The sequence below is a fragment of the Schistocerca nitens genome, chromosome 2 (assembly GCF_023898315.1).
Source record: "Schistocerca nitens isolate TAMUIC-IGC-003100 chromosome 2, iqSchNite1.1, whole genome shotgun sequence".
NCBI lineage: Eukaryota > Metazoa > Arthropoda > Insecta > Orthoptera > Acrididae > Schistocerca > Schistocerca nitens.
In genome coordinates this window covers 434,830,022-434,902,110 of record NC_064615.1, presented here as the reverse complement: position 1 = coordinate 434,902,110, position 72,089 = coordinate 434,830,022, and the positions used below count along the sequence as shown (strand labels likewise).

The following is a 72,089-nucleotide window of genomic DNA, read 5'->3' as shown; positions in this document are numbered from 1 at the left end:
CAAATGGTGTCAGAGCTTTGGAGGCTGTGGACGATAGCATACAGACAACCCAATAAGTACAGAAGCAGTCTTAGAGTATAGGGCATAAGGTGCAACAAAAGCCTGTAAAGGAAAGCATTAAAAACACATGAAGGTCTCATTCCTAGTTAGTAGTCATGGTGATGTAGCAGGTGATGATTACTAGATAACTAATATTTTTAAGCTCAGTGTACGGGTTATTGATGTCACCTGTGATTTAGGCTCTTTAGGAAAGATATTGGTAAAGGCAATCATCTAAACATAGTTAACATTTTATGCAATGCAGAAAGACTTCACGTACATAATTGAAAATACTCGTCACACTAAGGTTGTGTGACTGAGCAACACAAAAAGCCTTAGATGAAGTGTTCTGTCAGATTCATTGGTATAAAGCTTGGAAAGTCATCTTTCAGAAGCCTCTTCACGGACCTGGGGATTCTTATAATTACATGCCAATACATATGCCTCCTAAAGGTGTTTTTCATTAATAAAAACAGTGGATTTCAGATGAGCTGCTGGAATTAAGAAACACAACAATAAAAGTGAAACTAATTTCCATACTGACTATGCATTCCAATCTAAGGTTCAGTGTGGAGCTTTATAGTCTGGTGGGGAATTCTGAAACAGGTTTCTGGTAGACATCAGACAGGAAAATGCAAAATATTAGTAAAATTAAAGGAATACCACCTTAGGCACTCATTCAACAATTTATAAGCATATTTTGACTCAGAGATGTAAATTCAACATAACTCAAATGTTTCTATTAAACAGATCTTGACTTTTATGATATGCAGAGAACTTGCAGTGACTTTCTTTGAAATTTTAGCTACAACAACGGCTAAGCAGTATAATGGGAGGAGCAGTGGTCTTCTTCAAAGTAGATGTTTTTCTGCTAATATGAATTTCTTTATTTACTGCTTTAGCAAATCTAGTGTTAAGCATGTAACAGAGAGAAGTTCAGAAAAGAATTGTAGTTTATAAAGTACATTTGGTGATATATGTCAATCCTGACTGGAAAGTGTGTTGTGAATAGTATTAGTACTAATGAAGTAATCAGTTAAAATGTCATGCCTGTTGTTGAAATTTCTAAATGTCTATGAACGCACTGAACTCTGTGACTTACAATGACATAATTTTGCTGCTACATTCAGTGATATATGTGGATACTGTCTTCAAACTGTGAATAGAGCTGATAGTAAAGAACTAATAAATTAAAACATCATGTCTGATGGTGAAGTTTTCCATCACAAACAGCAAAAATGTAGAAAGTGATTAACTTCCTTTCCCTTTACATTTTGTGGGGAGGGAGGGGGGGGGGGGGGGGTCAGTGAGCAGTGAGGAAAAGGTTTTGCAGGAGTTTGAATTTACATGTAAAATTCATTGGAAGTTGCTAAGTGCTCTCATTCTCAGATACCAGACCAGAGGAATAAAATCTCAGTTGTCTTAAGACAAACACACAGTTTCTAATTGTAATAATTATCTTCTTGTGTTAAACTTTATAAATAAGCTGCTTCTTTTTCCTCACCTTTATCCTGTATCTTCACTGGGTCAGAATGTTAATTATTGAATTTTGCTATATTATTGGTAGAGAGTGGCCAGATGCCCTTTCCTGTAGCCAACACTTTCCCCTCAGGATGGAATTTGTGTACCCCAATTGTCTGCATCTAGTGTTATCCATGTGAAAGTGTGTTAATGTTTTTTGAATGTTTGTGAATCTTATAACTGAGGCAGTACATGGAGAGCTGTCTGTTATTCACAGTCAGATATTGGAAACTGCCAAAAAAACCATATCCAGGCTGGCTGGCAAATGACATTAATCCACTTGTCCGATTTGGTCCTGGGCTGGCACACAGCCCCAAATCCCAGAACTGGCATGCTAACGTGTGCAGCTATCTCAGAGGGTCTCTATAAATAAATTGTTTCCATCAAAGTAATCTACTACATTCTCTTGAACAGCTTTAACAGTTTTCTTTCATATATCCTGTTGCTATGATTCTAGTGTCTTCTGTGAATTGGTATTTATAATGTTACTGTTGTTAATGTTTAAGTTATCTTAAAAAAATCTTTCTAGCATGAATCCATGGGGCACATTTGTGTTTGACTCCTAATGGATCTGATTTGTAGGTATTAACTGTGTCATTTTATTTGTGCTTTCTCTCACCACCACCACCATCCTGGACTAGGGCAACTGAGCCATGTCCTTCACTAGGGCTTTAACTATCTATCATCGTGCCCAGAAATGAGGGACATCCTATCTGAGATCCTTTCCATCCCTTCTAGAGTAGTATTCCAACACCCTCCAACCTACCAATATCCCTGTGCCACTTTCATCCCTTTCCACAGGGGTCATATCCCTCTGGAAGACCCAGATGTAAGACCTGCCCAATTCCTCCAACCAGCACATCCTGTTCGAGTACTGTCACAAGCTTATTCTATCCTGACAGAGGCACAGCCGTCTGTGAATTGTGAATTGGGATTTATTCATCTCATAACATTCATATGCTAATCATTTGATTAGAATACAGGAGACATGTCAAAATATAGTTAATACAGTTTCACTGATATAAAAGTTATAGTTAATAAAAAGGAGTGGTACTTAAACTTTAATGCAACTTTTCTTTTAAAAAAGGTATCTTTACATGTTCATATAACAAAACAATTTATTAACTACATCCTGTTCAAATATTCAGTTAATCATTCATGAAATCTTCAACTGAACTGAAGCAGATTATCATGTAGCTTTCTTTTCAGTGAATATATGTGCATACTCAAAATTTTCTTGGCTTTTAATTTGTTATAAATTTCCATTCCCATATACTGGAGCATCTGAGCATATAAGTTTAAACAATCAGCAGGGAGCATAAAACTTTCTTTATTTCTTGTATTATAAGTGTGATCAAAGCAGTTCTTCTTGCATAATTCTAAATTGGTATGTAAGAAATGATATCATCATAGACACATAGGGAGGGTACAATTAATAATTTAAGATTTTTAAATAATGGGTGACATGATTTCCTGGGATGTGTAGCACACGTTTCTAGTAATTCTTTTCTATAATTTCAGTATGTGCATTAAGTTACTGGAATTCCCCCAAAAAACAACACAGTACCTTATAACTGACTGTAAGTAGCTACAGTACATTATCTTCCTTGTGTCCATGTCAATGGCATTTGCCAATATTTGCATTGTAAATGCAAAACTACATAGTTTTCTTACTAGATATTGCATGTTTGTTCCATTTTAAATTCTTGTCTAGTTTAATCCTAATCCTGTGTAAGCAGCCATTTCATATACCAGCTCTACTGCATGACCAGCATATACCAGCCACCTGCTGCATGACTACCAATCAGCTGTCCACCAGAATGCGATCACTACCAAACTGTGGCCAAGAACAAGGTTGACCACTCAGTGGCAAAACATATGGCCAAGGACAACATGCTCAAGTTCATTGTCTGTTCCACAAGCCATGCCACCTGTTTCTTTCACCCCAGCACCAGCTACTCTGAACTAAACAGATGGTTTTTATCCTTGCAGCATGCAGCACATCTTTCACTCCCATAACCTTCCTGGCCTCAGTCTCCACTAACCCACTGTATCCCTATCCCTATTCTCTACCCAACAGTCTACTCTTCCTCTGTCCTGCTATCCCCTCCCTTTCCACACCTTTATGTCATCGTGCCATGCAGAGGAACTCACTGGCCGGCTCCAGTGTGAGTGTGCACATTCCTTTCCCATATACCTGCAGTAACTTTGGGACCAGGGAAGAGTGTTGGGACCCCAATGGCTTCCATTTGCTTAGAAGTTTTGCTTTTGCTGTTTTTAAGCAGTCTGGAAAGATGTCAGTCAAGAAGGACAGATTTATAACATATAGTTCAGAGATTGTGTCTACACATCTTTTATAACCAAATCTGAGATATTATCTACTCCTTCAGAGTGTTTAGTACCTTAATTTCTTCCTACGTTTTTGAGCTCGTATGTGAGTAATTTTTATGAGTGATATTTTGCTTGACTAGCTTTGCAGATAGATTTACAACAACAATTGTTACTCACTTCAGCTACATATATTGGGATTCTAGTGAGTAGCAAATTTTCATTCAGCCGTTCATTATTAATGTTATATTTATTATATCCTGTTTCTTTTTTCTTATAATATTCCAACAGCTTTCACAAATCTTATGAATCTGTCATTTTCTGTCAATTTTATTACTTTCCTGGGCTAATCAACGGAAAATTGGAGTTGGGCAGCTTTAGTTCATGCAGGTCAATAGCTGCATACATGCCATTCCAGAGTTACAGTCAATTGCATTAAAGGAATCCCATGGAGCTACAGTCACACATTTAGAATACGACAAAGCTTTCAGCAGAATGCCTCAGTGGTGCAGATAGCTGCACCCTAGGTGCAACCACAATGCAGGTTTATCTCTTGAGAGACCAGACAAGTGTGTGATTCCTGAAGAGAGGCAGCAGCCTTTTTGGTAGATGCAGGACAACAGATCTGGCCTTTTAACATCAACCAAAATGACCTTGCTGTGCTGATTACTGTGAACAGCTGAAAACAAGGGTAAACTACAGTCATAATTTTTCCCGAGGGCATGCAGTTCTACTGTATGATTAAATCATGATGGCATTCTCTTGGGTAAAATATTCTGGAGATAAAATAGTCCCTCACTCGGATCTCCAGGCAGGGACTACCCAGGAGGATGTCATTATCAGGAGGAACAATAACTGTAATTCTACAGATCAGAGCTTGATTGGCCAGTATGTTAGAACATTTAACAAGGAAAATGGATAGGTTAAAGTTAGATACAGTGGGAGTTAGTGAAGTTAAGTGGCAGGAGGAACCAGACTTCTAGCCTTGTGACTACAGTGTTTTAAATACAAAATCAAACAGAGGTAACACAAGTGTAGGTTTAATAATGAATAAAAAATAGAAATGTGGATAACCCACTATCAACAGTGTAGTCAACACATTATTATAACCAAGATAGACAAGAAGCCCACACCAACTACAGTACTACAAGTTTATATCCGAACTAGCTCCACAGATGATGAAGAGGTTGAAGAAAGGCATGATGAAATAAAGGAAATTATTCAGATAGTTAAGGGAGACAAAAATTGAATAGTCATGGGGGACTGGAATTCGATAGCAGGAAAAGGAAGACAAGGAAAAATAGTAGGTGAATATGGACTTGGGGAAGGAGTGAAAGAGAAGCCACCTGGTAGAATTATGCACAGAGCATAAGTTAAACATAGCTAACACCTGGTTTAAGAATCATGGAAGAAGGTTGTATACGTGGAAAAGTAGAAACACTAAAATGCTTGAACCACGATGGAATAAGAGAAATATTGAGGTTATGTAATAAAATATATGACAGTGGTGAATGGCCTGAGGACTTTCTGACAACAGTAATGATTCCATTACCGAAAAAACAAGGAACCAAGAAATGCAGCGAGCACAGGACAATCACCCTCATTTCACATGCATCCAAAGTGATGTTAAGAATAATTAATAAAAGACTTGAAAAAGAAATGGAGGAGAATCTTGGCGAGGAGCAGTTTGGCTTTAGACGGAATACGGGCACCAGAGATGCAATAGGTCTCCTACAAATCTTGGGAGAAAGGTTTATTGAAAAAGGAAGAGACCTATATATGTGCTTCATCGATCTAGAAAAGGCATTTGAGAATGTGGTTTGGGACAAGCTGGCGACTATAATGAGGGAAAAGAGAGTGGACTGGAAAACCAGAAGACTTATAAACTCATTATATCTTAATCAAAAAGTTTCAGTTAAAGTGAGAGGAGAAAGTACAAACTGGATCAGACTAGGAAAAGGAGTAAGACAAGGATGCTGTTTATCACCTACTCTTTTCAACCTCTACTTGGAAAATATGATTGACCAATGCTCATTAGGTGACAAAGGAGTAGAAATTGGAGGAAGAAGAGTAGGGTGTTTGAGATTTGCTGATGACATGGTCCTTCTAGCCACAGGGGAAAAAGAATTAGAGGATTTGGTGGACACCATTGCAACTAACAGAAAAAAATATGGAATGAAAATTAACACAAATAAAACAAAAGTATTGGCACTAGGAGGAAATAAGGAAATAAAAATTATGCTGAATGGAGAAACACTAGAACAGGTGCAAAATTTTAAGTATCTTGGAAGCAGGATAGACACCGACTGGAAGTGCACCACAGAAATTAAAACAAGGATAGCAATGGCAAAATAGGCGTTTTATAAGAAAATGATAATCTTCTGCAGCGGTCTGGACAGAGAACTCAGAAAGAGACTCATAAAATGTCTTGTATGGAGTGTTCTTCTATATGGTGCTGAAACATAGACTATGAGGAAAAAAGACAGAGAAAAGCTGGAAGCTTTTGAGATCTGGACATGGCGGAAGATGGAAAGAATAAGTTGGATGGACAGAGTAAAAAATGAAGAGATACTGAGAAGAGTGGGAGAGAAAAGACAGTTACTAGATGTAATAAAGAGAAGAAAAAGAAATTGGACTGGGCATATATTAAGAAAGAATGTCGGACTGATAAAAACAGTTTTAGAAGGTTATGTAGAAGGGAAAAGGAAGCGAGGAAGGAAGAGATTCCAGATACTGGATGACATGATGGACGGTACAACATACAGCTGCCTTAAGAAGGAAGCAATGGATCGCAGAAAATGGAGAGGCAAAGGACCTGCTAATATAGCAGATAACTGATGATGATGATGACATGGAAAAGACGTGGAGACACTGGATGATTCCAGATTGATTTCATAATCGTAAGACAGAGATTTTGGAACCAGATTTTAAATTGCAAGATATTTCCAGGGGCAGATGTGGATGCTGACCACAATTTATTGGTTAGGAACTGTAGATTAAAACTGAAGAAACTGCAAAAGTGTAAGAGTTTAAGAAGGTGAGACATGGATAAAATTAAAGAACCAGAGGTTGCAGAGTGTTTCAGAGGAAGCATTAAGGACTGATTGACAAGAAGAGAGAAAAGGAATACAGTAAATCAAGAATGAGTAGCTTTGAGAGATGAAACAGTGAAGGCAGCAGAGGACAAGGATTAATAGAATTTCTTGGGAAACACAAAAAATACCAAATTTAATTGATGAAAGGAGAAAATATAAAAATGCAGTAAATGAAGCATGCAAAAGGGAATACAAACGTCTTAGAGATGAGATTGACAGGAGGTGCAAAATGGCTAAGCACGAATGGCTAGAGGACAAATGTAAGGATTTAGAAGAAGATCTCAGTAGGGGAAAGACAGATGTCGCCAACAGGAAAATCAAAGAGACTTTTGGAGAAGAGAGATCCACCTGCATGAATATCAAGAGCTCAGATGGAAAACCAGTTCTAAGCAAAGAAGGGAAAGCACAAAGGTGGAAGGAATATATAGAGGGACTATACAAGGGAGATGTACTTGAGGGCAATGTTATGAAAATGGAAGAGGATGTAGGTGAAATTGGAGATATGATGCTGTGTGAAGAATCTGGAAGTGCACTGAAAGACCTAAGTCAAAACAAGGCTCCAGTAGTAGACAGCATTCTCTTACAACTACTGATAGCCTCGGGAGAGCCAGCCACAACAAAACTCTTCCATCTAGTGAGCAAGATGTATGAGACAGGCAAAATCCTCAGACTTCGAGAAGAATATAATAATTCCAATTTCAAAGAAATCAGAGGCTGACAGGTGTGAAAATTACTGAACTGTCAGTTAAATAAGCCACAGTTGCCAAATACTAACACGAATTCTATACAGACAAATGGAAAAACTGGTAGAAGCCGACCTCGGGGAAGATTAGTTTGGATTCTGGAGAAATGTGGGAACACACAACACAATACTGACCCTACAACTTCTCATAGAAGATAGGTTAAGGAAAGGCAAACCTACATTTATAGCATTTGTAAACTTAGAGAAGTTTTTGACAATGTTGACACGAATACTCTCTTTCAGTTTCTAAAGGTGGGAGTGGTAAAATATAGAGAACAAAAGGCTATTTACAATTTGTACAGAAACAAGACGGCACTTATAAGAGTCAGGAACCATGAAAAGGAAGCAGTGGTTGAGAAGGGAGTGAGAGAAGGTTGTAGCCTATCCCCGATGTTATTCAATCTGAACTGAGCAAGCAATATAGGAAACAAAAGAAAAATTTGAGTACAAATTTAAGTCCAGAGAGAAGAAATAAAAACTCTGAGGTTTTGCAATGACATTGCAATTCTGTCAGAGACAGCCAAAGACTTGGAAGAGCAGTTGAATGAAGTGGACAGTGTCTTGAAAGGAAAACATAAGGTGAAAAATCAACAAAAGCAAAAAGAGGACAATGGTAGATAGTTGGATCAAATTAGGTGATGCTGTGAAATAACACTCTTAATGCAGTAGATGAGTTTTGCTATTTGACCAGCAAAGTAACTGATGATGGTCAAAGTAGAGAGAATATAAAATGTAGACTGGAACTGGCAAGAAAAGTGTTTCTGTAGAAGAGAAATTTGCTGACATCGAGTAGAGATTTAAGTGTCAGAAAGTCTTTTGTGAAAGTATTTGCATGGATTGTAGTGATGTATGGAAGTGAAACATGGATGATAAACAATTTAGACGAAAAGGAATAGAAGCTCTTGAAATGTGGTGCAACAGAAGAATGCTGAAGGTTAGATGGGTAGATCATGTAACAAATGAGGAGGTATTGAACAGAATTGGGGAGAAAAGACATTTGTGGCACAACCTGACTACAGGAAGGAATCAGTTGGTACGAAACATTCTGAGACATCAAGGGATCACCAATTTAGTACTGTAGGGAAGCATGAGCCAGGTGGGGGGGAGGGGGGGGGGGGGTAAAAGTTGTAGAGGGAGACCAAGAGATGAATACAGTAAGCAGATTCAGAAGGATGTAGGTTGTAGTAGCTACTTGCAGATGATGAGGCTTGCACAGGATAGAGTAACATGGAGAGCTGCATCAAACCAATCTTTGGACTGAAGACCAAAATCACCAGTGTTACATTCTAGATGCTGTGTGTTAGTAAATATTGACTTACACAGGTCTTTGAATACTTTGCACAACACTGGACCTGTAAGCACACTGCCAGTAATATTAACAGTTTACAGACCAATTCCAAGACAAGCTTTAAGTATCAAGCAGTAAGAGAGTATTTTATTAAGTTCATAGACTTGACGATATATATTACTTGTGAAGAATTTTAAAATTAAATTTCTGTCTGACAGTACTGATAAGGAACATGTAGCATTATTGACATTCTACGTTGGGTAATTTTCTACACTAATTTTCCCAATGAAGATTAAAAGTTAGAGTATAACAACAGCTGAAGACTTGTTCAGTACAAGTACTCTCAGTTATTTAGATGTGAAAGTCACAGTAAGCAGTTCCTCTGACCATGTCAGAAGCTGGTAATAAAATATAAGAAGTCAAGTCCAGATTAGAGATGGGCAAACTCGTTCATCCTTGGGAACTAGTTCACTGCTGATGGTTCTTTTTTGGGAACCGTTCATTTTTACTCGTTCACCGTTCATTTGTGCTTGGTATATGGTTCTCATGAAAAACTGAAAACTAGTAGTGTAGGTGACTGAAGGATAGAGGGCACCAAGAGGGGGCACTTGCCTCCCCCCTGGAGTATAGAGTTTTTATTCATTACAGAATTCTTACACACTTTTAGAAGTAATTTCTATGATTCTGCAGAACCTCTTGTTTAGTCAGCTGTAGCGTTTAGGGAAATAATATACGGTGGCGCACGGAAAACCGGCCCAGAGTACAGACTGCTCGCCAATTACGGATGATGTGTTGCCCGTTACGAGCAGATACAACAAACAGACAAACATGTAATAATTAGGCAGTGAAGAAATAACAAGCTAATGCAAGCAACAATGGCGAAACAATCGATGACGATGTGTAGAGAGCTGGAGAAGAGAACATGAAAATCTCATGCGACGCGCATGGACTATAGCACATGTAGTCTTGGAAACCTGTTGGTGGCTGTTTCCCAACTTAATAGACCACAAGTGTCTTGTATAAAATTCTTCGTTTCGACTTCCACTACATAGCTATGCTACGTTGTAAACAATAATCGTTTACACCCTATATATACTTCACGTTGTCTCTGAGTTCGTAGGTGAAGTAGACCCACCCCCAAAGAAACCAAACTAGAAGGTAAAGTAAATAGGAAACAACCAAACTTAAAAATAATTAGAGCCTTCCTAAATGTAATGTTTCGTATATGAAAGATACACGAAAATCTTTTTATATGAATTTTCTTACACTAAAAATTAAGCAAATTATTGAAAGTTAGTTGCTAAGTCAAGTCGAAGAAACCAAAAAATACATTAATATAAAAAAAAAAAAACTTGCCTTGTTATAAGTATGTCTTCTGCTGTTCATCAATATAATGAAGTGAGCTGATATGCCCTTTTGTTACCTGAAAAGACGTACCTATTACATACAACGTAATTTTTATGTAATTTATGTAAATATAAAATACTTTTTGATATCCGGTTGTGGACACTGAATAGCCAGACCCAAGTGCAAGAACAATTTGGAACACATGTAAAATGGGTGAGCGTAGTGAACGAAACGAACAACTGGATATTGAACTAACTAGGAGCAGTCGGCAGTGAAACTGCGACAGGTGGTCATGTGAAGAACGACGGGTGCGGCCGAGGGACCGAGGGAGACCGAGACTGAGACGAGCACGCGACCGAGGCTGGGACGAGAACTGCCGAAGTGACCGCCGCAACCGAAGTGAACTAGTGAACTATGAATCGATCGTTCCTCGTTCCCGGGAACTATAAGTAGACCGCTGCGACCGAATGAACTATGAACCGATCGTTCCTCTTTCCTGGGAACTATAAGTAGACCGCCACGACCGAAGTGAACTATGAACCGATCGTTCCTTGGAATTTGTTCCTCGGTCCTTTCGTTCATCTTGGTGAACCGTTCCTTTGCACCCGTTCGTCGCGAACTACCCATCTCTAGTCCAGATGTTGTTGTTGTTGTGGTCTTCAGTCCTGAGACTGGTTTGATGCAGCTCTCCATGCTACTCTATCCTGTGCAAGCTTCTTCATCTCCCAGTACCTACTGCAGCCTACATCCTTCTGAATCTGCTTGGTGTATTCATCTCTTGGTCTCCCTCTACGATTTTTACCCTCCATGCTGCCCTCCAATGCTAAATTTGTGATCCCTTGATGCCTCAGAACATGTCCTACCAACCAATCCCTTCTTCTAGTCAAGTTGTGCAACAAACTCCTCTTCTCCCCAATCCTGTTCAATACCTGCTCATTGGTTACGTGATCTACCCATCTAATCTTCAGCATTCTTCTGTAGCACCACATTTCGAAAGCTTCTATTATCTTCTTGTCCAAACTATTTATCGTCCATGTTTCACTTCCATACATGGCTACACTCCATACAAATACTTTCAGAAATGACTTCCTGACACTTAAATCTATACTTGATGTTAACAAATTTCTCTTCTTCAGAAATGCTTTCCTTGCCATTGCCAGTCTACATTTTATATCTTCTCTACTTCGACCATCATCAGTTATTTTGCTCCCCAAATAGCAAAACTCCTTTACTACTTTAAGTGTCTCATTTCCTAATCTAATTCCCTCAGAATCACCCGACTTAATTCGACTACATTTCATTATCCTTGTTTTGCTTTTGTTGATGTTCATCTTATATCCTCCTTTCAAGACACTGTCCATTCCATTCAACTGCTCTTCCAAGTCCTTTGCTGTCTCTGATATTAAAACAAAAATACTGTATAAAAGAAATGTTGTGACTTCCTCTGATAATGTTGATACTGATATGTTCAGCAGTCATGCTGCCACTGTTATCACCAGCAATGCCCTTTGCTGTTAACTAGAAACTTAGGGTCAAAGGACACCACCACATCAACTACATTGCCCTAGATGTGTTCTTCGGGCCTTAGATCAAGACTGATAACTACAGCCAGCTACTATTTGGATGTCACCAGGAAGCCATTCTTACTGTGGCTATCACTATGGATCTGTCTATAACCACACAATGGTTCTGGTTGGACTTGTTCATGTATCATGTTGGTGACTAGGAAAGTCCAGGATGGAATAACAACAATATTATGAAAAGGATACATTTCCTACTCACCACACAGAGGAGGCAGCATGCAAATAGACACAATGAAAAGACTGCTAAACATTTAAGCCTTCAGACAAAAAAATCCTTCTTTGGAAATAGAGACAGGACACACATTCGTACAAGCACAACCCATCAACACTGGCTACTGTGGTATGAAGAAAACAGACACACATTCACACAGCCACAACTCACACACACACGGACATTGTCTCCAGTCGTTTTGGCCCAACAGTCGGGCCACAGCTGCCAGAGAGAGTGGCCATGTGTATGAGTTGTGGTTACGCGTGCATGTGTTTTCTTTTTCCAAAGAGAGACTTTTTTTGCCCAAAACCTGAAATGAATAGCAGTCTTTTCATTGTGCCTGTCTGTGACTCAGTACCTCCTCTATGTGGTGAGTAGCAATCTATTCTTTCCAAAGTATCGCTGATAGTGACTACGTTACTCTACTGTTATTGGTATCAGATGTATTCTGATTCCTGTTCAACTACTGTGTTACACTGATACCAGTACAGTACTGGTGACTGGGGGCTATGAATCCACTTGGTCTAACAACACCAACACAGAAGCTCTTACTTGATCCTACTAATTCTGACCCTACCTTTTACCAAGAAGAAAATTTTTTTTTTTTTTTTTTTTTTTTTTTTTTTTTTTTTTTTAAACAGCGGCACTTGTTCTACTATTGATTTCTTTGTAGTACTTCCATCTGTAGTCATCTCTGAAATTATCAAATCTCAGACAAACCCACCATTCAGGTGTTGTTTCTCCCTACATCATTGTCTGCCTCTCAAACAATTATTCTGCTCTCTACGTAATCCAACTTTCATCCAGTATAATGTCCCCTAAGCTCTGTCTGCATACCTTTCTTTGTTTTACACAATGGGTATTGGGGAGTTAGTTGCAAGAAAACATTGACTCATTGTCATATCTATTGGCAAGCCAGTTACTCAGATCTCAATCATCTGATTCACTCCGCCATGACTTGTGTTTCCAACCAAGTGGCAAAAGTTTTTGCTCGTGGCCTATGCCTACTGCACAAGGGAATAAATTCTTGTGGACTTTACAATCTCCTTCTTTAATCACATGTGGCTTATAATTATTGATCTAAATTCTTATTTTCCATACGCATGTAAGATGGCTACTACATCCTCCGACAAAATAATCATGGGGTCTTTTCCAAGTTTTCACTATCAAAGGCCTTCCCAATTGTACTGTAATGAGTAATGGTCATGATTTATACCTCACGAAGTCTTCATACATTTTGCAAACAATAAAGGAGCGCCTATCTTCTCATGGCACATTTCCCTCACATGATCCCCAACTTTAAAACTACAATGCAGACTCTTTTAAGCTCTAATACTATTTCTATGGGAATACATCTTGCAGGGACAAGTGTCTGGCAGAACTCTTACATGGTGCCAAGCCTACAGACTGCTGCACCTGCTGGTGCTTACCACATCTGCTCCTATCATCATCATTGCAGTGATGCTCTTCTGTGCTGTATATTCTGATCTGAATCCACCACTACAGCAGGCACCGAGAATAACTGCCACGAGAGGTCATTGAATTTTTTCCAGTACACATCAGACTTGGAGGAGCAACCAAAACCAGTAACTAACTGACTAGCTCTGACTTCTGAACACATTTCAGGCCTCACCTAGTGCTTGCACCAACTTCACTGTACAGCTTACAGCGTAGACTGGAGGTCTCATTAGTAAATGCACCTTGCTGCCACAAGTCGAGTTGCCTTATAGAGTAGATACCCCAACCTGCAACGTGTCCACTTCATGGCGTTTAGAGGTAACATACAGATATAACACTTGCAATAATTTTACTAAGCCGATGGTTTTGGTGAAAAATTTAAATTTTTCTTAAACATACTCATGTAACACTTTCAGCTCTATTTTCCCCACATGCAAATACTGGATGAAATGAAACAGAGACAAGGGATTGATAAAAAGTGTGTTTAATGCATTCAGTGCTAAGAAAATAAATCTGTATCCAATTAATTTGTAACCAAGAGACAAACACAATAGTTTAAGTTTTCTAACAACCTCTACCCATATACTGAAAAAGCCAAAAATGTGCAACATCCACAGAAAATAAAATGTTGTGATATAAGGCAACAAACAAACAAAAACAGTGTTGCAAATGAAATTGTGTTCCCATAGACCTTTTGCATAAATGATGAAACACTGAAATCGGTGACTGCAAATTTCAAACATTGCCACCTCATGGTAGCAGCAAATATTGCACCTCCTAATAACCAATAAAAAATAGATGCATTACTTATTCTGGTTGATTTTCTTTACACCACCAATAGATACTAGTATTAAACTTTGTACATGGAAACTCAAAATGAAGAGTCAGTATTGGACCTGCTCCTACGCCTTAGTGCCTGGAGCAGACAGTGTCCATGTGTATGTGAATTGCAGCGAGAGGGGGGGGGTGTGTGTGTGTGTGTGTGTGTGTGTGTGTGTGTGTGTGTGTGTGTGTGTGTGTGTGTGTGTGTGTGTGTGTGTGTGTGTGTGTGTGTGTGTGCTTATAATATCTAACAGTATTCTTCCAACATGTCTCTGCCATTTCACATCCCCATATGTGATGACTAGCAGTCTATCTTATTTCATTCTGTCACTAACCATCTAATGCATGTAAGGATTTGTTACTGAGAGAGACAGGCACAGTACTTAAGACATTAGCATTTGGGCCAACAGTGGCTCAAATCCTCATCTGAGCATCCAGATTTAAGTTTTCTGAGATTTCAATAAAGCAATTACACCAAATGCCAGTGGTTTTTTTGAAAATAATATGGCCAGATTCGTTCCCAAAGCTGAACTTGTGCATCATCTCTTGTTACATTAAACTCAAATCTTCCTTCCAGTTTTAAAGACTGTTCAAAAACTGTAGTGTTTGCGGACGACACAAAAATTATAAAAAAGAAATCAGAACAAGCATACCACAGAGATTCTAAATGATAGATGATCTAAACTCATTATCAAAAGTACAATCATATGGGGTATTAAAGGAAATTTGTGACTGGACTGAGGGGGGGGGGGGGGGGGGGGGTTAGGTAGGGAGAATGCTGCAAATTATGTTGGACAGAGAATCATTGAAAGATGTAGAAGTAACTTCCAGTGGCCCCCAGCGAAATGTGTTAGGACCTTTTCTGTTTGTATTGTATATTAATGTCCTTGAAGACATTATTAATACATCGGTCTACAAAAATTAAGGACAGAAGTAACTTTCACATGAAGTGACATTGCCTAGCAGTATAGCTCAATAAAAATTGGACCATAAATAGAAGGAACTGCTACATTACAGCACAGAAGGAAACTGAAAGAAATACACAATGAAATGAACAGAAATGACACTTTTATTCAAAGACAATAATTACACTGTAGTGACTGCAATCTATGATGTTACCCTTGGCATCACAAAAGGCAGGATATGGCTCTTAACTGGGTGTGCAAGCAATACGAATGGCAATGTACCGTATTTACTCGAATCTAAGCCGCACTCGAATCTAAGCCGCACCTGAAAAATGAGACTCGAAATAAAGGAAAAAAAAAATTCCCGAATCTAAGCCGCACCTGAAATTTGAGACTCGAAATTCAAGGGGAGAGAAAAGTTTTAGGCCGCACCTCCAAATCGAAAGTAGTTTGGTTCGAGTCGTAAGCTTAGCAGTTAAGCTTTACCAGGTAGCCATTGCTATGCGTCAGGTGCTCCGTCCGTATTTATACGGGTACCCTTCCTTTTTCACGTGCTTCGTCTGGTTTGAATCGATTGCTTATTTTGCTTTGATCTGATAAGTGCCGTTTACTTTGTTATAGGTGTTTACGTCACTCTAAGCTGAAAATGCATTACTGTACTGTTTGTCGCATTTTGATAGTGCGTGTTTACGGCCTGTCGCCGCTCGCGGCATGACTTGCTTTTGTGCGCGCTACCGCCGCTTAAAAAAAAAAGAGGAATCGTCTCATTAGCGAAACAATGGCAAGAGACTGCTATTTGTTGTTACTTACACTGCTGCTTTCTTTGATAATGATCAACAAGAACCAAATGCGTATGATAGAACATGCGTATGATAGAACATGTTCTAAACGAGAGTTTTGCGAAAATTTTCCTCCGTTTGAAAATCTTTGCGGCCGCTTCTTTAGTACATCAAATTCTGCACAGAAATTAGTCATCTTACATTTAAAATCTAGTCAGTTGCCGTGCTTCATTTCTGACTGTATTACTATTAGGCATAGGAATATAAACACGACACGATACGTATATTCTTCCGCGTTTGCTGTTGTCTCAACTCTAGTTTCGTAGTTTATTACGCAGACAGGATTTAAATGAGATAGCAACAAACACGAAAGAATACATGGCAAAATGTTTATATTCGTATTATTCTTATGGTGAAGAGAATACTGCATGTGATTCACATTTCATCAGGTTCCTATTAGCAACCATCTCTTCTCACAGGTAGGAAAAAACTCGGAATGTAGGGTTGGCCATATTGACAAACATCCCTAACAGTCTTGCCAGTCGGATTTTCGTAATACATTGAAATTCTGCTACATTCGAAGATGAACAATACGGAATTTGTATTTACTTCGTTGGATAATGTATGAAAATGCAGTGGTCGAAACTAGGGGCGGAGAAAAAAAAGCTCGTCTTCTACCTTTTTTTTAAATTTATTTACTGATGCATAGGTTTTGGCGCCAGTATTTATCTTTGTGCCCACAAAGCATGCTTGTGTAGCGCTACATATATTCGACGGCAGAAGTTAGTTGTGGCGGCACCTATCAACATTTTTCAGAACTTCCGCTTGCTTTGCACTCGATTCTAAGCCGCAGGCGGTTTTTTGAATTACAAAAACCGGAAAAAAAGTGCGGCTTAGATTCGAGTAAATACGGTACTCAATGCAACATGCTCCCATGCTGATCACAAGGTTGGTAAGAATGTCTTCTGGTAAGACATTCCATTCCTTCACCAGTGTAGTTAACAACTGCTAGTGATTGTTGGTACGTGTGGACATCATGCTGCAATAGATCTCCCAAACACTTCATATTTATGGATGACAATGCATAATCACATCAAACTGCGCAGTTGGAGGTGGTCTTGTAATGAGAGGGCATTTGACAAATGGACTAGTCCTACCCATTCTCCCAGCATAAATCCCATTGAGTAGTTGTGGGACGTGTTGAGGAGATATACTGCAGCATGTTTATATGTATCAATGATGATCCAGTGGTTGTCAACTGCACTGGTGGAGGAATGGACTGTGCCCAACTGTAAGAATGTCTCACCAACCCTGTGGCCAGCATGATGAAAGCATGTTGCAGAGCACACATTGCCATCTATAGTGATCACTCACTCTATCAGGAACAATGTCCTGCCTTTTGTGATGTACAGGGGCCATCACAAATTATGCCAACTTCAGTTTAATTATTGTCTTTGAATAAAAGTGTCATTTCTGTTTGTCTTATTGTGTATTTCTTTTATTTACCTTCCGTACTATATGTTAGCAGTTCTGCCTATGTATCATCCATGCTTCGTCAAGCCATGTTATTTGGCAGGGACACATTAAGTGAAAGTTACTTAATGTAAGTCTTCCACATAGACTTCCCCATTGTCACAACCCCATTAGTTTGTTCACAATAAAAACTGAGTTACATAAAGTTTACACTGTGCATTAGGTATCCTGTGTCATCTAAGCACTGCCACAAAGTGAAGAAGTAATTTTGTTCAGTGGGGAGTGGGAGTTGCTTTACTTTTTCATATTGGCTGAAGGCCATTATTACATGCTGGAAAAAAATTTCATTGGAAAGCCATTACAATACCAGTCACAAAGGTGCCTAAGACTGCAACATTCCTAGAGAAGAGTGGAAATAAAGACAGGCATCATCTTGATACCCAGGGGACTACTGCACTAGTTTTCAAAGTAGACATCACCAGTAATTTGAAGTGTTTCAACAACTCGATGCAAAAAGAGAATCTGAACACAGATATGGTGAACAAGACTGAGGCTAGAATGAATTTTTCACTCTGCAGCATAGTGTGCAATGATATGAAACTTTCTGGCAGCAGATAGAAATTATGTGCAGGACTGTAACTCGAGCTAGAGACTTTTGCCTTTCGCAGGCAAGTGCTCAACCAAATGAGTTACAGAAGCACAACTCATGACATATCCACACAGATTTACTTTCACCAGTACCTCATCTCCTACATTAAAAGCTCCACAGAAGTTCTCCTGCAAAACTTGCAAGACTAGCACTCCTGGGAGAAAAAAGGGGGAAAAAATGCGAAGTCATGGCTTAGCCACAGCATGGAGGATCTACATTCTACATCTACGTCCATACTCCGCAAGTCACCTGACGGTGTGTGGCGGAGGGATGTTTCCAGAATGGATTTTCCACTCTGCAGTGGAGTGTGTGCTGGTATGGAACTGTCTGGCAGATTAAAACTGTGTGTTGTGCTGGGACCTTTGGCTTTTGTGGGCTAGTGCTCCACAGACTGAGCTTCCCAAGCATGATCCGTTTTCACATCTTTACTTCTGCCGGTACCTCATCTCTTATCTTCCAAAAACTTGAGATTAGTATTTCTCAAGGAAAGGATATAGCAGAGACATGACTTAACCACAGCCTGGGGGATGTTTCCAAAGTGAATTTTTCATTCTGCAGCAGAGTGTGCATCAACATGAAAATTTCTAGCAAATTAAAACTAGGTGCTGGTCTAGGACTCAAACCTGGGATCTCTGCTAAGCCATGTCCCTGCATTATCTGTTCTTCCAGGAGTGCTAGTACAGCAAGTTATGCAGGAGAACTTCTGTGAAGTTTGGAAGATAGGAGATGATGTCCTGGTGGAAGTAAAGCTGTGAGGAAAGGTTGTGAATCATGCTTGGGTAGTTCAGTTGGTAGGGTGTTGGCCCACGAATGGTGAAGGCCTGTGGCATGCAGTTTCAATCTGCCATGAGGTTTCATGTCAGCACACACGCCACTGCAGAGTGAAAAATTCATTCTGATAGTATTTCCAAGGCTGAGCTAAACCTTGGATGCAATATCTTTTCTTCCAGGAATGCTCGTCCCACAAGTTTTGCAGGAGAACTTCTGTGAAGTTTGGAGGGCAGGAGATGAGTTACTGGCAGAAGTAAAGCTGTGAGGATGGGTCCTGAGTTAACCTTGATAGCTCAATCAGTGAGCACTTGCCCACAAGTGGCAAATGTTCCAGGTTTGAGTCTTAGTCCGGCACACTGTTTTAATTTGCCAGGAAGTTTCAAGGTATGCTTTCCAATACAAATTAAACACATTGAAAAATCAACTTTATAGTCATTGAATGAAATACTCAATTTCCCAGAACTTGAGGTAGTCATTTGTGAATTGGTGCGTTTCAGTATTTGAAACACAGCAACAATCATTTTCAAATGGATTCAAAGATTTCACACACATCATGAGTGATTTAGAAGTATTTGTCCAACAGTTCTCACTTTTACCTGCTAATGTGCTCAATTACAGCCATCTTGAACTGACAGACTTACAGTAGAACACCCAGATCAATCCTAGAAATCACAAGATTTGTACAGTATAACACCTAGCTCAAGGGCCTATATGTTCAATCCTAAAGCACAAGAGTTTTATGAAATACTATAACAAGAGCAATATTTTCAGGTGACTGTTAAGCTGCTTAAGTCATTTGAACAATATTTTTTTTTTTTTAAACTGAAATTAACCTATTCCTATCAACACCAGGTTTATTATATTTTAACCTCCACAACTTCTTATACAAACTGTATCAAGTATTGTTCAATTCAAAGATTTATAAACATACAAATATCATATAACAGTGTTAAAAGCCTATATAACAGTTTTGTCTAACAATGGAAGTATCCCTCTGCTCATCACATTATCATTTCTTTACATACTACTTCAATTAGGAGAGAAATATACGGCACTAGCACAAGCATAAAGTGTTTTACATGTGCGCGCGCGCGCTCACGCACGCACACACACACACACACACACACACACACACACACACACACACACACACACTCACACTTCTGAATAGTGGTGACCACATGGTGAAAATGGAAGCCTATTTTACTTACATGCACGCTGCTGTATGTTTAGGAGTTATTTTCTCTGGAGGCTCTTCTCTTTCTCAAAAAGTCTTATTGACAACTTGTTTAGGCACCTGAGAATACAACTACATCTACATAATTACTCTGCAGAACGTTCACTGGACCATCTTCATCTTCAGGACATTTCTCTACCATTTCACTCTCAAACAGCACACAGGAAAAACAAGCACTTAAATCTTTGCATGCAATCTCTGAATTGTCTTATTTTGTTATGATGATCATTTCTACGTAAGTAGGTGGCCACCAACAAAATATTTTTGCAATCGGAGGAGAAAGTTGGTGATTTGAAATTTCATGGGAGGATCCCGCCACAATGAAAAACATCTTTGTTTGACTATTACCACCCCAATCTGCATATCATATACACGTCACTCTCTCCCCAATTTCAGAATGATGCAAAACGAGTTGCCTTTCCTTGAATTTTTTTGATATCCTCAGTCACTCTCATCTGATGCGAGTCCCACACTGCGCAGCAATACTCCAGAAGATGGCAGACAAGTGCGGTGGTGTAAGCAGTATCTTTAGTAAACCTGTTGAATTTTCTAAGTGTTCTGCCAATAAATCACAGTCCTTGGTTACATCATTATGTATTTAGCTGAATTTATAGCCTCCAGATTTGTGTGATTTATTGTGTAACCAAAATTTAGTGGATTTCTTTTAGTAATCACGTGAATGACTTCACTCTTTTCACTGTTAACCCTTTGATTGTGACTCACTGCTACTGGAGTCCGACCACGCCGTGTGCTGGGTGCGGCTCACTGCCACAGAAGTTCAGCGCTGCCCTGCCCCAGGTGCTGCCGACTGCCATAGAAGTTCTGAGACATTCGCTCGCCTATTGTTTAGCTGCTCTTGAATAATACATCTGTTTGTTTGCACCACTTCTGGCAGAGTCTTGCCAACCACAACAGATGGTTTTTCAATATGCGGAACACGATTACATTTGGAGCCGATGTCGGCACTTCTGGCAGACCCTCACAGTACTTGTGTGAGTAATTTGCTTTAGACACAACAAATAACACTACCGTGATTTCTGTCGAACTGTGGTTTTGCACCTTTCTTGGTTCAGATATCAGTTGCCTATTATTCGCTTGTGTTTGCATAGTGAATTTACGTATTGCAATGGCATGTAAAAAGCTCCTCACCTCCGGAGAGATAATACAGATGTTGATGGAGAGTGCCTCTGAAGAATCACTGTGCTCATCAATAGACAGCAATTCAGTTGAAGAAGATTCTCTTATGAACAATTTACAGATGTTGTTGATTCTCATTCTTTTACATCTGTAATCAATAGTGCAAAGCCTATGACATTGAGAGGAAATCCACAGCTGGGTACTTCTATTAAAAGCTCATCATCTTCAAATGAAGATGCACAGCAATCCACAAGAAAGTCAGAAAACAAATGGAGATGTGAAAACATTAATCCAAAGAAGGATCAGTTTGACAAATCCTCATCAAGAATGAAAGCTCACATAAGTGAAAATGAGAACTGCCTGTGTTTCTTCAGACTTTTTGTAAAAACAGGCTTTGTTGAAATGATTTTCCAGGAAACAAATAAGTATTATACGTATCGATCAGCCAATTGCAAACCAAAGACAAATTCTAGAATAAACAAGTGGAGTGACACAAATGTGTCAGAAATGTATGTTTTTATAGTGTCTTCCTTTCTGCTGGCTAGAGTGAAAAAGTTAAAACTGAATGAAAATTGGTCGACAGATCCTTTGCTGGAAACACAATTTTTTTCCAAAGTAATCTGCAGAGACAACACTTTGCCCCTAAATGGTAGAACATTTTTGGAAAATGTTCAAGAAAATTTTTTATCCTTATGAGAAACTCTGTGTAGATAAATCTCTGATGCTGTTCAAAGGCTGTCTGAAAGTAAAGTAAATATTCCAGCAAAGAGAAGTAGGTTTGGAATCAAAATTTTTGTACAAATTATGTACTGGATTTTATCATTTATGTTGGAGCACAGACAGATATTGATAATCATGGTATGGGAGTGTCTGGAAATACAGTAGCTACATTACTCCAACATTACTTGGAGAAAGGACATATGCTGTTTGTCGACAACTCCTGGTATGCCAGCCCAGATCTATTTCGTTTATTATATGATAGAGCAAACACATGTGGTACAGTTCGGCAAACATGGAAGGAAATGCCAGTAACAGACAAGAAACTGAACAAAGGAGAAATAACTTTCGGACCTTCAGAATCAGGAATGCTAATCGATCTGAAGTGGCAGTACAAGAAGGAAGTCTGGATGCTATTATTGCATCACAAAGCTGAAATGCATCTGACTTCAAAAAGAGATCAGAAGAATGGTGATCTGAAAATGAAACCAAGAGTGGTAATAGATTACAATAAATCAATGGGACTAGTTGACCAAAGCAACACGCTAACGAAAACAGTGAAAAGTACACGGAAGTCGTATCAGTGGTACAGAAAATTGTTTTTCCATGTTTTGTGGGATTTATTGTGCCTTTTGCTTATGCCGGAAATATGGGACAAAAATGAAGTACAAAAAGTTTCATCTCAATATAATTATAGGAAGTTTGGCAACTTTTTACATCGATCGCAAGACAGCAGAATGGGAAAAGTATAAGACATGCATAGTCTGTGCTTGAAATGGTGTTAGGAAACAAACTAAGTTGTGCTGTAGGGAATGCAATGTAACTCTTTGTTCTTATCCATGCCTCAAAACTTATCACAAACATTTCAACAGTAAAAAAACTGTTAAACCTTGTTTTGAGAAAATGTAGAAGTATATCACTATTGTAAACATCTTTATTAGTATATATGTTATAATAAAAGTGCACCTCACATGAAAATGAAGTGTAAATATTGTAAATAAATACCCCCAATTCTTCCAAAGCCAGTCCAAAGACCAGAACAAAATAGAAAGTTGAAAAACAGTGAGCGTGTTGGAAGCATTGCGCATGGAAAGCGCACCAGAGGCATTCAGCAAACAATGCACGGTGAGCAGCGTGACAATGCAGCACGAGGCACGACTGCTAATGTTGTGCAAAGCTGTCAAAGGGTTAAAGTCATTTGCCACTTTTTGCACCAAATACAATCTTATCTAAATCGTTTTGCAATTAGTTTTGATCATCTTATTACTACAACATGGTAAATGAAAGCATCATCTGCAAACAGTCGAAGACAGCTGCACAAAGTGTCTCCTAAACAGTTTATGTAGATCAGGAACAGCAGATGGCCTATAAAACTTCCTTGGAGAATGCCAGATATTACTTCTGTTTTACATGATGACTTTCTGTCACTTACTACAAACAGTGACCGTTCTGACAGGAAGTCATGAATGTAGCCATACAACTGAGGTAATATTCCACAGATACACAATTTGATTAAAAGTTGCTTGTGAGGAATGGTGTAAAAAGCCTTTTGGAAATTTAAGAAAATGGAATCAATCTGATATCTCCTGTCAATAGTATTCATTAATTTGTGAGAATAAAGAGGTAGCAGTGTTTCACAAGAACAATATTTTCAGAATCCTTGTTGATTATCTGTCAATAAATTGTTTTCTTCGAGGTAATACAGTATATGTCCCAAAATCCTACTGCAAATCAACATTATTGATATGGGTCTGTAATTCAGCAGATTACTTCTATTTCCTTTCTTGGGTACTGGAGAAATCTGTGCACCTTTCCAGTCTTTAGGTATGGATATTTCGACGAGCGAGCAGTTGAATATGATTGCTAGGTATGGAGCCATTGTATCAGCATACTTTGAAAGCAGCCTGACTGGTATGCAATCTGAACTAGGGGCCTTGCTTTATTAAGTGATTTAAGCTACTTCACTACATCGAGGATATCTACTCCTAAGTTACTCATGTTGGCAGTTGTTCCAGATTCGAATTCTGGAATATTTGCTTTGTCTTCTTTAGTTAAGGAATTTTGGAAAACAATGTTTAGTAACTCTGCTTTAGTGGCATCATAACTGTTATCATATAGTGAAGGTATTGATTGCGTCTTGCTGCTGGTGTATTTTACATATGACCAGAATTACTCTGGGACTTGCTTACCACTGTTTCTCAGTATACATTATGCTGTTAAAGAACCTAATGCAAAATTCTTGTAGGTACGACACCAAGCATATGAACGACTTCCATTATGAAATAAAAACAATTTGCCCCTCACAGGAGTTCAAAGCTTAAAAAACATTTATAGGAACACTCTTTATATTCTACTGACAAGTTTTTGAATGTAAATATGCCAAATAAGTTGTTATCAAGCGATTTCATAATTATCTAGTTTTAATGGAAATTTATTGCAAAGGTTATCATCATTTAGTCATGGTGCCATTTTTATATATATTTTACTATACTCGTACATATAGGCTCAAATGTATGATAACAGTAACGATAGTCAGCCTCATCTTAAAATTCCACATATTAAGTTTGTTTTGTTATTACAGTAGTATTTTCTCGGGAAGGCTGTTGAGTATATAATTAAAATATGATACACAACAAATATTTGCCACCACACTCTCGAAATATTCCATAACATTGATGAGCTCACTGCACCATGGAGCTATGATCCACATTTAAAATTAGAAATATACATGATTTTGTAAAGCTGTGACAGTGCTTGTGGAAGTAACTGATTATTTATAAATTTCTGTACATGACAAATATAAGTTATTAACATCATTTTTATCAGATATGGAAGTTTTAAGTATTTTCATTTTAACTCTCAACAGTAATTAAGATCTTTTAAAATGGATAAAAATTTCTTACAGTCAATAACGTCAATTTTATTCTAAAATATAACACTCAAAAGGCATTATTCAGGAACCAGGCCTCAAAAAATTAACCATAATATAATAAGAGTAAATATATTTATTTTGTAAGTACCTGTAACATACATCAAATTAGCTGTTTTTTTTATTTATCATTTAACTTGCAGCAGATATGTACCAGTTAGTTCATTGAGGTAGTGCTGTTATTAAGAAAAATATTTAAACTTCATATTAAGCCTGTATGGAACATATTAAAATAGTACAACAGTTCAGTTTTACAAATAACAAAACATATAAACTGCAACCTGTATATAGAAAATATAAATATCTTTTATGAAAATATAGACAGAACCATTAGTACAGAAGCTTTAATTAGGAATGATATTTCTTGTACTTATTTGACTAGACAAGAAACTTCAGCTTGTCAGTCCCATGGACCAGCAAATTTCACACAAAACTTTGGGAAATCTGCACAATCAAATAAATGTTTATGTACTTTTCACTACTAACAGCTTACATGTAATCAGTCTTCTTTCAAATAGGCTCCTCATGCACCACACTATGCCTCAAACTCTGTCTTCTCACTGAGGGATCTAAGATTTGCTTTTAAAATGCAGCAGGTAGGTCAAAGTAGAGGTCTAATACAGAGCGTAGGTGACATTTCTTTCTTTTACAATTACATTTAACATAGTTAATCAAACACAAAAGGGATGGCAGAAAATGGTAGTACAGGACAAGTTGACTCTCTCTCTAAGGCTGCAGCAATGCAGTCAGTTGCAGACTGGAACTCACCCAATGATTCTAATACAAGGCTCATGTAATGCCAAGTTTTGTAGGAAGAGGGATCAATTTTCAAAGCATCTCTTAATGTTTTCTCTGCTAAATTATAGCTCCCTAGATAATAGTACACAAGTCCAAGATGCTGAAGACTTTCAACATGTTGAGGATTTATGGATGCTGCGTTCTGGAAAAAATGTACAGCTTCAGAATACTCTTTCTTGTGCTCATGCAACAAACCACGTACATACATAACATTGTGGGACATTGGATAAACATTCTGTGCTTCCTGAAGACATGCTGCAGCATCTGGGATACTGTCCAGTGAAATATAAATTTCTGCTAGTAACAACCACACCTTAAGTTGAAGAAGCCACAAGCTCTGTGGACCTGGACGGGGCACAAAGGAACTCAGTGATGTTGCAACATCAGATAATGTTTGCTCTACATGAGACGGAGCAATTGACATCTGCAAAGATGTCGAGTCTTTATCTGACAGGACAGACTGATGCATCTTAAAAGTGCTCTGGTTATCACTGTGCTTTTCTGATCTTCCTGTATTCTCCTTACTTACATGCTCCTTATACAAATTATTCCAGAGATGAAGAAGACGTCTAGCAGTTAATAATGCTTGAGATTTTCCTTCACTCTGCAGTTCCAGTTGTGCTTTAGTATATAAGAGGTTTATGCAATCTGGATACTCCTCTAAGGTGGCAGTAATTAGCTGCAGAGCATCTTCACTCTGTTTCTGTGCAGAAAGAAGAAGAACTAGTAAATGCAAAGATGAGAGGTGCTCAGACTGCAAGTTCAGAGCTCTTTTGACATGTGTGACTGCTAATTGTAACTGATATTCCAGTGCATACTGAAACCCTAGATAATATTCAGGTAAGTGGTCATTGGGATCTAACTTTTGTGCTTCATGGAACTCCTGAAGTGCCTGAGTTTTCAGTGCACGTTTATTATGTTCACTTACCGCAACTAAAGCCTGCATGCTGTAACCAATACCAATGAAGAGATGACAGCGTGCAGTCAAATTTTCTGAAGAACGCAAAGCTTGAGACAGGGCTATGTGACTCCATTCCGTTCCTTCACACGGCTGGTTAAGATGTTCATAACAGCACCGTGCAGCCAGCAAGCAGTGGAATGGATCATTTGGAATCAAACGAGAAACTTCTTTCAGCACTTTAAGAGAATATGTGTGTTTTCCCAAACAAGCAAGTGATAATGCTTCTTGGATCCAGATATGTGGCTCCTCAAATGAAAATTTCATTGCCCTTTCAAATGATTCATGTAGTATATCAAAACACCCCCATCGTACAAGTAAAACAGTAAGCAAATCATAAACACATACTACTCTGTTGAAGGCATGGACTCTTGCCTCCTTGAATTCAGGTGATTGGCTTAAAACCACTTCGTGAACAGCAGTTGCTTCACTAATGAGAAGTAACAAGATTATTTCCTCATAATCATTGCATGGAACAAATAAATTATTTTGTTGCTTTGCCTGAGATTCTATTTTAGGAAGATTTCTCTTATCATTATTCAAAGCAGATCTATGATTAGTTTCCGTTCTTCCATGAAGCAATATTTCTGCCAGCTGACGTGTAAGATCATGGCGACCTGATTGTGAAGATGATGACTCCCCTGTATTCTCGCTATTTGATATTGCTGTTCGCAAGCTGTCAACCTTAGACTCTAGACTACTTGTTAATGGCATGGCAGAGCCCAAATCAGCTGTCTTCATTATGTTATTTGGTGATAGATGACTCTGTAGAAGTTGGGCTGTTTTCTGAGCTGACATATTTCTTTCTGCCACCACATTGTCAGATAGATCTAAACATACTGTTTGTAGAGGATCCCAATCAGACAATTTTTGCTTGGTAGCTGGAAGTGAAACACTGTTTATAAATATTTCCTTCATGCTTGCTTATAACTTGTAATTGTTGTTAATGAATTGTTATCTGCGATGGTCGTTCAACCTGAAAATAAAACACACTACTTACATTAAGTAATAAATAATAAGGCTTGATACAAAAAATGATACAAAAAAAAATGAAACACAAAGTTCAGATGTTTCCTTAATATTGCAGTGTGTTCAAAGCAGACACACAAAAATGAAGATTACATCTACACTTCACAGACTACGTTATAGCACGTGGAAGGTAGCCTTTCCTGTTCCATTTGGGAATGGTACAAGGAAAGAATAACTATCAGTAAGCCACAGTATTACCTCAAATTTCAATGATTTTTCCTATGTGGTCATTTCACGAGATGTATGTGGGATGAAGCAATATATTGGTTGACTCTTCTTGGAATGCATGCTCTTGGAATTTCAACCCCCCCTCCCCGTGATACATAATGTGTTTCTCAGTAAAATTTATAAGCATCTTCATAATGCTCTTACACTTACTAAATGCACCACCCTTTTTTTGCATCTTCCCTACCTTAATCAAGAATCGCTTGAATGAAAGTTTTGTAAGCTACCCCTTTTTTCTATAAAGATTACATATCCTTTTATTATTAATTCCTTTAACTCCTTATGTGGAGCATGGGGCTGCAACAAATGATCACCATCTTGTTCTGTCTTCTGCTAGTATCTTCATCTCTTCCCATCCTATTCCTTGCTGATGGCCTTCTGCTTCAACTGACCATCCCCATGTCATTTTGGGCCTTCCTCGTCTCCGTCGTCCTCGCGGGATCCAGTCAAGTGCTTCTCTCACAATATGTTCATTTGGTCTTCTAAGAGTATGTCCTAACCATCTGCACTTCTTGCTTCTGCTTTTCATATAACTACTTTTATGTAGCCGTTCCACTTTACGCCATTCTGAACATGTACTACAGTACATTTTACTGTTGTCGTTATCCACAATGATTGACTAACAGTTGTCAAATCAAATAATAATTTAATTTCATTCATCATAAGTGATGTTTTTCAAAAGTCTCCTACTGTGTCACAAGTGATTTAAATAATTAAAACCATTCACAAAATGTAATTAGTATTTCCTCCTGTTTATGAGCTACATGTTATCCTTGAGTATGGCTGGGTCAACTGCCAGTCCCTGTATCGAGTGCCAATCATCTGCAGGGCTTCATGCATTTCACTGCAGTTTTGTGGCATTATGACTTTTCTATATATTTTAACAGACTCATGGAGATTCTGACATTATCTAATGTATCATTTCCACACACTGTGAACAGTAACTACCTACAACTGCCCTATAGCACTTCCTTGAAGTAAGCCTGGAATTACTTTTACAGCCTACAATTGCACTCTGTTAATAGTGAAATGTTGAGGACTATCTGCTAGTAAGTCCTGAATCCATTCACAAGGTTACTCCAAAATTCTGTCAGCTCTTATTTTGTTCATTAAGCAACAGAGCAGAATGAAATAAAATGCCTTCCTGAAATCAAGGAACACGGTATCAACTTGGCCACTGTTATCTACTGACTTGTGGGACCTAATAGGCAGAAAGAGCAAGCAGAGGTTCACCATTTTGTTGTCTGTAAAATCTCATGCTGGTTCCTACAGAGAAGGTTTTTTGTCTCCAAAAAGATCATCATACACAAAAAAAAATCATAATAAACAAGATTAAAATTGTTTCCATAACAGTATAACTTCTAGCATCATCAGCAATTTAGAACTTTAGTTATGTGTGTATGCCCAATTACCTTTCTTGGAAACGGGAATGACCTGCACTATTTTGCGATTGCTTACAATCTCCAAAAAATTTTTGTTGAAATGAGAGCAAATTCTTTCCCATAACCTACCTCATAATGCCCAGTTCTTTCCTCTGCTGAGCAATTTTAACTGGTAGTCATGATTACACCCACCTCCATAGCTGAGGTCGCAAACACATGCCTATGTGGTAGTGATCAACTTTCAGGTAAGCCGATTTGCATTCTTGTGGCAGATGAAATTTTCACTGTTAGTACTGGGCTGGGCAGAAGAGGAGAGATATAGTGGCATGAAGTTTCTGATGGCCATTCTCTGAGCCAATATCCTGGATTAAGTTCCAAACCTATCCCCCTTGTCTCATGAAGTGAAGGCATGTGACAATGTTGATGGTGATCCATTCATCGGGTGACGTCATTAAGTTCAGCAGTCGCGTTGGTGCTTTTCGAGAGGAGTAGGCTATGAGCTAGAACTGGGTTTCACCCTCTCCCTTTCCTTGATCCACAACAACAAAAAACAAAAAATGCATTATACAAACACTCATCACAGTCCTCCAAGCAACACAGATACACATTTGACCCTTCATAACAGGTTGGCGGAAGGCTACGGCAAACTAAGTCCACTTGGACCTCGCCGTGAGTGACGGTGCAGGATCCCTGCATCTGTTCCCCCTACACTCATTCCCTGAGTATGGGACTATTCTCTCTCTATGATTACATCAATAGTCACAAATGGAAAGATTCAACTCTTCAAAAACCTGGGTGTGAAGATCTTTAGGGAAGTGAAATTGAATGTTGCTTAGGCTCAGTCCTAGGCAAAACAGGTGGTACACTTCAGCTCACTGACAGGGAACTGGGGAAATGCAACCAGTCTACAAAAGAGATTTCCTATAAAACACTTGTGCAACATGGCTTAAGTTTGTTGAGCCCATACTGAATTTGATGAACAGGGGATACTGAACACACACAAAGAAAGGCAGTATGAATGGTGACTAGTTTGCTTGTTACTTGCTCATGGGAAAGCATCACAGAGATTTCGAAAAACCTAAACTGGCAAACTCTTGAAAAATTAAACTAACAGAAGTGTTTAAACAATCCCTCTTCCTATTCACGAATGGAACAAGAAGACCTCATAAGTGGTGCATTACAACTTACATTCAGCCATACACTTCATAGTGGTTTACTGAGTATGGATGTACATGTAGATTTCAACCAATTAAATACAAGCTGTGCTAGATGTCAGGCTGTTGAGACAAAAAGTGTGGGGCAAACAGAATCTCCATGCCACAGACAAAGAGCTACTATTCGAATGGAAGCACCAACAAAACATGTGGCCTGTTTGCTCCCTAAATTTGAATCCCATGGAACAGGTCTGGGTGCATTAGGAAGACGGGATGCATCATGTCAGCATCCACCAACCACTCTCCAAAACTTGCGAGCAGCCCTCTAGGAATAATGGGTGTTACTGCCTCAACATGAGAGTGATGATATCACCCACAGCATGTCCCATCATTGTCGGGCCTCTATTGGTGCCAGAGGTGGTCCACCCCCCCCCCCCCCCCAATCCCCCAATGAACACTTTAACCAGTTGTCAGAATGTGTGTGCAAATCCATCACATTGGAAAAAATGAAGAACATTTTGCTTTAGCATTGTGCATGTTGCAGTTGATTATGTTCTGTATTCTTTAAATTGTTTCTACTTTACTATCACCCATTTATACTCTTCTGTGGCAAAATAAATGCAACCTCGCAAAATTTCCATTTGTTGCTTTAATTTTGGACATCAGTGTATATGTGATGACCATCACTAGAATCGAACCAGCAATGCAAAAATTACCAGTCTTGAGCACTACCCATTTCTTTTTGGCATCTCTATGTATAACATGCATCTTTATTTAAAAATTTGCATTGGCTGGGAATTGAATCCAGGCCATCCTGACGGCAATCAAGCTTTCTACTGAAAAGCCGCACTGCCCATTGATAAACTGTCCTAGCTTTATTGAATTACACATGCAGGGAACACTTCAAAGTCGATTTCTCAAGAATTCTTGAGAATCACATCGAACAGCTTTGGGTTCGGATATTTGATTTCTAAATTTCACTTACCATGAATAAAAAAAATTATAAAAATCTGAATGCCTTATGGTCTCCTAATTAGTATCTTCCATGCGTGACTACCTAATGCATCGTATTGCAAAGAGTGTCAAATGTATGGAGTGTCAAAATGAGCAAACTATTATGTGATAAGGCAGGGAAATGAAGAAACCATGTAGCCGTTTGTCTCGAATTAAATTAGAAACGTTGAAAGGCTATCATCATTCAAGTCACATGGAATAAGAAATCCAGTCTACACATCCATGACGTAGTAGTGCCTACAGCAAATAATTTAAGTCCCTATGAAGCTACTGTAGTCAGCAGCTGCTCATCCCACATTGAACCTGTCACATTTTATCCTGAAAACAAGTAGACTCTCCCTGCTTTACTAGTAATCTGAAGTTCTTTGAAGGGAGAGAAACTCTGATTTTTGTACAGGTTGCTCATGATGAGAAGTTACAGTACCCTGCATTTTACTGGATATGGATGACATACTACAGTCCCTTGCTGAACTCCTGTCCCTTCTATTTCTCTGCACTTGCACTCCATGTCACACTCATGTCTTGTCTTAATTAGTAATCATCCATATGTTATGTCTGCCTATTCACTTAGTGAGCCCTTCAGGCAAGTAAAAATATTAGTTTTTTACCATCAAAACGCAACAGGCCTGTTGCTTATACCAAGCATCCTTAATCTTATATGGCTAATTAAAGCTCTTGATGTATCCTTTTCCAAACTGCTTCTGTGCAACTCCATGGCAATGAGTCTGTTTTCCTGGCTACTGCAAAGAATCTGTCTTTTTTGTGATTCTGAAATTATTCTCTTACATGTTAGCAAAGTTTGACTTTTCATTTGCAAGTATAGGGAAGCATTTAGGAAATGAAGCCTCAAGTGACAATTAAAGAAAAGCTGCTCCATTTGTTAGTAAGAACTTTATTAAGTTAGTGACCCATTTCAGCCTTTACATCAGACCATTTTCAAATGTATCTGATAGGATCATTAATAATAAATAATATGATGCATATATAAATCTTTTGCATAAAAAGCCGGCCGAAGTGGCCGTGCGGTTCTAGGCGCTGCAGTCTGGAACCGCGAGACCGCTACGGTCGCAGGTTCGAATCCTGCCTCGGGCATGGATGTGTGTGATGTCCTTAGATTAGGTTTAACTAGTTCTAAGTTCTAGGGGACTAATGACCTCAGAAGTTGAGTCCCATAGTGCTCAGAGCCCTTTGCATAAAAAGAGAGGAAAAACAAAGCTTAAATATGTACAATATAAGTACAGAACGAATATATAACTTACAATGTCCTGTAGAGAAGCAACATCAATTGATATTAAAAAGGTAAAGTAAGGTGGATTTAAAAAGTTAACTGCCCAATGATGTCCTGAGAACAGTGGGCATGTCAAGATTACAAAAACTATAAACTTGATACACTAAAGGTATTGTCATACTTTAGCTTTAAGAAGAATTATATCCTGATGTGTTCGAAATATCAAACTGCATGCCTTACCAATAAACTTCAGATTTAATAAAAGTTTAAAATACATAAACAGAAAAAAAAATCGCAACACCAAGAAGGAGTTGTGTGTCGTAAACGAAAGTTGTTAGGTGTGTTTCTACATATTAAAGATGATGTCTATTCAAATTTCGCACCAGTCACATATGAGTGGCGCTAGTAGTGCCACTATGAGGGTACAAATTAGGTTTACTTTAAATAAACGTTGTAACAATTTTCATTCTTTACAGCCCAGAGCATAATATACGTATGATAACAATATGATATCAGAGTAAATGCACCAAATAGCTGTTTATAATAAGTAATCTTTATTCAAGACAGACTGTTTTGGCTTTATCACACATTTGCAAGTACATCTAGATTATATCATTAGTGGACTGTTTCATAACTGTCACTGTTTTACCAAGACGGTCAATGATGTCAATATGTTGTAAATAAAATGTTAATTACAATGTGACAGTATTTTGATAGTTCCACTCTTATGACTATATACAGAGGGGTCCAAAAAAATGTATCCACCATTTGAAAGTCCATAACTGGCAAAGTAACTGACGGAGTTGTCTCATCTTTGGTAGTGTAATAGTTTGTAGTTCCGGCAATTGCCACACAAACATTGTATTGCGTTGTTTTGTTTTGTCAGATAGTACAGATAGTCGGTGTTTTGTTCTTAGTTGCACCTAGTTACTCGAGTAAACATGGCTGGCGCAAGGCTTACATTCGATGAAAGGAAGTCAGTTTTGAAGTGGTATTTTAAGTACGAAAACATTAATGAAGTTCAATGGCAATGGCGAAATGAGTATCAAACAGAGCCACAGACATGTTTAATGATTCGTCGCATTCGAGACAAATTTGAAGCCGAATGCTGTGTTAAAGATGTACACAAACAACGATCTGGATGACCTATAACAGTAACACATCCAACTAATTCCTGTCGAGTGTTACAACAATTCCCTCGCTCACCACAGAAGTCTGTGAGACAGTGTGCCCATGACTGGAGTGAGTTGCTCAAATGTTTGGCGAATTTTGAAGACAGCAAAGTGGAAGTGCTACATCCATGATTGCTACACGCAATGAATGAGGACGCCCTATTCGTAGACTGGAGTACTGTAAGTGGTTTACTAACATGGTGTGCAACAATGAAGAGTTTACAGAGATGCTCCCTGCCGCCGTTGGATAAGCAGCTGCAGCAGCAAGTCATATACCCTTAGCTCACTTATTTGTTACATAGTTTAATTCTTAATTTCTTTGAGTGTTTTTGGTATTTGCATTGTTTAATTCATACATTTCGGGCGTATTATAGTATTTGAGAGTTGTAGCATCACGTTTTAGTATCTGAATAGTGTAAATTCGCGTAGTCGTCTGTCTTGTGTTTTTGTTTTGAATGGCCAGTGTCGGTTGGTCACAGCCAGTGTGCTCCCTGCCGCCGTTGGATAAGCAGCTGCAGCAGCAAGTCGTATACCCTTAGCTCATTTATTTGTTACATAGTTTAATTCTTAATTTCTTTGAGTGTTTTTGGTATTTGCATTGTTTAATTCATAAATTTCGGGCGTATTATAGTATTTGAGAGTTGCAGCATCGTGTTTTTGTATCTGAATAGTGTAAATTCGTGTAGTCGTCTGTCTTGTGTTTTTGTTTTGAACGGCCAGTGTCGGTTGGTCACAGCCAGTGTGCTCCCTGCCGCCGTTGGATAAGCAGCTGCAGCAGCAAGTCGTATACTTTTAGCTCACTTATTTGTTACATAGTTTAATTCTTAATTTCTTTGCGTGTTTTTGGTATCTGCATTGTTTAATTCATAAATTTCGGGAGTATTGTAGTATTTGAGAGTTGTAGCATCGCGTTTTAGTACCTGAATAGTGTAAAATCGCGTAGTCTCCTTCCGCCACCGAGCAGTGTGTCAGCAGTGCGCAAGTGTTTGTTTCAAATACAGTCAGAGAGAGTCCCTTTAGTCAACCATAGTGCCAGTAGTGCTAGTATTTGTTTTCAATACAGTGCAGAGACAGGTAGTGCTATTTTCATTGTTTTCTACAAGAAGTCGCTAGCAATCGCAGTTTAGTCAATAATCAGCCGCCTTTAGTGAATTAGCAGTCTGGTTAAAAGTTGATTAACTCTCTTCAGTAAATTGATTCCTTAGGATGGATAGGATGTGTAACTGCTGTGCACGGACGCAGGAGGAGCTGGCCACCGTTCGCGAACAGCTGAACGTGTTGATGGCCGCGGTCAGCCGTCTTCAGGCTGCTGCCTTGGAGTGTAGCGGCAGTGGGGAGTCTGGTGCGTCGCAAGGTACACCCCAGGTGTTACATGCTTCACCCACTGTCCCTGCTGTCGAGACATCTTCGCGGGTACCGGGCGCGGTTGGACCACCCTCTCCCCAAGGGGAGTGGCGGGTTCAGCGGCGCACGAGGCGCAGGGTAAATGTGGAGGCTGGCCGTGTGGCATCGCCCGCTCTGCCTGTGAGTGGACATGTGGCTGCTCCTTCAGCAAGGTCCGAGCAGGCACACGGGGGGAGGGGTTTATTAGTTATTGGGAGCTCCAACGTTAGGCGGGTGATGGAGCCCCTTAGGGAAATAGCGGAAAGGTCGGGGAAGAAGGCCAGTGTTCACTCTGTCTGCTTGCCAGGGGGTCTCATCCGAGATGTGGAGGAGGCCCTACCGGCGGCGATAGAGAGCACTGGGTGCACCCGACTGCAAATTGTTGCTCATGTCACCACCAATGACTCCTGCCGTCTGGGTTCAGAGGTCATCCTCAGTTCGTACAGGCGGTTGGCGGAATTGGTGAAGGCAGAAAGCCTCGCTCGCAGGGTGGAATCAGAGCTAACTATTTGTAGTGTCGTTCCCAGAACCGATCGCGGTCCTCTGGTTTGGAGCCGAGTGGAAGGCTTAAACCAGAGGCTCAGACAATTCTGCGGAGATCTGGGGTGCAAATTTCTCGACCTCCGCTATCGGGTGGAGAAATGTAGGGTCCCCCTGAATAGGTCAGGCGTGCACTACACGCCGGCAGCGGCTACAGGGGTAGCGGAGTACGTGTGGAGTGCACATGGGGGCTTTTTAGGTTAGATAATTCCCTCCCTAGGCCCGACAAGACGCCTCCTGAGACGCGGCAAGGTAGGAGTAGGCAAAATGCAACAGGGAATAACAATATTAATGTGCTAATAGTAAACTGCAGGAGCGTCTATAGAAAGGTCCCAGAACTGCTCTCATTAATAAACGGTCACAACGCCCATATTGTACTACGGACAGAAAGTTGGCTGAAACCAGACGTAAACAGTAATGAAATCTTAAACTCAGATTGGAATGTATACCGCAGAGACAGGCTGGACAGTGAAGGAGGAGGCGTGTTTATAGCGATAAGAAGTGCAATAGTATCGAAGGAAATTGACGGAGATCCAAAATGTGAAATGATTTGGGTGAAGGTCACGGTTAAAGCAAGCTCAGACATGGTAATTGGATGTCTCTATAGGCCCCCTGGCTCAGCAGCTGTTGTGGTTGAGCACCTGAAGGATAATTTGGAAAATATTTCGAGTAGATTTCCCCACCATGTTATAGTTCTGGGCGGAGATTTTAATTTGTCGGATATAGACTGGGAGACTCAAACGTTCATAATGGGTGGCAGGGACAAAGAATCCAGTGAAATTTTTTTAAGTGCTTTATCTGAAAACTACCTTGAGCAGTTAAACAGAGAACCGACTCGTGGCGATAACATATTAGACCTTCTGGTGACAAACAGACCCGAACTATTTGAAACAGTTAACGCAGAACAGGGAATCAGCGATCATAAAGCGGTTACGGCATCGATGACTTCAGCCATAAATAGAAATATTAAAAAAGGTAGGAATATTTTTCTGTTTAGCAAAAGTGACAACAAGCAGATTACAGAGTACCTGACAGCTCAACACAAAAGTTTTGTCTCAAGTACAGATAGTGTTGAGGATCAGTGGACAAAGTTCAAAACCATCGTACAATATGCGTTAGATGAGTGTGTGCCAAGCAAGATCGTAAGAGATGGAAAAGAGCCACTGTGGTAGAACAACCGAGTTAGAAAACTGCTGCGGAAGCAAAGGGAACTTCACAGCAAACATAAACATAGCCAAAGCCTTGCAGACAAACAAAAATTACGCGAAGTGAAATGTAGTGTGAGGAGGGCTATGCGAGAGGCGTTCAATGAATTCGAAAATAAAGTTCTATGTACTGACTTGGCAGAAAATCCTAAGAAATTTTAGTCTTATGTCAAAGTGGTAGGTGGATCAAAACAAAATGTCCAGACACTCTGTGACCAAAATGGTACTGAAACAGAGGATGACAGACTAAAGGCCGAAATACTAAATGTCTTTTTCCAAAGCTGTTTCACAGAGGAAGACTGCACTGTAGTTCCTTCTCTAGATTGTCGCACAGATGACAAAATGGTAGATATCGAAATAGACGACAGAGGGATAGAGAAACAATTAAAATCGCTCAAAAGAGGAAAGGGCGCTGAACATGATGGGATACCAGTTCGATTTTACACAGAATATGCGAAGGAACTTGGCCCCCCTTCTTGCAGCGGTGTACCGTAGGTCTCTAGAAGAGCGTAGCGTTCCAAAGGATTGGAAAAGGGCACAGGTCATCCCCGTTTTCAAGAAGGGACGTCGAACAGATGTGCAGAACTATAGACCTATATCCCTAACGCCGATCAGTTGTAGAATTTTGGAACACGTTTTATGTTCGAGTATAATGACTTTTCTGGAGACTAGAAATCTACTCTGTAGAAATCAGCATGGGTTTCGAAAAAGACGGTCGTGTGAAACCCAGCTCGCGCTATTCGTCCACGAGACTCAAGAGGGCCATAGACACAGGTTCACAGGTAGATGCCATGTTTCTTAACTTCCGCAAGGCATTCGATACACTTCCCCACAGTTGTTTAATGAACAAAGTAAGAGCATATGGACTATCAGACCAATTGTGTGATTGGATTGAGGTGTTCCTAGATAACAGAACGCAGCATGTCATTCTCAATGGAGAGAAGTCTTCTGAAGTAAGAGTGATTTCAGGTGTGCCGCAGGGGAGTGTCATAGGACCGTTGCTATTCACAATATACATAAATGACTTGGTGGATGACATCGGAAGTTCACTGAGGCTTTTTGCAGATGATGCTGTGGTGTATCGAGAGGTTGTAACAATGGAAAATTGTACTGAAATGCAGGAGGATCTGCAGCGAATTGACGCATGGTGCAGGGAATGGCAATTGAATCTCAATGTAGACAAGTGTAATGTGCTGCGAATACATAGAAAGATAGATCCCTTGTCATTTAGCTACAAAATAGCAGGTCAGCAACTGGAAGCAGTTAATTCCATAAATTATCTGGGAGTTCGCATTAGGAATGATTTAAAATGGAATGATCATATAAAGTTGATCGTCTGTAAAGCAGATGCCAGACTGAGATTCATTGGAAGAATCCTAAGAAAATGCAATCCGAAAACAAAGGAAGTAGGTTACAGTACGCTTGTTCGCCCACTGCTTGAATACTGCTCAGCAGTGTGGGATCCGTACCAGATAGGGTTGATAGAAGAGATAGAGAAGATCCAAGGGAGAGCAGCGCGCTTCGTTACAGGAATCATTTAGTAATCGCGAAAGCGTTACGGAGATGATAGATAAACTCCAGTGGAAGACTCTGCAGGAGAGACGCTCAGTAGCTCAGTACGGGCTTTTGTTTTCGAGAACATACCTTCACCGAAGAGTCAAGCAGTATATTGCTCCCTCCTACGTATATCTCGCGAAGAGACCATGAGGATAAAATCAGAGAGATTAGAGCCCACACAGAAGCATACCAACAATCCTTCTTTCCACGAACAATACGAGACTGGAATAGAAGGGAGAACCGATAGAGGTACTCAGGGTACCCTCCGCCACACACCGTCAGGTGGCTTGCAGAGTATGGATGTAGATGTAGATGATTGTGTGGTCTGATGAGGCACAGTTCAAACGCAGTGGTACAGTAAATCGCCACAATTGCATCTACTGGGCCGCCAAAAATCCGAATGTCCATGTAGCCAAAGCTGTGAATTTGCCAGGAGTAAATGTGAGGTGTGGGTTGCCTTACCAGGGCTTGATTGGGCCATTCTTCTTTGAGGGCACAGTTACCGGTGAGGTGTACCTTCAGAAGCTTCAGACATCCATTTTACCTGTCATCCGAGACTTGTATGGAGACAGAAGAGTTTACTTTCAACAAGATGGTGCCCCAGCCCACTACCAAAATCGTGTTAGGGAGTATCTCAACGAAAATCTACCAGGAAGATGGATAAGCTGTAGAGGTGCTGTGGAGTATCCACCATGTTCCCCAGACGTAACTCCTCTGGACTTTTACCTGTGGGGAACACTAAAGGACGTCGTTTATCGACAAAAGCCATGCACATCGGATGAACTTCGAGAACCCATCATACATTCATGTGCAAATATCCAACTGAACACGTTGCAGTCAGTAGTTCATGCTGCAGTTCGGTGGCATCATTTGTGTGTGGATGTAAATGGTGACCATTTCGAACACCTACAGTGATATCTTTAAGTTGGTCTTTAAGCTACACTTTCACCAAAAATGAGACAAGTCTGTCAATTAGTTTGCTAGTTATGGACTTTTAAACAGTGGATACATTTTTTTTGAACCCTCTGAATTTATAGCTGGACACAATGGACCTAAACCTGGAGCTGAGGCCTGGAGTTCGATTTTGTATGACAACAGAAGCACTCTTGTGGTTCTCCAAGCACCCTGATTGTGGATCTGTATGTCAATCTGGTAATTCAATCTGCCATGCTGCCATTCACATACAGCATTTCAGAGGGTGTTTCCCAACACGATAACACTCGCCGACATACTGCTGTTATAAACCAACATGCTCTACAGAGTGTTGACAAGTTGCCTTGACCTACTAAATCACCAGATCTGTCTACAATCGAGCACATATGGGACATCATCAAATGGCATCTCCAACATTAACTGCCCCTGTATTGACTGACCAAGTGCACCAGGCATGGAACTCCAGCCCACAAACTGACATCCAACACCTGTACAACACAGACAGTGCATGCACGCTTGCATCCTTGCATTCAACATTCTGGTGGTTCCACCCTTTATTAATGTACCAGCATTTCACATTTCCAATGGCTTATCTCATGATTACATTTATCTGTGATCTTACAGTGTTACTCACTTAAATATATTACCTAGACAAACATATTCCCAAAATTTCATTACTCTACATTAATTATTGCTTGGTTTTGCAATTTTTTCCCGTTAATTAGTAGCTGCATCCAATTTGAATGTATAGTTATGTCTTCTAGTGTGCAGGAGTTAAAAAACAAGTAACAGTAAAGGATTCTAGCATAGCTTGGATGCATTGTGGACTGCTTACAAGGAAGTTACATCATGTCAAATCAACACAGAAAAGCATAATTTTCAACCTGACCATCTCTGATTTTTATAAAAATTGGTGTGCTCATTGCAATTGTTGAGAAAATGACAAAATTCCAAATTTGAGAATTGTAGCACAAGTACAATCCAAGTAATGACTGCCTGAAGGTCTGAAAATGTGTAGAAAAATTGACAAACACTGCACACAAAAATGGCTGTGACTTTTATTATAACAGATAGAACTGTGAAACAGGTAATTTTGGAAAGGGCTGGGCACAAGCTTTCAAATGATATCCAACATGTCTATATTAAATCAGTGTACACATTTAAAGGCAAAGACTTTGACCTCGAATATCTTAAAACATGACATCTTAAAAATTATTGAAAAAATGTATTTGCTTGTTTGTGTTACACTACAGATCATAGTTAAAATTCAAGTTTTGACAACATTTCAATTAGTTTGTTTTGTTTTGTTTCAAGCCACAAATACAACTGGGGTCATACGTGCCCAAGTCAAAACTATAGAACATGAAGAGAGAGAGAGAGAGAGAGAGGAGTTAAAAAAAAACAACTACACATCAATCCCAATCAACATAAGAGAAGACAGTTATAAACGAGACATGGAGAAAGGGCTATAAAATACACCATAGAGAAATGGAGGTCCAGAACTAACAATTAAATGGCCTTCAGCATATTGCTACAATGGATAAAAAAAGTAAAACCGCAGTCAGCAACCCGCTTGTCGTTTGGTAAAATGGCCGATAACTCGGATGGTAAACCCAAGTGTGAACGTAAATGGTTAAAAAATGGGCATTCCCTCAGGAAATGGCAGACAGTTAAAACTTGGGTGCAAACTGCACAAAGTGTTGGGGGAGCACCACTTAGCAAAAGGCAACGGCTAAAAGGGCAGTGCCCAATACGCAACCTAGTTAAAATGACCTCCTCCCCCACTTAGCAAAAGGCAATGGCTAAAAGGGCAGTGCCCAATACGCAACCTAGTTAAAATGACCTCCTCCCGGTGTGAGGGCCGAGAGGAGGTCGTCCAAGCCATCGGGAGAGGCTTAATAATCTGGAACTTATTCCCATGAAGGGAGGACCAATGGCGATGTCAAAGTGACACCATTCCCGACAGATCACAACACAGAGATCATCAGAGGGAATATAGGAGCTAGTGGGCCAAGGTACAAGGACTGCAGCATTGGCAGCAGTGTCAGCAGCCTTGTTTCCTGGTAGACCAACATGACCAGGAACCCACATAAACACCACAGTGGTTCCATCAAGAGTGAGCAAGTGACAATTTTCCTGGACCCGTTGCACTAAGGGATGAGAGATGTACAGTGCACAGACTTTGAAGGGCACTGAGTGAGCCTGAGCAGAGGACACAATTGAAAAGTAGGTGTCACTAGATGTGTACCGTGGCTGATACAGGGCGAACAGCTTGGCTGTAAATACTGTGCAGTGTGCTGTAAGCCAATATCGAAAGACACTGGTGCCAATGACAAAGGCACACCCGACCCCATGGTCAGTTCGGGAGCCATCAGCGTACGCAAAGGTACTATCACGAAGTTCCATGCGCAGGCCTTGAAACTGAAGGCGATAGACCGAGGCTGGAGTAGTGTCCTTAGGAAGCAAATGTAGGCCAAGGTTAACATGGGCCACTTCGCGAAGCCAAGATGGTGAAGAGTTCACACCCACTGGGACAGTTGCAGGTAGTGTGAAGTTAAGCCGCCATACCAAGTGTCGAAAGCGGACTCCAGGAGGTAACAGAGAAGAGGGATGCACCCCATACTGGGCATCAAAGGAGTCATCAACGAAGGAGCATAGAATCGGTGGCCATGCATGGCAGGTGAATGGCGTGCATACCTGCTGAAGAGAATAACACAGCTGTAGGACAGTGGTAGTTCAGCAGCTTCAACATATAGGCTCTCAGCCGGGCTAGTGTAAAAGGCGCCAGTGGCTAAACGGATGCCACGATGGTGGATAGTGTAGAGACGGTGTAAAAGGTACAGACGTGCAGATGCATAAACAAAGCCCCCATAGTCTACTTTCGAATTGACAAGGGATCAGTACAAACGGAGGAGGGTGGTTCAGTCTGCATCCCAGAAAGTACTATTGAGGACACGTAGGATACTGAGGGACCATTTACAGCGGGCTGCCAGGTAAGACACGTGGGAGGACCAAGAGAGTAGTTGCCTATCGAGCACGAGCCCCAGGAATTTTGAAGTTTCAATGAACGGAAGAGTAACAGGCCCAAAATGTAAAGATGGTGAGAGAAACCATTTGTACCGTCAGAAATTTGTTCAAACGGTTTTGTCAGTGGAAATGCAAAAGTCGTTTTCAATGCTCCATGAGTGAAGATGATCGCGACATCGCTGTAGAATCCGCTCAATGAGACAGGCCCATGGAGAACTGCAATAGATGGCAAAATTGTCAACGAAAAGGGAGCCGGAGATGCCCGGTGGAAGACAGGCCATTATAAGGTTAATGGCAATAGCAAAGAGGATGACACAGAGGACAGAACCCTGAGGCACACCGTTTTCCTGGATAAAGGTATCTGACAATGCAGAGCCCATATGCACCTTGAAAACTCGGTCTTTTAAAAATTCCTCAAGGAAATGGAGAAGGCGGCCCACATGTAAAGAGTACAGAGGATACCAGTTCTCCAGCAGGTGTCGTAGGTCTACTCCAAATCGAAAAACATGGTCACAGTCTGCTTTTTCTGCAGAAAACCATTCTTAAAATGGGTGGACCAAATGATGAGATGATGGTCAACTTCAGAATGGCATGCTCGAAATCCAAGCTGTGAAGTGGTTAGTAAATTGGGAGACTCAAGCCACTATAGCAGCCAAGTTCCAGCATATGTTCCATCACATTGCAAACATAGCTGGTGAGAGAGATGGGGCGGTACCTAGACGCAAAGTGCTTGTCCTTACTGGGCTTAGGTCTGGTGCGGAGGATCGGGATGAACTGAGAGTGTGATCTAGCTTCCTCATAGTAAAGGCAGCATTGTAGCACTCACAATTCTAGGAAGAGAAGGGTATCGCCTGAGACTCCTCCACTCGTTTCCGATCGAGGAAGGTAGGGTGATAGTGGGAAGAGCTCCAAATTTCCGTGAAATGGTGGCCCAACGTGTTGGAGATAGCAATAGGGTCCACAATGACATCATCTGCTACTGTCACACCGGAAATTGGGAAATGGATCTTGGTCCCAGAGAGCCATAGGAGGTTGGCCAACAGAGGAAGACAGAGGAAGAGGTGGAACTGTTAAAAGAACTAGTGAATGAAATCCAGCTAACTTTTTTGCTATCCCAAAGAATGCAACAGCATTGTATATGCACCTGTTTATAATGAACGCAGTTTGCCATTGCAGGATGACAGTTAAAAACATGGAAAGCACGTCTCTGCGTGCGAACTGTGTTACGGCATGCCTCACTAAGGAACTGGGACATAGCGAGGTAAAGAGGAAGTGCAAGGAATGGAACATTCTGCAGCAGTAAGGATAACATTTGTAAGACATTCCATCTGGTGATCACAACTGGCAAAATCTTGTTCTTCATAGGCCGCTAGTGAGGAGTAAAGCTTCAGCCTTAGTAAGCTGCCATTTGGGTACACGGGAAAGTGGGGTAGGAGTCAGCAAATGGATGGCACATTGGAAATGGTCACTCGAGAAGATGTCAGAAAGAATGGACCACTCGAAACAATGTGCAACCTGAGCAGTGCAGAAGGACAGGTCCAAATGGGAATAGGTGTGCAAGGAGTCGGAAAGGAATGTGGGTGCTCCAGTGTTAAGGCAGAAGAGGTTAAGTTGATCAAGAAGGTTAGCCAAGAGGGCACCTCTCCGACAGGTTCTGGGAGAACCCCAAAGGGGATGATGCGTATTAAAGTCACCGAGTGGCAGAAATGGGTGAGGCAGCTGCCCGATAAGCTGGAGGAAGTCTGCCTGGTGACATTGAATGACGGAGAGATATAAATGGTACAAAGGGAAAAAACCAGGTGAGGAAGGAAAAGGCGAACTCAGGTGTTGGTTGGCAGGAGGGACGTTGGAAGACTTCTCAGGCATACTCCTTCTGTCCTTTCTGGCCCGCTGGTTGTGTAACTGGTGGCTTCTCCCCTTGAAGCAAGAGTTCGATGGCTTGTTGCACAGCTGGACGAGGGGATGGTGATGCTACCTTGACAATGGATGATGTCACAACCTCAGAGCTGAATTTAAGGTCGCATGTCTGCATGGCCGTGTCCTTTATGGAGCGAGATGTAGCAAGAACACAACTATAGGTGCCAGACAGTAGAACGCAGAGTTTGCAACAAGCCAATAATTTGCAAGCAACTGGGTAAGGTACTTTTTCCTTTACCCAGGTCTCTTGGCCAGCCCACTCATCAAGATACATGGAACAATCTTGAGAGGAGGCTGCATGGCTGCCATTGCAGTTGATAAAGAGGGCAGAAGGAGGCGGACAATTGCCCTCGTGCGCATCACTACCACATGTTACACATTTGGCTAGGTGTCGACAAGAGGTTCTAGTGTGGTTGAAACGAATACATTGGTAGCAGTGCATCGGGTTTGGAATGCACAATCGGACTGTGATAATTCCACAGCCCGCTTTGATCTTGGATGGAAGCACCACTCTATCAAAGGTGAGGAAAAGAGTGTGTGTGGGCACTAAGGAGGAATCTGCCTTTTTCATCACCCGATGGATGCCAATGACACCCTTATCAGAGAGGTACAACTGGATTTCTGCCTCGGTCAAACCATCGAGTAGCCTAGTGTAAATAACACCACAGGAAGAATTCAAAGTTCTTTGGGCCTCAACATGAACAGGATAGCTGTGGAGAAGTGAGGCAGCAAGCAATTGTTGTACTTGATAATTGGGAGTAGTCTCCAAAACCAAAGTGCCATTCCATAAAGAAGAGCAGGATTTCACAGGGTCAGTAACTGCATCAACACCTTTCTGAATAAAAAACGGATTTACCATTGTGAAGAACTGATGATCTTCAGTACGTGAAACCACAAGGGACAGTGGTGCAGCTGGAGGGGTCTTTGAATCGTTAGCCTCATTCAGTTTACGTTTCATAGAAGTTAATTGTGAATATGATTGGCTCATCGCAAGAAAATCCCCCGTAATTGCCACCATCTCCGATGGTGCGCTCCTTCCAACTGGGGGCCTTCTTCACAAGGGGGCACACCAGCTTTAGGCGATTGTTCTCACCTCCCAAACACCTGACAGGGGGAACAATTGGCAATTGGAGAAGGTAGCAACTCAGGCAATCACCCCTCCCTGGCCTGGCCTATACCAGGGGGTATGCACTAACCCCACCTGTCGACCCAGGGCTGGGAATTATGTGTTACCCAGTCACCTGTTAAGCATCAGACGCAAGGGTTGGCCTTCAGGAGCACACAGGGAGAAAGAAGAAAAAGAGGAACCACAAACGCCAAAGTGGAGGAAGGATAGGAGAAGGGAAACCTCAGAGTCTGGTTAGGTGCACATCTTTTTGTGAAAGGGTATACATTTGATCTGTTGGTGGTGTCACATCAACCTATGTAATAATGTCTTTCTTGTCCACAATGAAGATGTACGGTCTCTTGGAGTATGCAAATGGGAGTATGCAAATGAAGGTGAAAGAATAACAGGATGTAGGAAGCTAATCGTAACCTCTTTACTAACATTCAAAACATATCCAAGCCACCAAAGGTCTTTGTACACGTGCAACAAATCCTGTGGTATCACTGAGGTAAGAGTCTTGTTGGGTATGTGTTAGATGTTCTTTCTGATGTCTGGTGAATTGGAGAAAACTATTGCTTGGATTTTCTAATGGCCAATGGATATAACACAATGTAACTATGTGTAAACCACTATTGAGGGAGAGCTTCATTATACTCACTGTTAGTTGTATAATGAAAGTGACAAACTGCAAGGTTCTTGGAACACCATTCAAACAACAGTCTGTTTGACATTATCTGAGAGATGTAGATGCACTACAGACTGGCATAAGCAGCAAATCTCTTGATGGTACCAGCAATACCATTACAAGGTCTTTCATTGACAGTCAGCATCACATGTCAACTCTTTCAATCCAGAACCATTCCACATGTACTGCACATTTTGTTGGATACTGCAAACACACACACTATGGGTATCGGCTGCACCAGCTAGAACACAGTTCTTGGGTCATAACTGGCAAAATTTGGATAATCCTATTTTTAGTTCTGGAAGAGTATCTTTGAATGATTTATACAGCTCATTCAGACTTTCTAACACCAGTCACTTTTGTTTGTGAACACTGAAACCATTTTCCTTGACAGAAACAAAATCCTTCTTCCCAGGCAAACAGCAGCTTATACCTTCTTGGTTGTAGAATTCTATGGCAGTTCCCAAGGTGCTCAGTCAGGACATGTCTCAGGTGATGAGTTTACTAAGATAACACATTCTTTGAGAAACTGAGTAGTAGAATGCAAGACAGAGCTAACCCACACAGAAATGGAACTCAAATATTTTGTGTTTCTTACCAATTCAGAGAGATTCCAAAATCTTTCTTTTGTAATGTGGAAGAGTAAAGGTGGGTAATGTTTATTCATCTATATGGTATAATGAATATATATTAGTAGCATATGAAAATGTCAATAGCTCATTTTTAACAATTTGTGAGTTAGCTTCTTCTAGCATTTTAGCACTGTTTTGGTTTTCTCACAAAATAGTTTTAACCTCCAAATTCACTTTCAATCCTTTGAAATGCTCCAACTTTTTGAAGACATGTCAATACTAGGATCCTCTCAGTGCTTGTGGTGCTAGAACTGAATTTCTCTTTCAATTGGATTATAATTTCAGATTCCATATTCGTTTCACCACCTGCATTTTCTCCCACACTGGGTACACATTTACTTTTAAAAACAGCAATAGTTTCTCAAATTTTTTTCTGTGTATATGTTTATTTCTCTGTGTCTTCTTTTTCACCTGAGACTGTCCGCCTCCATAGCTGAGCGACCTGCTCAGCAGAAAGCCATGTCCTGAGACCGGGTTTGATTCCTGGCTGGGTCGGAAATTTTCTTTATTCTGGGACTGGCTGTTGTGTTATCTTCATCATCATTTCATCACCACTGACATGCATATCACTGAAGCGGTGTCAACTAAAAAGACTTGCCCCAGGCAATGAGTCTTCCCAACAGGAGGCCCTAGCCACAAGCAAATTTCACACCAGCGTCTCACCAAGAGATACCAAACTGTCATTTAATGTAACTAAAGCAATATTTGGGGTTGCAGATGTGTCTGACTCATCTGAGGAGTTATGAAGTTTTGTGATTCACATCTGTTTCAATGTAGTTGATTTAGCCACAGGTAGTTAATTTTTCCTACATATATCACATATTTTGTGATCTGTCATTATGCCACTGATCGTATCAACCATCCACTTTTGCACTTTACATAGACATTTCTTGTATCTGTTGTGTCCATCTACCCTGAAGGGATTACAGCAACATGTGATCCTCTCAAACTCCATCTTCATCTGGCGGATTTGTCCGGTCACAACACACAACTTTTGCTAAGGCTTCCTCTGTACAGTTGGCATCCACATTTCCATTCAAGCTCTTCCTCTGTACAGTTGGCATCCACATTTCCATTCAAGCTATGAAAGCAAACATTTCACTCACATTATCTCCTATTTTCCCATTTACTCTCAGGTAACAGAACTTAATAATATTTGTGTGCCATTGCCATGTTCTTGGTGTACATAATGATGCTTGTTATTGACCTGTTCACTTGGCACACTTACCTGTGATTGTTCAAAATGAAAATGCTTGCAAATTGCTTGTTCACATTTCAAACACACACACACAGAGTTGTGTGTGTGTGTGTGTGTGTGTGTGTGTCCATTGTTATCGAAGGCCTTAACAGCAGAAAGCTTTAATTGTAAGAGTCTTTTTACAACTCAGCATCTCCACTACATGGTGAGTAGCAACTTTCCTTTTCATAATATTGTTACATTCCAACCTGGATTTTCCATTGTTTGATTTTCAACTTGATAATTTAATATTCTGCTTAGTGTAAAATGAAGAAGCAAATATATTTTTTAACCTTTGAAGTTTACACATTTTGAAATAGAAGGTCGTAGGTCAAAGGTCAAGATCACTGACCTTAATTGTGTAATTTGTTTGAATATGGCCAACTGCACATAACTTGAAGGCTTTTTCCCAGCGATCTCCAAATTACCTGTATCACAGTGCTATCACCATTATAACAGAAGTTACAGATATTTTTGTGTGCAGTGTTTGTCGAATTTTCTGCACTTTTCAGATCTTCTGGTGGCCATTAGTTTTGTCGCACCTATGTTACAATTCTGTAAATTGGCATTTTTCATTCATCATGTGCAATGAACACACCAAATTTGATAAAAACTAAGATGGCCAGTTTGAAAATTGTACTTTTCTGTGTAGTTTTGACATGAAATGACTCAAATGCATTTTTATAAATCTAGATACAGCTACAAATTCATGGAGTAGCTTTACAGGAAGTTGTCAATAACAGGGTGGCAGATGTCAAAAAAGCTGCTTTTGCTTCGTGTGCGCTGCTCATTGAGCATCTTCTCCTTGGATTTTTTTCTGGTGGGTGTAAATTTCTTTTCTTTTTTTTGCATATGCCCATAAAATATCGGTTCTTCATTGTATGAAGGATTATGAGTTTGTACAGTGGCACATACAAAATTTACTTGCACAATACTGTGTATGGTCTACAAGATTAATTTATTTAGTTAGCTGGTTTTTACCTTACAAGGCCATCATTAGGCTTTTACTGACTATTGTTATAAAACAAAGCTGAAAAAGATTTTACTCATCTAGACTGAGGCACAAACATACCATAAATGTCAAATATTTGACAATACAGCAGTAATGCAATTACAGAAGTAAAAATTTGAACAGTATATAAATACAGAGAGAGCAAACAAGGGAAAACATCAACACTAAACACAAAGACAATGCCAAAATAACAGATCAGATTAAATTAAATTACCAATTCCAACAAAATAAAATTGTCCACATCTTTCATAGGAAACAAAAACTGAAAATTGTACCCATCCTCTATGCTTCCCTCTGCTCCTCCTCCTACTGTCTGTAGGAAGTGATGTACAATACCATACCTAGGACATATACCACAGAGAGCAAAAACACTGAAATCCTGCAACTACACTACACGAGGAACATAACAGCACAGCACATTTTCAACAGAAAAGATAAGACCCAATTACTAGGCAACAGTGAGGTATACAAAATTACTTCTCCTGATTGTGATCAGTTCTATGTTGGTCAATCGGGCACACACACAGCTACAAGGGTGGCTGAACATGAACCCAGCTGGAGGTTGTAGAATAATGACTCCACATTTGTTGAGCATGTAATGAGTGAGGGCCACAGCTACCAGCTCCAGTCCCATGCCACTTAGCAAACAAAGGCCAAAATGCAACCTGTTGGGAATCCTCGAAATCAGCAAACATCTGGCCCACGCTCCAGATTTAATATTAGACCAAGCACAGCTCGCTTCCTCTCCTAAACTTCACTTAATCCTCAAAGTTTTCCAAATGCTTCCCACACTGTCTGTTCCTTTCTATTCCTCCATTTTCCCATATTTATTTATTTTACAGTGAATGCCTAAGTACTCTATAGATTCAGTTGCTACAATTGTCAATTCTATCTTATACTCTGTTTATGAATCAATTTTCATATGTAATACCACTTGTCAGGTACCACTTTCATTTTATTTGGAATGTTAATTTAATTTAAATTGTTATACTGGTGCTGTTTTTTAGTTAAGTGTTTATGTTTTTTTCTATTTTGGTTACTTTATATTTATTTGCTGTTCAACTTTTCAATAACATTATCACTGTACTGTCAAAAATGACATTTACTGTCAAAGATGACATTTACTATGGGTTCATGCCTCGGTCTAGATTAGTAACATCCTTTCCAATATTACTTACAAATACTGTAACTTATTTGATGATGAGATTGAGTTAAAGTCTGATGAAGGTCTTGTAAACCAAAAACTGGTTAACTAAATAAATTAATCCTGTAGAAAATTGTGCTTTTCACTTATTATTACACTGTTTTGCAAGAAGCAATGGAAGATTTATTAAAAATTTACTGCTTTGATCATAAGGCTAAGCTACATCGGAAAAACTGAAAGGATTTTTAAACATGATACAAGAAATACATAATTCTTTTTTTTTTTAAAAAAAGAATACAGTATCAAAAAGATCTTTAAATTCTTCTATCTAAGCTTTGGTTTTCACCTCCTATTATGTACAATATTTATATATCCATCATATTATGTATTATTAATGGCTGTATCAGATCCAGTTGAAAAGGATAGATGTAAAGGCCAAAACTTGTTGTGGACTTTATAGAGTTCTTACTAGAAACTGGAGAGGTTTTTCTTTAATTGAACATACAGTTGTGAACTAAACACCCTCCAAAAATGGAGAAACTGATAATTTAATAATTACTGGTCTCACAACTACATAATTTTAGGGAGTTTCCTGTCCCTGTTTAGCTAAATGCAGATATGCTTCTGCCTGCTCATCTCAGAAAGACAACACAAACACAATCAAAATCCATGTAGTTCAGACTGTGTGGATACAACATGTCTCCTCTTAAATTAAAGCAATAATGTAACATTATATGGAGCATCTGGCAACAGCAACAAATATCAGATTCAACATGAGTAATCAAGTGCAAATACAACAATGAGCAGGATGAGATACAAATGTGATACAGTTAATTGGGAACATATCAAAAATTCTGAAAATCGCACTTCAGTAAATACAGAGATGCTTATATTACTAGTAACCATATTTGGATTTGAGATGTGGACAATGGAAAAATATGGCATGACCTTCTTTTTCCTCTCTTTAATAGAGAATATGCTACGGACAGTCACTTTTCCACAGCTCCGTACGCAAATGTAACAGGCCAGAGAATAGCTATTACTAGTACAAAATACCCTATATCATGAATCGTGTGGGGGATTAAAAACAAATGTAGATGAACATTTACCGTAGCCTGGCACGCAGTTTTAAGCTACTGCCTATGTTAAGTGATAAATTGTGACAATTCTTTTAAATGCTGGCTTGCAAATGGGTTTCAAAGTCTTGTGAACTGAAAGAGACATAATTAAAATAGATTTAGTCAAAATAAATCCACAGATAGAGATCAACATACTGCAGAAGAAACAGAATACTTACTAATCATCATGACAAATGGAAGTCAGAAACATGAACAAATAAGCAGTGAAAAGAATGGACGAGCAAAGGCAAAGACGACCTGTAAAGAAAAGGTGATTGGCTGGTTGGTTGAATTGGGGGAGGGGGCCAAACAGCAAGGTCATCAGTCTCATCTGATTATGCAAGGGTGGGAAGTTGGCCGTACCCTTTCAAAGGAACCATCCAGGTCATGTGCTCAGTATAAAAGCGGCCAACGCACGCCAGCGGAATCATTCCGCTGTGAGCTATATCTGCAACAGCATTGAAGCACTATGCCTTGTCGACGTGTCTATCGTCAACGTCGCTATCGCATGCCAGTCTACAAACACATAATAAGCCTGGAGAATAAACTTGGCACAAATGGAACTGCACAAAGTGTCATATTGAATGGATCGATTTTTTTCCGTGGATGTAGAGTTAATTTCAGTCTTGACGTTGCCACAGGTATTTAGGGAAATCACAGAAAACCTAAATCAGGATGGCGAGACGTGGGTCTGAACCGTTGTCCTCCAGAATGACAGTCCAGTGTGCGAACCACTGCAGTACCTCGCTCAGTAAAAAGAAAGTGACTAGTTAGTGATAGTTACTAGTATGTTGTAGAAATAACTAGGGAATTACAAGTTACACAGAAGGCTCTGGAGGGACATTGTCCATTATGTCTTCGGAAATTACAGGCTCTCCATGGATCATAGTGTAAATACATGAATGATGAAATGCACATCACCATAAGGTAATCTATAATTCTGTAATGCCTACTCATGTGTAGTACTTGGTAGTGTACATCGGCCATCCAAAAAGTTCTGACACTGATTTTTCCCTGGAATAGAAGCAATGCCAATGCAGTAACTAGGGTGGCAGCTTGAACTACCAACCAGAAACAAAAGATGTGCATTCAAACAGTCAGTTGTGAGCAGTTAGTGTTAATAGTGGATGTGCAGCCATCATTATGTCAATGATGTTGTGTCACAAATCATAACAGAGCAACTTTTCTAAATCAAGACATTCTCCAGATTGTTTTAAAGAAGAGAAACATGTGCAAAGTTTGTCCTGCACATCTTGACTCCTGAACAACAACAACGTGTGTACTCCTGCCGCAACTTGATTGAAATAAAAAACACAGGTGATTGTTTTCTGGGAAAAAACAATCATTACTGGTAATAAAACTTGGTGTTATCAGTAAGAATCTACTGCAAAATGACAAACTGCAGAAATTTACAACACTGGTCAACACTTTGATGACATAACCAATATAAAAGCCTTGTGATGTACTAGTTGAACATTGCCCCAGATAAGGTCTTCTCTGACAGTTTCACGATTGTATGAATGTTCTGTGCATTATACTCAAGTAGGGTGGGGGTGGGGATACTATGTAGAAAGCCCGAAGCTTTAAAAACAACGTTAATCCAGTCTTGAAACTTTTGGACTGATGTGGTGTTTTCTCAAAACAACAGGCATCAGTGTTATATCCTAGTCTGGCACAGATCTTTAACTTGCCAGAATGGTCCATCACAGCATGTGGTAAGGACAAAAATATGGTACCTCAGTAAAGCTGTGGTTGACTTCTCCTCTATATCCTTGCTCTAGAGGGTACTGGTGCTAGCCTCATACAGCTTTGTGGGATGGCCTCTAGAGTTTGAAAGGTATGAAGAACTAATAGAATCTGAGTCAGATTATGAGGCATGCCTAGGTGGCTCAGCTGGTAGCACACTATCTGCAAAACACGGGTATCTAGGTTTGATTTATGTTCTAGCACACAGTATTAACTTGAAACATCACAGTGTATACTTCACTAAAATGCAGAAATTACATCATCTTATAATACTCATATTGCACATATAAAATAATAAAAATTGTTAATGTCTGTGTGTTGCTACATCATCATTGTTCCTAGCTAGCTTCCACAACAAAATAGTTTTTAAAGAGAGCATTTCTGAACAGAAAACTCTGGAATGTTCAGATTTCCAATTCATTAAACTGTGTAAATGGCACTATTAACTACAAGCAGAGTTGCTAATATCCATCATCCTCATCATAATCATCAGTCATCTGGCATCCACCACTGGGTAAAAGCCTCAGCCTCAAACTGCACCATTACTTTTGTGTATCTGCCTTGGCTTATCTAGTGGAATCCAACAATGAACTTGGTCCAGTTCAGCTGCCTGACTTCTTGTCCCATCCACCTTCATATCATTTTCATTACAGTCATATTTATGTCTTCCATTTCAGTTTGTTACCTCATTTCTTACGAAGCAGAATAATTACAGCACTGTTCCAGTTTTGTGGATTTATATTATTCCATATTTATTATGAACATAACTGTGTTCTTTACTATTGAATTACTTTGCTTTCAGCTTTAATTATTTCTACTGAAACACCATCTTCTCCAGATGTCTTCCTTTTCTTCATGCCTTGAACAGCTTTTTACAGCTTATCTGACATTACTTCCAGAACGTTATTATTTTCATTATTAATTTATGTGTGTTACTGATTCGCCTCTTGAATTGCACAGACATTTAAACGAATCTTTGAAAAGTTGCACAATTTTCTCTCTGTTGTTAGTTAGTGCACTATTTGCCACTCAGGTCATGAAATGTGATGTATCCGCAACCTAAGTTTAAGACCGGTGTTCCTTCTCTTCTTTCTTCCCTGCTGAATTATAAATAAGTGTGTCTTCCAGTATGTCACAAAATGAATACTGTAAAATTATAAACTTGTTACTTTCCTGTACATAAGCATTGATATTGGGAAACTATTCACTGCACAGAAAATAAGTTAAGCAGTGCAAAGGCAGACACATAACCAAAAGAAAAGTAATGTAATCCATTTACCAAACTGCTATGTTGTTTTAATTAGTGTATGTTGTGACTAAATAACCAAAGGTCACTGTTCCCACAAGTGGCTGTGAACTGTGCATATGTAACTAATATTAGCAGCTGCTAGATCACTTACGTCTCAACTATCATAACTATCTTTTTAAATCTTACAGATGCTTGTTCCCCATATATGCTCCAAATATGCCAGATATCATCTTTAGCAGTCAACAGGTCGTGAAATACCTGAAAGATTAACAAGTGATGTACATTGTTGTGCAAAATGGAAGTAGTAATCATGAGGACATATAATTCATGGCAACATCTGGTTATTACATAATGCATATCACTCAATATTAAGATATATGAATAAGAGCAAACAAAAAGGAGGAAGCATTGATGATGTATTGGGCAGTTACAAATTTGTGTGCATGGCATAACAAGCACACCTGGTTGTCGGAAGGTATAAGGAGATCCCTGGTGCTTTTGAAACTCAGGAAGGTTTGTTGAAGATGCAACTCTGGAACTTGCTGTAGCCAGCAACTCACACAGCTAGACTACTTACTTGTTCCCACAGCTGACAGTGCCACACATGCACAGCCAGCAGTGAGCACATCACGATGAGTCGGAGACATGCCCTCCTCCTCCTCCTCCACATCATGGACTTGTATTCAGTCTACATGCTTCTACCATATATGCCGGCTACCCTGCTGTTGACAACCTATGCTGTCAGCTTGGACTATATTCATGTTTGACTCTGGCTGGATTTCTCATGGCAGTCTGATGAACCTTGGCTTTATTCACAGGCTTGCAGTTTTTCTGTGATCATTCTTTGCATAAACACAGCAAGCCAGAAGTTTCTGTTGTGTGCCAAACCCTCAACCTGTACAGAACTTGTAACTAGTGGTCGTGTTCAAATAAAGGGAACAGAAGAAGCACCATTCCAACAGCGGCAATAAGGTTCTACACATACAGGGTGTCGTATGATGGATCCTGGGTTCCCAGCATTCAACAAACCTCTGGAGAAGGTTGAGCTTATGGGTGCTCTACAGCGAGGTTATCAGCGGCCTCAGGAGAAATGATCAACAACAGATGAAACTGCAGGCAGAACAACAATAACAACAGCAACTCACTGCTTTGATACAGCAACAGGTAACAGCATGTCTAGCATCGAACTCAGTAGAGATGGCTGTGTTTTCATTCCCATTTTTCCAAGATGTAAGGATAATTGGATGTATACATCTGAAGGCTACACCACTAACTCACAGCATCTAAAGTTAATGATTCAGAAATTCAAAACATTTTGTATTTAGCTCTTCAGCTCCATCCATTAGACAATAGGGACAGATTATCATTTTCTAGAATGTGTGAACTTTTGTCAGCTTACTATAGTTGCAAGGCCCATACAGTATTTACCAGGCTTCAATTTTTTCAGTGTCAGAGATCACTTTCCAAATTGTACCAGGAATGGATCACAGAACTAAAAGGCCCAAGTCGGAAGTGTAACTTTGTAAGTACACATGAGACATGTAAAAAAATCTTACACAGACACTCTCATTCAGCACTGAGTAACATTATTCAATATAGGTTAGCATGCAGGTTTTAAAAAGTTCTGAGCCTTCTTTAGAAGTCCTCAGCATTACAAGTTTTTGAATTTACACGGAGAAATGAACATTTTTGGCAAAAACATTCTGCAGTTTCCTCTTTAAATTCAGCAGAGACTGACAAACAAGCAGTTCACTCACAAGAGTGTAGCCAGAAGTATGTGTTGTTACCAGTCAATAATACTGTTCCCAACGAAACTCATGGCAGCATACACAACCGATCTTCCAGTGATATGATTCCAAGTCAGTGTCATACTCTTCCAATTCTAGCTCTCTTCCTATATTACCCTACTGCAAATGGTAGTTGCTGCTCAACCCAGATTCTTTTGAGTGTCACCCTCACCACCAATGCCCATGTGTGATGAACATCACTCTCAAAACCAATGTCCCATGTGTGATGAACAGTGGTTTCGGTGTTGGAAATAGACCATACAAGTAGCATTTGATTCTTCTTTCCTCTGTAGAATAACTGCAAGTGACAAGGAGCATGATGCAGTAAATAAAACCAGAACCATTTTAAAACCTGAGACAACCAAGACAACCATCAAAAGTAAGTTGCTAACTGAACTGAAAATTTTCCAGAAACTGATAGCATTTCAAGATGGTACAGAGGCTTTAGCTTCGCTTATAAACTCTAATAAATAAATCGAGTTGGGTTTGCAAATCTTCAGGTCATTTACCTCTTATTCTGTATGAGGACATTAAAAACAAATTAAGTAGTCTCCAACAACCTTAAGTGATGACAGCTACCTTTCTAGTTCATGGGAGTTCCCTTCATTAGTTGTACACAAACTGAACAGCTTACTAACTGTGTGAAGACTTTAAGACAATTCCCAAGTTGTGGTGAACAGCTTAATTCCACACATCCAAGGCCTCTACTCAAAATTGAACAGGCTCCCTCTATCAATAGCAGCGGCTCCCTTTCAGCATTTCTAGACACAGGTTTTAGCAACCATGAGCATCTCAAAAACCTACACTCACTTTTTCTGCCTTACAGAAAGCTGGCCCCTGAATTGCTATCACTAAAAGTGTCTTTTTATTTTTTATTTTATTTTATTTTTTTCCAATATTCAGGCAAGAACCTGGGTTTCAATACGAAGAAAATGGGATACTTGCTACCAAACATAACGTATAGGCCACTGACAACAAGTCCCCACATTGGAACTTTAAAGAACTACAGTCTTTCACAGATTGCGCAACACCTTAACACCCTCCAAAAGAAGGGGACCAATGTCATTTGGTCATCCACAAGTGACAATCCAGTCCACACTCTTAAACAAACCCTGCAAAAGGCGACTTGTTGGATGCCCTACTGTTCCAGCGAACACTTGATTCTTGTCACAGATGGTTCCCAGCATGGTATTGGCTACAGCCTTTCACACTAGGAAGCAGAATCAGAACACCCAATACCTTTCAGTTCCAAAATGTTTACTAAGGCTCAACAAAACTACAACCAGATCAAGAATGAGGCCTTTGCAATCATCCATGCACTGTACAAATTTCACATGTACTTCTATGGCATGAAATTCCAGCTAAAGACTAATAACAAGGCTTTGTTCGCTTTATTTGGTCATTGCTCATTGTTTCTTGGCAACACAGTATAATGCATACAGCAGTGAACCCTGCGTACCAATACTCCATTACATACAAATCAACAAGCCAGCATATGAATGTGGACGCTTCTTCCTGGCTGATCCTGATGCAGAATTTGACAAACATGAGATCATGTGCCTCCACAATGATGCATAAGCACTTTTCGTTCTAATTAATTTTCCAACCATGGCGTCCACCACTGTGACAGAACTGTGAAATGACCTCATGTTGCACCATGCTTTTAAGTGGATGAAGTCATGCTGGTTGGACAACTTGCGTGCATCATCGGGCCCAACAATTTCATGCTACGTTTCTTTCAAACCTACTTGCTTATGAGAATGAGTCACCCACAGTGTTGATCCCACCCTTACTCCCCATAAGGGTTCTCGCCCTGCTTCATGTGTCATTAGGGCTTCATTTGGACAAACACCTTGGTTCGCCACCAGCTTATTGGTAAGCTATTCATCAAAGACATTGAAGAGCTTGTGTGTCCATGTTCCAGGTAAAACCCCCAGCTGGAATCACTTCCAAATGTTTTGTCATTCTTGCTGCTCAGTGACACCAATTTCACATAGACTTTGGGAGTCCTTTTCTCAACCTGACCTTTTCTCTACCTATGTGGCCAATCGTCATGGACTCTAGCTCACAGTTTCATATTGATTCTTGTTGTTAAGACCTTCAAACACTTTGTAGGTAACAGTCTTCATCAGGGTTGTAAATGTAAGTATGAAATGAGAAAAATGTACATGCATAAAACAAAGATATTCATGAAATATTCATTAACTTTGACAGATTACAACCAAACTGTTGCCTTACAATCTAACCCAGATCTCAGGTTATGCTACAGAATATTTGGGTACAAGAGTAGTAAATTAACTACAGAATGTGCAAAATTTGTAAAAAAAATAATAAATAAATAAATAAATAAACATAACAAATTCATTGACTTTGATAAGTTACAACCAAACTGCACCATACAATCTACAAGCTACAGATCTGTTGGTCACCACTACATACGTAAAAATAGTAGGTTTTTAGTCACAACACATTTGTTAGCTTCATCAAATCATAAGTATCACATTTCCACATCCCTAGACCAAAGGTTATGCTGCAGCTTATGATGTAAACACAACTTGCACTTTAAAAAAAGTGCGAATGGTAATGTCATTGATCAACGGTGAATGACAAACCACGATCTTCTGTACACTTGCCACCTCCACTAGCCCTCTACAGGCCTAGTTAACATCATAATCGAATAACCAGTCATACAAAATAAACGACTTCTTGTGAATTAAATGAACGAACGCCAGCTACAATTCAAAGGTACAAATGAAATAAACGAAGACGTCATCTATACAGCACCAAGTATAACACTGCTGGCTCCTGGTGTGCACTATATCAAACAAAAAATATCAACGAAAACCAGTTATCAACACTACGCCCTCTATGCAACAAAAGCAGGGAACCTAGGTTCGGATCAAAGTGTGACACAATTTAGATTAGTCACGATATATTCAAGAGTTCATTAACCTATGCCGAGTGTGGTTTGATAGGTAAGTATCAGCATTCAAATTCAAAGGTCTGTGATTCAAATACGAAGTCGGCAGCAGAATGACTTATGTGTCCTGCTGGTTCTCTACTCCAAAAGTATTTGCAGTTGGTTGGTTACGTCATTTCGAATGTTGGAGGCCGTGCCTACTAAAGCACCAACCTTCATGACATCTACACAATAATTAATGAGGCTCATTTTCAAGTTGTTCTCCTATATTCGTGTTCTACTGTAAAGGGAAATGACATATATTTTAAAGTCAGACAACAGAGTATCCGATTTCCACAGGTTTATTACTATGTCATAAACGTAAAAACTTACTAACGCTGTCCGATGCTCATTAGTCAACTGCTTATTATCACATTACTTTAAAACTGTATGCTCGCCGAACATATTCATTCATCCTGCTCATTCTAATCAACGAAACAAAAGCTTCTTCGTAATATAGCATTCTTGAAAACGTTCAAACAATTACGAACTGAAGATCATAAACCAAACAACATGCTGTTCATTTCTATAGCAAAATCAGCCACCATCTACAATCAACAACTATAAATAATTATGATGACATCTGTGGCGATGCCGGCGGGAAAGTGTTAATCTCACAAAGAGTTTACTTCCGTTTCCCATGAAGCAATGTAATCACCTGCAAACCAATAATTTTCAGTCATGATATTTTGCTACGCCATTTTCACTAATTATTTGCAAACAACACTCGTCAAATCCAAACACAACAAAATGCATGATACAACTGTCACTTTCCGCTATTCAAAGATTATCTGAGTACAGATATTTCAATTTATTTAACATTGACAGGTTTTGTATATCTCTGGTAGCTGAAAATTACCATTGACAGAACAACTGTCAACAGGACAGTGTCTCGTGCCAATAAAACGCTTGGTTGTACCATAAACATCCATGGAGTGAGCAATCGGATACGTAGAACGAGAGTTCTGTCTGTTGCAGCTCGAATCACGTGTATTTGGCACAGCGCATTTTAGCCCGTATTGCGCTTAGCGATTTGGCATGTTATTACATCGCTGCTACAAGTAGACGACCTTCAGAAGTACTGAGAAACTTTGTATTCGTGTTTTAAAGACATCTCAACAATATGATACCAGGACCTGAATTTAGCTTATTTATTCTGACTTGAGAACTTAACTGAAGTGATATTCCGACGAGTCAATGAACTTTAATTTTTGGAGATATTATTGTTGGACTTAACCTTCATGAAAGTGAACAGTTACAACGAAGAATGGACATAGTAAATGTAAATGTAAATTAATGCAGACGAATAGGAAAAAGAATCCAGTAATGTCTGAATACTCCATTAGTAGTGTAGCGCTTGACACAGTCACGTCGATTAAATATTTGTGTGTAACATTGCAGAGCGATATGATGTGGGAGAAGCATGTAATGGCAGTTGTGGGGAAGGCGGATAGCCGTCTTCGGATCATTGGTATAATTTTGGGAAGATGTGGTTCATCTAAAAAGGAGACCGCTTATAAAACACTAATACGACCTATTCTTGAGTACTGGTCTAGCGTTTGGGATCCCTATCAGGTCGGATTGAGGAAGGACATAGAAGCAATTCAGAGGCGGGCTGCTAGATTTGTTACTGGTAGGTTTGATCATCACGCGAGTGTTACAGAAATGCTTCAGGAACTCGGGTGGGAGTCTCTAGAGGAAAGGAGGCGTTCTTTTCGTGAATCGCTACTGAGGAAATTTAGACAACGAGCATTTGAGGCCGACTGCAGTACAATTTTACTGCCGCCAACTTACATTTCGCGGAAAGACCACAAAGATAAGAGAAGAAAGATTAGGGCTCATCTAAATAACATAACTCAATATTTTTTTCTGTATTTCGATATCATTTGGCTACAGTGACCATCATACATTAGTTCTTTAGATAAATCAAGTATACTCATACCAACCTAGATTGGTTTATTGATTACAATTTTTGTTTTATTCATTTGAATAGCAGTAAGATTTTCATTAACTATAGTTCTCACTAGAGTTTGGTCTAGCTGTAAGTTTATCTCACTTATCTCCATCTGACACTAATTTTCCATCTCCTCTGTTTCTTATGTTTTCCTTCCTTTTTCTCAACAGTGAATTATTCACTGATTTATAGAAACCTCTTCCAAAATCATTTTTGGCTTTAGTTCTGGCATCTGTATTTAAATCTATACATTTCTTCAATCAATCTGAATGATTTAATTTTCAGATTCTTTGTATTTTTGTTATTTTCATTTCAAGACACAGACACTGTTTAAGATTTCTATATTGAACTACATTATCACCTTTGTCATTCAGAGTAGACAAGAATTTTCATACTTTAGTTACTGGTGGAAATTTCTAGGAGGTAATGGTCTTTATTCAAATCATATAGATCTTTTGGATATTTTTAACCTACTTTAAAAATATATAGAATTTCAACAGTATCTGATATCTCACTTACATTAGTACAATCAAAATTACTTGGTTCACTTTTCAAATCCACCATATGGTGATTATTGACTCATATGACAACCATACAAATTATTCATATCTATATATGCTAAATAATTTCATACCGTTTTAACATCATAATCTTCCATATATTTATCTGTTCCTTTAATGTACATTTTACAACACTGTGATATACCTCCTCCTATTCCCATCCAACCATTACAATCACATCACAATCATGTAAGAAATCAAAGAGTTGTTTAGTCATTTACAACATTGAATGCCAAGATAAACCACGTTCTGTAAACTACCCAGATAGTTCAAGATTACATAATTTAGTACAAGATTTTCTAAATTTTTCAAACACATCATCCGATAGTAAAACATCAGTTTTAATATACAGATCATGATATTCGTCAAAATTTTTTATATTAACTGTTTCCCAAACTAAATTTGCATGTTTGTAATCTTCATCACTTATTTCAGCCATTCAGTTTACTGTAAAATTCTACCTTTAATGGTAATTGTGTCTCATCTAATTTTTTAAGACCCCATTTAATCATATGGTTGTATAGACAACTTATGATTACAAGGTTGAGTAACTCATCGGAGAAAAACTTTTTAATACTTTTCATTTTACCCTTTTTCAAAATTTGATGAAAGTTTCTTGTTTTTTAAACACATCACTAGAAAATGGAAATAGTTCTTTCAATGGTTTAGTTTAATTGTTTTGAAAAATTTGCATCAATGCCTCCAAATTTATAATAAGGTAATTGCTTCCAAACATGTCTGCCTCAAATTGCATGATTTCTACTAATAAACGTAACCATATCAGCTTTACTTAATTCACTATATCCCATAAAATATTTCTTTTACAATAATCACGAAGTTGAACAACTGTAACTTTCTTCATTTTTCCTTTCCATGTACAAAAAATAAAATTCATCAGATTTTAAAAAATAACTTTCAAAATTTCAACTAGTCAGCACACTTATTTAATAGATATTCCAATATTAAGTATGAGATAATTCTCTTTTCTTATCTTTCACATAACCAAAGTGCCTCTATATACATTTTTATTACGTTTGTCCCTATGTGATGGATTAACATAGAAACAATCTAAATGTATATCTCTTGACAAACTTCAACTTTTTTTCGAATTTGAATCAGTTTCTTTTTTTTCATCATTATTCATCAATAATATTGTTTTGCAATTCTCTGTAAATGATTTATATAATGATATTTAGAAACATTTTTTCCATATACTCAAGGGATTCATTTACTTTTGCAATTTCTTACATTTACAGACTGTGCACACAACATTAATATCCATGTTTCGTATATTCCTGACCTTCAAGCGCTAATAGAAAGCACAGAAGCTGAAATCGTTATAGGTACAGAAAGCTGGCTAAATCCCGAAATAAGTTCTGCAGAAATTTTTAAGAAGGCTCAGACGGTGTTCAGGAAAGATAGATTAGGGAGAATTGTTGGTGGAGTGTTTGTGTCTGTCAGTAGTGGTTTATCTTGTAGTGAAGTCGAAGTAGATACTCCGTGCGAATTGGTATGGGTGGAGGTTATACTTAACAGCCAAACTAAGTTAATTATTGGCTCCTTCTACCGATCCCCAGACTCCGATGATATATTTGTGGAACAGTTCAGAGAAAATTTGAGTCTTGTAACAAATAAATACCCCACTCATACGGTTATAGTTGGTGGAGACTTAAACCTTCCCTCGATATGTTGGCAAAAATACTTGTTCAGAACCGGTGGTAGGCAGAAAACATCTTCCGAGATTGTCCTAAATGATTTCTCTGAAAATTATTTCCAGCAGTTAGTCCATGAACCTACGCGAATTGTAAATGGTTGAGTAAAGACACTTGAACTCTTAGCCACAAACAATCCAGAGCTAATAGAGAGCATCATGACTGATACAGGGATTAGTGATCACAAGGTCGTTGTAGTTAGGCTCTATACCGTTTCTTCCAAATCAACCAGAAACAAACGCAAAATAATTTTATATAAAAAAGCGGATAAAGTGTCACTAGAAGCCTTCCTAAGAGACAATCTCCATTCCTTCCGAACTGACTATGCAAATGTAGACGAGATGTGGCTCAGATTCAAAGATATAGTAGCAACAGCAATTGCGAGATTCATACCTCATAAATTGGTAAGAGATGGAACTGATCCCCCATGGTACACAAAACAGGTTCGAACGCTGTTGCAGAGGCAACGGAAAAAGCATGCGAAGTTCAGAAGAACGCGAAATCCCGAAGATTGGCTAAAATTTACAGACGCGCGAAATTTGGCACGGACTTCAATGAGAGATGCCTTTAATAGGTTCCACAACGAAACATTGTCTCGAAATTTGGTAGAAAATCCGAAGAAATTCTGGTCATACGTAAAGTACACAAGCGGCAAGACACAGTCAACATCTTCGCTGCGCAGTGCCGATGGTACTGTTACCGACGACTGTGCCGCTAAAGCGGGGTTATTGAACGCAGTTTTCCGAAATTCCTTCACCAGGGAAGACGAATGGAATATTTCAGAATTTGAAACACGAACAGCTGCTAGCATGAGTTTCTTAGAAGCAGATACCTTAGGGGTTGCGAAGCAACTCAAATCGCTTGATACGGGCAAGTCTTCAGGTCCAGATTGTATACCGATTAGGTTCCTTTCAGATTACGCTGATACAATAGCTCCCTACTTAACAATCATATACAACCGCTCGCTCACCCATAGATCTGTACCTACAGATTGGAAAATTGCGCAGTTCGCACCAGTGTTTAAGAAGGGTAGTAGGAGTAATCCATCAAACTACACACCTATATCATTGACATCGGTTTGCAGTAGGGTTTTGGAGCATATACTGTATTCAAACGTTATGAATCACCTTGAAGGGAACGATCTATTGATACGTAATCAGCATGGTTTCAGAAAACAGTGTTCTTGTGCAACGCAGCTAGCTCTTTAATCGCACGAAGTAATCACTGCTATCGACAGGGGATCTCAAGTTGATTCCGTATTTCTAGATTTCCGGAAAGCTTTTGACACCGTTCCTCACAAGCGACTTCTAATCAAGCTGCGGGTGTATGGGGTATCGCCTCAGTTGTGCGACTGGATTCGTGATTTCCTGTCAGGAAGGTCGCAGTTGGTAGTAATAGACGGCAAATCATCGAGTAAAACTGAAGTGATATCAGGTGTTCCCCAGGGAAGTGTCCTGGGACCTCTGCTGTTCCTGATCTATATAAATGACCTGGGTGACAATCTGAGCAGTTCTCTTACTTTGTTCACAGATGATGCTGTAATTTACCATCTAGTAAGGTCATCCGAAGACCAGTATCAGTTGCAAAGCGATTTAGAAAAGATTGCTGTATGGTGTGGCAGGTGGCAGTTGACGCTAAATAACAAAAAGTGTGAGGTGATCCACATGAGTTCCAAAAGAAATCCGTTGGAATTAGATTACTCGATAAATAGTACAATTCTCAAGGCTGTCAATTCAACTAAGTACCTGGGTGTTAAAATTTCGAACAACTTCAGTTGGAAAGACCACATAGATAATATTGTGGGGAAGGCGAGCCAAACGTTGCGTTTCATTGGCAGGACACTTAGAAGATGCAACAAGTCTACTAAAGAGACAGCTTACACTACACTCGTTCGTCCTCTGTTAGAATATTGCTGCGCGGTGTGGGATCCTTACCAGGTGGGATTGATGGAGGACATCGAAAGGGTGCAAAAAAGGGCAGCTCGTCTTGTATTATCACATAATATGGGAGAGAATGTGGCAGATATGATATGCAAGTTGGGATCGAAGTCATTAAAGCAAAGACGTTTTTCGTCGCGGCGAGATCTATTTACGAAATTTCAGTCACCAACTTTCTCTTCCGAATGCGAAAATAGTTTGTTGAGCCCTTACATAGGTAGGAATGATCATCAAAATAAAATAAGAGAATTAGAACTCGAACAGAAAGGTTTAGGTGTTCGTTTTACCCGTGCGCTGTTCGGGAGGGGAATGGTAGAGAGATAGTATGTTTGTGGTTCGATGAATCCTCTGCCAAGCACTTAAATGTGAATTGCAGAGTAGTCATGTAGATGTAGATGTAGAAATGAAATTATCAAATGACTTTTCATTGTGACCATACTTACCAAAGATGGATCAGACACAAAACTGCTCTGGTTATTGTTGAACTGCTGCATTTATATAGAAAAAACTTTTATTAGGAAAATAAAAAATCTAATAAAAAGTTTTCCAATAAATGGAGTTGATACTAGACTTAATCAACAACAAGCTTATATATAATCAACAACAAGATTATATATAACAATCAGCAAGTGTGTACGATTATTGATGGAAAGAATAATCCATGGCTTAAAGCTAAAGATGATCGAAACATATTTCATTATTCTCATTCTAGAAAAGCAATTTATGATGATGTAGTTAAAGAAGATAAGAAAATCTGTAATGAAATGAAAAATATCACAAATATCGGTAAATATATATAACCTCATACAGTGTTCATCAATAAAAAAGGAATAACTTCGTTATTAGAAAAACATAGAGAAATTACTTTAAAAAATGAGCTAGAAAAGCTCATCAGTGACGTTGATTTAACATTAAATGTTGTATTATGATCAAAGGAACTAGCATTTATTGTAATTATCATTAATTGTTTAAATAATGAAAAATCTAAGACACAAATCTCCATTGGAAAGTACAGAATTCATTTATATTTTAGAGGATACAGAATTGCTGTTGAATAAGATGAAAATAACCATAATGGTCGAAATAACACAGCACAAAAAATCATGTATTAGCAATTGAATAGTAAATTTATTAGATTTAATCCTCATGAGAAAATTTTTAATATTTATGATGTCATCAATAGAACATATAAAAATATTTCAAAATGAATGAAGATGAATAAATGAAATAAAAAGACTAACAAAAGAATTTTTTCACAAATGGAATCAATCACAGATATCATAGATCGTTTCAACACAAAATTTAGATATAATAAAAAACAAGTGTTTATGATTATTGATGAAAAGAAAAATCTGTGGCTTAAAGCAAAAAAAGTTACTAAACTTATATAATTTACCAACACAAGGAAGGCAATTAGAGATCATGTTAGAGAAAAGCATCATGATATTTATATAAATTCAAAGTGGAACTGGCTGTTTTCATTGAATCATGAAACAAATTTTATTAATGATCCTGGATCGATTTCATTAATCATGGAATAAAAGTGGGGATTAGCAGAACATTTTTAAGATTGGGTTTATGAAGCCGTTATGCCAGCAATTAGAGGATATGGAGAATATATAAATAAAAAGGAAATAAAACATATACACAAAGATCAAAGAACTCATTTAGAAAATTTAAATATAATTTGATAGAACAACATTCAAAATTTAAATGGAGTAGTTGGTAGAGCTGTAAAAAGTTTACATGAGAGAATCTAATAAATAAAAATATTACTACTTCATGTTGTTCCACAAACATTAAAATTTGAGACCAGCTTTTATTCATTTAAAATTATTTTACAGTAATTGTGAATACACTTATTATGTTATTAGAACACAACCAAAAATTTACAAAACCAATTGTACAGAATCGAAGACAGACATTCAAATTGTGAAGAAAGGTAAAGGCTTAATTACAATCCTACTTCAGTAAATTGATAGTAAATAATGAAAGAAGCTTTAAGAATCATTCGTTGACACCATTATTTTAATATTTCGAATAATTACACACAAGAACAACTGATTAGGGATATAATAAATCTAGGTGCGAAAATTAAGATTGTTTTTTGAATAACGTTTCAACACAATGGACACCAACTTTTTATTTTAACCATTTATTAATACAATCATTTTCAGAAGTATATTTATAGTCTGTCTTTAGAAATTGATGATTTTCATTACTTAAACATATAGATTATTCTTTATCTTAAGGCTATTTTATTATTTCACTTGTGTTTATATTTTTTGTATAAATGATTCAGATAAATTTTTAATAATTTAAAATGTACTACCAATCTAATTTATCTTGAAATTTAACTATAAATTGTTCAGATAATATTCGTTTACCTGATATATAATGCCTATTTACTTTATCTTTTAATTCTCTAAAAAATTTTCAGTCAACTTCTGATTGCATGATATATAATCACAATTTAATTTATCCCGAAACTCTCACATAAAATTTTCACATAAATTTGGCGTTAATGATATATATATATATATATATATATATATATATATATATATATATATATATATATATATACACTCCTGGAAATGGAAAAAAGAACACATTGACACTGGTGTGTCAGACCCACCATACTTGCTCCGGACACTGCGAGAGGGCTGTACAAGCAATGATCACACGCACGGCACAGCGGACACACCAGGAACCGCGGTGTTGGCCGTCGAATGGCGCTAGCTGCGCAGCATTTGTGCGCCGCCGCCGTCAATGTCAGCCAGTTTGCCGTGGCATACGGAGCTCCATCGCAGTCTTTAACACTGGTAGCATGCCGCGACAGCGTGGACGTGAACCGTATGTGCAGTTGACGGACTTTGAGCGAGGGCGTATAGTGGGCATGCGGGAGGCCAGGTGGACGTTCCGCCGAATTGCTCAACACGTGGGGCGAGAGGTCTCCACAGTACATCGATGTTGTCGCCAGTGGTCGGCGGAAGGTGCACGTGCCCGTCGACCTGGGACCGGATCGCAGCGACGCACGGATGCACGCCAAGACCGTAGGATCCTACGCAGTGCCGTAGGGGACCGCACCGCCACTTCCCAGCAAATTAGGGACACTGTTGCTCCTGGGGTATCGGCGAGGACCATTCGCAACCGTCTCCATGAAGCTGGGCTACGGTCCCGCAGACCGAGGCACACAGGGCCAACACCCGGCATCATGGTGTGGGGAGGGATCTCCTACACTGCCCGTACACCACTGTTGATCGTCGAGGGGACACTGAATAGTGCATGGTACATCCAAACCGTCATCGTTCTACCATTCCTAGACCGGCAAGGGAACTTGCTGTTCCAACAGGACAATGCACGTCCGCATGTATCCCGTGCCACCCAATGTGCTCTAGAAGGTGTAAGTCAACTACCCTGGCCAGCAAGATCTCCGGATCTGTCCCCCATTGAGCATGTTTGGGACTGGATGAAGCGTCATCTCACGCGGTCTGCATGTCCAGCACGAACGCTGGTCCAACTGAGGCGCCAGGTGGAAATGGCATGGCAAGCCGTTCCACAGGACTACATCCAGCATCTCTACGATCGTCTCCATGGGAGAATAGCAGCCTGCATTGCTGCGAAAGGTGGATATACACTGTACTAGTGCCGACATTGTGCATGCTCTGTTGCCTGTGTCTATGTGCCTGTGGTTCTGTCAGTGTGATCATGTGATATATCTGACCCCAGGAATGTGTCAATAAAGTTTCCCCTTCCTGGGACAATGAATTCACGGTGTTCTTATTTCAATTTCCAGGAGTGTATATATATATATATATATATATATATATATATATATAATCTTTTTTATTTTGAAATTCTCTTGTGAAATATTCAGGTAGATTTTTTGGACTTGATACTGCACACCAATTTAATTTGTTCTTCAGTTCTCTTATAAAATTTTCAGAAGTGTTTTTTTGTTTTGATATATCACCACAATTTAATCTCTCTTGAATCTGTCTGATAAATTTTTCAGAAAATTTTTGACACCTTGATATTTTATCAGGTAAGTTATCTTTACTTCCTATAATATGCAGGTATAATTTTCCTTTAAATTGTCTGTTTAAATTTATATTCAGTTAATGTGCTGTTATAGATCCAAAAGATAATTTGTCTTGACTTACAGCATGATAGAATATTTCAATTCTATTTATTTTCAAAACATCTCATAATACTTTCAGATAATGTTTTATATATCAAGAAAAGATTCCAATCTAATATATCATGCACTTCTCTAGTAAAAACTTTAGACAAATTTTTCTAGTATTAAAATAGTTCTACAATCCAATTTAACCTGAAATTCTCTAAGAAAATTTTCAGATAACTCGTAATGTCCTGATAGATATATTTCAACGGAATTTCAAAATTATCATTAACCAATAGCAAGAAGTTTCTCCTCTTCCATTCAGATTACCCTTTAATTCATAATTCTTTGCTCTGCAGTATAATTTTACGCTTCACTGTTGATACTCATCTCTTCATTATCGTTATGATTATCAATGAGATCAATAAGTTGTTTTCTCAATTTTGAAAAATGGTTAATTTCTAATTGTTTTGCTTTAGCTCTTATTTTGTTGATTTTACACTTGCCATTTATCAACAAATGAATTTTACAAGACTTCTAAATAAATAAATAAATTTTTAGTCATCTACATTGATAAAGATTTATGATATTTCAAGTATGAAAATATCTCTCGCCATAACTCAAATTAAAAATTTGACATACTGTTTTTAAAATTGCCCCCAGAAAATTTTAAAATAATGAAAAATATATAATTGATTACTAATGATATTTTATACTTTGTGAAGTATAGCGTTTCAGGGTTTACAAGGGTATATGCTGGATTAATATACATTTTAAGTAACCAAAGGTATAGACCCTTATGAAAATTTTGATTTCATAAACATAGACGACATTTTAAAACTTTTCTACAGAAAATTGTTTTTATTGCTATTGACGTTTTAAAATTTAAGCATTAATGAATTTCAGAGTCTGTCACTACGGGAGCTGAAAAAATTAGAACAATAAAATTATATTTTATAATTTTTACAGAGGAATCCAATTATCTCTTGAAAATTTTAAACTATATTCACTATGGTACTCTGTAAATTTTGAACAAACGTAATTTTATACTTTATTTACTAACATGTTCAGGGGAAAAAAATTTATCCACACACAAAACTTCATATATTTGACAATTACAAAAAAAACACGAATTATTTACATAGAAAAGTTAGCAGTCAAATATTATGGCTACTGAAAAAATAGCTATCAATTAATTGGGTTTTTCTTTTAAAGATATTTGGCATCCTTTATTCATTGAGAAAAATGTATTAATTACGAATGATATTTTATCTTTTCTGTATGGAACTCTAGTATGCAAATAATTTGGATAATTTTGAGGAAAGGTAAAGGCTATTTCTAAAGTAAAATGATATTTTTTGTTTTTTTATTCATGGAACAGTGCATCTGAAGCGATTCACTAAAAATATCAACTGCAATTGTATTTATTTTAACATAATAAATAAAAATCTAATTAAAATTATTTTACAGTAAATGGAGCCATTACCAAGTACATCTGACACATCTAATGCAGTATCGCTAGTTCAGAAACATCTATTCCGAATATATCTGAATATATTAATTAACAAATTATTAACTGAATTTGGGTTCATGGTTTAGAGATATTTGTTTGACTTTATATGAGAAAAAGAATGTGTTGATCAAAATTCAAATTTTGTGCTATTAATTATATTTGAGTACCACAAAAAATTAAATAAAATCATATTTCATTTTATACGATTTTTAAACTTATTCAGTCTTGAGTATTAAGAAATAAAATATAGTGAATCCTTGGCTTTAACATATAAATACAAGGAGAATGAAATCAAACATAAAAAATAAATATTTTAAATAAAAAGACATGTGTTTTAGTACCTGTTAAAAACTTTAAGAAACTCGTAATGAGTTTAAGAACTAGAGTTGCTAACGAAATTTAAGATTATTATATGACACTTGAAGATATACGATGGTTGCCCAGAAAGTAATTAAAATGCTATGATTACAAATCGTTACTTTTGTATTGTTTGAAGTCTTCTGAGTGAGCGCCACGTTTCTGACAGATAACGTAGCTGCAGGGCAGTTTCAAAATGGCGTCACCAAGTGATGAACATTACAAGGAATATGTCATCACTGAATTCCTTACTACAGAGAAAGAATCTGTGGGAAATATTCACAAACACTTGTGCAAAGCGTATGGAAGATCTACTGTCGACAGAAGTACAGTTAGGTATTGGACACAGAGAATGAGGTCATCAGAGGGCGGTTCAGCGGAGACCACGATTTGTGGCAGTTGGGGAGACCATCCAAGGCACCTGACTTGTTGCAGCGAGATGATGTTGTCATTCACCAGGACTGATGCATTATGACTCGGCTGTTGGTGGTGCAACTGTCAATCTGCGAAGGAAGTGTGAATACAATTATCCACACTCTTGGATATTCAAAAGTGTGTGAAAGATGGGTCACACAGTGTCTAATGGTGGATCACAAATGGCACAGAAGAAACATTTGGCTTGATTTGTTGCAAAGTTTTGAAGCTGAGGGGGAGGTCTTCTTGCCCTGGATTGTGACCAATGATGAAACCTTGGTTCACC

General features: G+C 38.9%; 1 protein-coding gene across 12 annotated transcripts; it reads right to left on the bottom strand.

Annotated features, from left to right (window-relative positions):
* Positions 1 to 24,572: 24,572 nt before the first annotated feature.
* LOC126236305 (tetratricopeptide repeat protein 7B-like) lies at positions 24,573 to 60,021 on the bottom strand. 12 transcript variants are annotated; one of them, XM_049945506.1, is made up of 3 exons: positions 59,889 to 60,015; positions 54,636 to 54,742; positions 24,573 to 27,763 (listed from the first exon to the last, which is right to left on the bottom strand). In XM_049945506.1, the coding sequence occupies exon 3, from the start codon at positions 27,703 to 27,705 to the stop codon at positions 25,699 to 25,701; it is 2,007 nt and encodes a 668-aa protein (XP_049801463.1). In that variant the 5' UTR covers positions 27,706 to 27,763; positions 54,636 to 54,742; positions 59,889 to 60,015; the 3' UTR covers positions 24,573 to 25,698. The 12 variants fall into 12 exon arrangements, 11 of the variants coding, with proteins under 11 accessions (XP_049801463.1, XP_049801470.1, XP_049801465.1 ...); XM_049945513.1 differs by having other exon boundaries at positions 54,671 to 54,742; XM_049945508.1 differs by lacking the exon at positions 59,889 to 60,015 and adding an exon at positions 59,564 to 59,838 and having other exon boundaries at positions 24,573 to 27,779.
* Between the last annotated feature and the right edge of the window lie 12,068 nt (positions 60,022 to 72,089).

Bases quoted from the DNA above. Each gene is read 5' to 3' on its own strand.
- LOC126236305 (XM_049945512.1), bottom strand. From the start codon at position 27,705: ATGAAGGAAATATTTATAAACAGTGTTTCACTTCCAGCTACCAAGCAA.